The sequence below is a fragment of the Tubulanus polymorphus genome, chromosome 9 (genome assembly GCF_964204645.1).
Source record: "Tubulanus polymorphus chromosome 9, tnTubPoly1.2, whole genome shotgun sequence".
Classification (NCBI taxonomy): Eukaryota; Metazoa; Nemertea; class Palaeonemertea; order Tubulaniformes; family Tubulanidae; genus Tubulanus; species Tubulanus polymorphus.
In genome coordinates, this window is record NC_134033.1 from 2,985,064 (window position 1) to 3,057,152 (window position 72,089).

The window sequence follows — 72,089 nt, forward strand, 5'->3', positions numbered from 1 at the left end:
TGTATTTTCATGCTGTTCATGTTGATGCCGCACGTCAGGTTTTACGAATATCAGGAACACATTTCAGCGGATCTCAACAACACAGGTAAACAAGAAAACTAATATGAAAGTTTAGACGCATTTAGAAATAACACATATATTGCGTTATATTTTCGACAATGAAAAACGTGATATAAAGTTAGCTAGTATTTAGGATCAATAAAGTAATTTTGGATTTAAAAAAAAAATCGATAATCGAATTGACCGGTAACCAGTCCAGTCGCGATATATTGATGACGTTATACAGCTTCTACTGGCGCACTAGAGGTCATCTCTTCCTCGTTGGCGTACCGTAGCTATTGCAGAACAGAATACAGTGGAATAAGTTTACTTTATTTGTCTACATTGCCGAAACGATAGTATTAAGAAGTTAATAGCGATAGTAAATATAGCTGCAAGGCAGCGATAACGGATTTTCTGCACAGCCTTGTTCGTATTATATATATACTAGTTTATTTTCAGGAGAAATTATAACAGATATAAATATGAATAAAGAGTCGACAAGATGTTATAATATCTAGTGAAGGATAGCCCAATAGAAAGCAAGAATGCTTGTTTGGAGCATTGTGCCACCTTAAAACACACACAAACACACTTCATTCATTCCCCTCGCATACAGATTCATACAAAAAATAACATTAGATCAAAGGCGGATGGATGTCAAATGTAACAATTACAAGCAGATTACAATCAACAAATAAACTAGTTTCATGATTGATAGTTGTCTATGGTCCACTTTTTAAATCAAGATTTCGTTGCATCGATCGAAGTTGAGAGTTTGATGTGTTGGTTTAGATTTTGCCATTTCAATATTGGAATTAGGCGCGTATTCTTGTTGTTGTACCGTGTTGACCACGATAGCGCGTACGCTGACGCATCCGCACCATATCATTGAAAATGAAGGGAATTTAGAATCCTGTTCAACGGTCAACACGGTTTTATAAAAGGAAGGACTACAAACAGTCAATCTGGCCTACTTTAAACCATGGGTGAATAGAACAGATGCTTTGACCCTGGAAAATCGACAGATAGGCCTATAGTATTTATGGATTATGAAATAGCATTTGATAAGGTACTACAGCAGCGATTACTAAACAAGCTATTAAGAAAATCATCATTGTCCAGTGTGGGTAGACATGTCACATTTTGAGGGAAAATTATTATACTTCTTTTCACGGGATTCTAGTTCGTATTCAAAAGTTGACTATATTCGAGTTTATTGGGTCGTTGCCAATATCATTCCGGTTATGATTCCTGTCGGCGACGTCTAACTTTTTACGCACAAAGATACGATGTAACTCGCCACAGTTACATTTTCGGTCATCGGTTCATCTATCCACTAATTCTGGACGATGAACAATTTGAATTTTTTTTTTCTTAAATGGCTCATAGAATTGAGTCGTCAAAACGTCTCTTAGTTTTTCTTCTTACTATGGGTGGGTTTATCAACTAACAGTTTGCAGAGTTAGGCTATAGATAATATTGCTTCGGTCCGATCCTTTCAGGAAATGACAGAAATTGTTTTTTCCAGATGCTATTTAGAATCAAACAGATAGTTTATCAGTAAAATCTGTTTAACTGTTTTTCTAAAGGCGCCGTTTGTCGCGCAGTAGACGAAAAAATTAGCGGAAGAGTCTAAAACGCTGAGCAGAATCCCTGCTTTACGCATGACCATTAGTTCATCCACAGATAGACCGTGGAGTAGTCCGAAATGCGTTTTGAAGAAATACAGCAGACGGTCCAGCGATGCGGGAATTTCACAGATAAAGAATATAGCTACAATTATGAGAACGACTTTTAATATTTTGAGTTCGGTAGATTTTCCACCGGGCGCCGCTGCGTCCGCGTGAAATTGTTTTTTTCGATTTAGTTTTCTAGATATCATAATTCCGAACAAAGTTAAGTTTATCACGATAAGAGTGGTAAAAGGTAAAAGAACAGTCATGAACATATAGGAATTAATAACGTCACGTCGTGCATTATCAAGCAAATAAACAAAAGGTGTCGGTATTGTACTCGCGCCGAAAGCGCCCATTGTATAAACACGTTCGTAACAGCGTTGCGTGCCCCTACCGGGTAAACTTAGCGGAAAATAATACGGCCAGAAACAAACAGCGGAAGATATTGCGTTCAAAACTGAAAGACAAATGATTTGTTTTTTGTTCCAGAATCGTTTAAAATACAGCGGACTCGCGACGACCAGAAGTCTCTCGAAATTGATTACGACTACGGCCCAATTTTTTGCCATTTGAAACGTATGAAAAAGCGGCAGAACCCAAATTATAATTTCGTGTCCAAAAAACCAGTCGTCGAAACGCCCGAGAACAAAGTCACTTTGTTGGAAATGTATTATGAGTATCCTAAGCGGATAAAGAAGAAACACTGAAAATACGAACAGTAAATCAAACCAGGCAAGAATGATTATAGTTTGATACGTGGAGCGACCGATCTTTCTGAATACTAGAATAGAAACAGAGTTTAGAATCATTCCTAAAACTGAAGCCGGCAAATATCCGTACAAGTAAATCTTATAGCTGAAAACGTGATCCCATCGTTCTGCTGGTAATAGGCTCGGGTGGCAGGGTTTAAGCGTAGTCGTAGTGATTGTGGTAGAATTCATACTGATGCTTCTATAACCTGTAATCAGTGACTCGTAGTGAGTCGGTTATCAAATATATACAAGCATATATATATATATATATATATATATATATATATATATATATATATATATATGCTTGTATATATTTGATAACCGATCTTTTTGCAAATCGAAGTTAGCGTTAATTATGATATCTAAACAGCTCGTAAGAGCCTATGGTTAAACCGTGTCAATTATGACCGTACCTAATTAACTATCCGAAACTCGAGAATCCTATCTTCACATCTCTCAAATCGCAACCACAATTCGCATACGTTCATTTACATATATTCAAATTTTATATCGATTTTTTTCTCTGCAGATTACTGCATGGCGAATAAGTCATACATACCGATGCCGCGACCGGTTCGAGTATGCATGCGTGCGTCCGCTTACGCCGTCAGCTTGATAGTTGTATTGAAGATACTGGCCTACGTCGCCCTCATCATCGCCGCGCTTAAACGCAGGCTCGTACTGAAATTCATCTTACGAAATACGTTCGGTCAACTTCTCCACGATTCGATTCTGGTGACGATCATGCTAGCAAACGCCGTCTACACCAAGAATCAAGTGCCCTACGAGTTCAGCTGGATGTACCTGTTTTTCACGCCGGTTTTTCTCAGCAACGTCTGCGCGTTTTTTCAAATATTTCCCTCGTTCGGTTTCTACTTCATGAGCTTGCAAAAGATGTTGCAAGCTCTGGCGAGGTTTTCCTTCATATTCGCGGTGGTTTTCATGATCTACTGCACGTGTCTATCGTCGTTGCTGGTGAACGCGAACGTCTGCGGATGGTCCAGCTGGAAAGTGATCTACGGCACGTTTCTGAGCATGATTAACATGGCGGACTACGCGCAAATATCGTCGGATCGCCACAAGTTGGTGTTGTTCCAGGTTTACCATATGGAAATGGTTTTCATCGTGGCCATCGTGATGTTGAACTTTCTGATAGCGATTATGACCGGCGTGCACTCGAAACACGACGAGCTGAAGGAGACGATTTCGACGGTGACGCGCATGCGCCTGAATACGATGGCGCTCGTGCACGTGGTACAGTGGCGGCGTATGCTGCGTATGAAACCGTTGAACCTCGGTCTCGGCGATATACGAGTTGTCGTCAACGCGGCGGACGAAATGTGAACGACTCGTCGAGGAACCGGTGACAAACACTAGATGGCGCGACTAACAGTCGGTTTTGCGACATTCCGAATATAAAAAAATTTGAAATGTTTTATATATATAGATCTGGGGTAGAGATAATTAATTAATTAATCTAGATAATTAAAAATCCATAGCAGCAAAAACAGTACAAATCTCATTTCTTATTTATTATAGCGAACGTTTTCGGGAGTTACATCATCCCCTCTTCATGCATAGCGCAAATGATTAAATTTACATATCATACTGGTATTTATATAGAATAAGACGAAGCTAATTACTAACGATTTCAAATTACTGAGTGACAAGAATATCATAATATCGTCAAACATCGTCTGCGTTTCCGGTGTCGCTGTGAGCACGTGATCTAAAACGAATCGGGTCAATGTCGTACGCGCGACAATAGAGTTTACTCTTATCTGGAGACAAACAAATAAACAACGGTTCAACGATGAAGAATGTTTGTCAGATACTCGGAGTCCCTGTTCATATACCTTAACCGGTGGATCCAAAAGCTGTCCCAATAGTCCAAATTGTACCGCCCCAAGTCGCGTCATCGCGTCAAAAGTCGCTTTACTAATTATATATAGGAATCGACCTTCAAGTCGAACCCACGAATCGAACCGATACTGGACATATTGACAATATAAGCGGCAACTTAACGATCGATCAAATTCTTAGCCACGACCTTCAAAATACAAGAAACAGAAATTACGAACGTTGATGTAAATACGTGAGAAGTGTTGTTTGTTGACTGTTTAAATATGCGAGAAGTGTTGAATCACGTGACTGTTCAAATATGTGAGAAGTAAGTTTTTGATCACGTGTTTTGATCATAAAATAGGGATTGTCCACGTTATATATTTGTTTGGCTGGTAAATTTCGTTTGATGTTTCGAATGAGTGTCGTTAACAGACCCACCACACCTGCCGGGAGCGAAACAGGGGGTTTGATTTTAAAATCGAAAATCGAAGTACAGATATAGTTGTGTGATCGGCGATCGAGTTCAAAGATTTTGTTTTGTTCAAATCGAAGTACAGTATTGGTAATTGGTTACCTGAGTTACGTTAATCACTGATTTTACGTTCACGTTTCATCGTGCTAGGAATGATAAAATTAGAGGATATTTAATCTAATTACCTCATACAAACATTGAAACATTATTGATGAAATATAGATTAAGTAATGTACAAGAATTTCTAAATTAAGCTAAAAGAAAAAAAAAATTTTCAAATGTAATCTTTGGATCGAAATTAATACGATTGGATCAGTTAGCGATATACATGTATGTACGTACTTTTCTGAGACGGGCTCTCTTAAGAAAATGCACGTACTAAGAGGAATCAAAAATCATGTTATACAATTACAGAATCCTAATGTCATCGTCGCTATTGAATTCTAGCATTAAACGTCCGAGATTTCCGTTCTGGTGGGTACATGAGAGCTCATATTTGAATAATTTTTCTGTTGATGATACAATGCCATTGAGGTTATCTCTGGTCTAAGAACGGATCCAGATGTTTCACCACCTAAGGGCGGATAGGTTAACTGGATAGTCACCTACATCATGGCCAAATATGGAGGATCTGGGGGCACTCCCAAGAAAATTCTGAATGTCAAGGCCCTGAGATGCGATCTTTGAGTACATTCGGGTCATTTTCAATTAATGGTAGGTCAACAATTTGAAAAATAACCTCATACAATTCGTCGATTGATGGGAATAGGCTTCAAAATGAACGTATGGTTGGTCAATAAAGTAAGTACACCTCTAGATTCGGGATTAATGCCATAAGGGGGGTGTGCTCACGACCGACGAGAAAGCCGGGTATTCAGCTAGTATGTATATAAAAGTGGAAAAGCACCATGGGACCGGTCTTACAGCATATTCGAATCACAAAAATAATTCATCAGTAAAATCTGTTTAGCTTTTTTTCTAAAGGCGCCGTTTGTCGCGCAGTAAAGGAAGAAATTTACGGAAGAATCTAAAACACTGAGCAGAATTCCTACTTTACGCATGATCATTAGTTGAGCCGTAAATAGGCCGTTAGGTATCCAAACTCCTTTCTGAAGTAACCTAGCAGACGGTCCAGTGATGCGGGAATTTCACAGATAAAAAATATAGCTACAATTATGAGAACCAATTTTAATATTTTGAGTTCGGTGGATTTTTCACCGGGCGCCGCCGCGTCCGCGTGAAATTGTTTCTTTCGATTTAGTTTTCTAAATATCATAATTCCGAACAAAGTTATATTGATCACAATTAGAAAAATAAAAGGTGCAAGAATAGTCATGAACAAATAGGAATTAGAAACAAAGCTGGATGCTCGATTACTTTTATAAATAAAAGGTGTTCGAATTATTTTCGCTCCAAAAGGTCCCATTGTAAATAAACCTTCAAAACAGCGTCGCGTAGCCCTTCCGGGTAAACGTTTTGGAAAATAATACGGCCAGAAACAAACGGCGGAAGAAATTGCGTTCAAAACCGAGAAAAAGATGATTTGTTTTTTGTTCCAGAATCGTTTGAAATACAGCGGACTCGCGACGACCAGAAGTCTTTCAAAATTGATTATAACTACGGCCCAATTTCTGGACATGTGGAACGTGTGAAACAGCGGTAGAACCCAAATTATAATTTCGTGTCCAAAAAACCAATCATCGTAATGGCCAAAGAACACAGCATCTATTTGACCAGAGATAATTATTATCCGAAGTGGATACAGAAGAAACACTGAAAATACGAACAGTAAATCAAACCAGGCGAGAACTATGATAGTTTGATAAATAGCGCGACCGATCTTTCTGAATACTAGAATGGAAACGAAGTTTAGAAACATTCCGAAAACTGAAGCCGGCAAATATCCGTACAAGTACAGATTATAGCTGAAAACGTGTGTCCATTGTTCTGGTGGGAATCGGCTGGCGAGGCAGCGCTCAATTTTAGTCGTGGAGATTGTGGTAGAATTCATGTTGAAACTCAGAGAGACCCGTAATCAGTTGCTCTGCAGTAACACAACCTCTCTCTCTCTCTCTCTCTCTTTCTTGCTCTCTCTCTATATCTGACACCCTGATGATGGATCTGTGCAATAAAATAACACCCATCGTTCTCCGCGTCTCTCATCCCAACCCCTATCATCAAACATATATAAATATATATATATATATATATATATATATATATGAATAAATTTTGTCAATTCTGGGTTGTATATATATATGTATATATATATATATATATATATATATATATATATATATATATATATATATATATATATATATATATATATATATATATATATATATATATATATATATATATATATATATATATATATATATATATATATATATATATATATATATATATATAATAAACCGTTATGAATAAATTTTGTCAATTCTGGGTTGTATATATATATGTATATATATATATATATATATATATATATATATATATATATATATATATATATATATATATATATATATATATATATATATACATATATATATACAACCCAGAATTGACAAAATTTATTCATAACGGTTTAGATAGTATAGAGCGCTGCTGTTGTATGTTAGTAAATAGTACATTTGTATAACCTTGTAAATAACCTTGTTAAAAGTCTTTATTTTTCTCCTTTTCGATTGTAAGCAAAATTATTGTTCCCTACATATATACCATTACTATCAAAATGGTAGGAAAATAAATCAATTTATCTATCTTTACATTTAGGCAAAATCATTTTTGCCTACCGTCAGTTTACGTTCAGTCAACCTTAACCAGACAATGGATCAGATTAACTGCTCGGTGTTTGGTAAAGTTAAACTTCAAGCAAAAAAGAATAAATTATCCGATTTCAGTTGAATGAAATGTAGAAGGAATTAAAGCGCGGAAGACCAAGTAACTACTAGCGACACCCGCTGGATCCTCACTTGCCACAAGTGGAATTTTCTTGCCGCAGTAGTTGATGTCCTACTGCACACTAGCGACACCTGGTGGATCCTCACTTTCCACAAGTGGAATTTTCTTGCCGCAGTAGTTGATGTCCTACTGCACACTAGCGACACCCGCTGGATCCTCACTTGCCACAAGTGGAATTTTCTTGCCGCAGTAGTTGATGTCCTACTGCACACTAGCGACACCTGGTGGATCCTCACTTTCCACAAGTGGAATCCTCTATTGTCGCAGTAGTTGATGTCCTACTGCACACTAGCGACACCTGGTGGATCCTCACTTTCCACAAGTGGAATCCTCTATTGTCGCAGTAGTTGATGTCCTACTGCACACTAGCGACACCTGGTGGATCCTCACTTTCCACAAGTGGAATCCTCTATTGTCACAGTAGTTGATGTCCTACTGCACACTAGCGACACGTGGTGGATCCTCACTTTCCACAAGTGGAATCCTCTATTGTCGCAGTAGTTGATGTCCTACTGCACACTAGCGACACGTGGTGGATCCTCACTTTCCACAAGTGGAATCCTCTATTGTCGCAGTAGTTGATGTCCTACTGCACACTAGCGACACGTGGTGGATCCTCACTTGCCACAGGTGGAATTTTCTTGCCGCAGTAGTTGATGTCCTACTGCACACTAGCGACACGTGGTGGATCTTCACTTTCCACAAGTGGAATCCTCTATTGTCGCAGTAGTTGATGTCCTACTGCACACTAGCGACACGTGGTGGATCCTCACTTGCCACAGGTGGAATTTTCTTGCCGCAGTAGTTGATGTCAACTGTTGATAGATCGACGTTGTTCGTGTTTGGCGTCGCTATATCTAAAACAAATTCGGATCTATGGTTTCGTTGTATTCGTCGAAATGTAAATAATGTATTGTCAAGATAAGCGCAGCAGCAGATAACACAGTCAGATGAGATCGTGATATGTCAGCATGGTTATGATTTCATAGATCTCTTTTTGACATACGCATGATTATCCTACTATTTATTCTATTGATTGATTTGAATTCTTCGTCTACATAGTTGTCGGGTGTCCCGAGTGAAGGGGCGTAGCCTCCATGTACCACTCTCCCACACATTTTTGGGCAAGATCATTATTTTGTTCCTTTAGTTCAAATACATAAACTAGCTGGACGGGTTTCCGAGTGCATTTAAAAGTGATATCGAAATAATAAAGTGACCTTGGCCTTGGGCAAAATGTCTCTTAAATTACAGTTATTTCCGAAATCTCGATGTATTAAATTAGGCGGCCAACATAATTAACCCCAGTCAGTCGCTTGCCTGTTCAGGTTAGTTGGAAGATTGGTTGAATGAACCGGAATCGACATTTTACAATTATGCACTTCGATATGTACTTCGATTTAAACAAAAAGAATTTGTAAATTCGACCGCCGATGCTATTTCTATTGTATCTGTGCTTCAATTTCCAATTTTAAAATCAACCCCCCTCCCCCTCCCTCCCCCGTTTGTTTCGTTCCCGACACGTGTCGATGGTCTGTAAGGGACACCGAATAAAAACAGAAAAGAATCAAAATCTATCAATTAAATAAATAACATGTTCAATCCCTATTTTTAGGTAGAAAAATACATTTCACATTTTCGTGGCTGCTACTTTTAGAATCCTGACTTGGTAACCAGTATTGGGAACGTGACATCTGGTTTGTTTTTTTTAAACAGAATAAATAGTTCAATAAATTTCTATATACTATCATTACGAACATGTTCGGCATATTCTGGATTTTAGCAGTTTTCCGCTGCACTGGAGGTAAAATTTAATGAATAATCTCTTCTTTTTACCAATTCATTTTTGATGAAATCAATATTACCAATTTGACATTGGATTCGGTTGATTTGTTTTCAAGGAGTTAAATCCAAAATACCACAATTTAAGAATAAATATCTATCAGCCATCATCAAGTGGATTGACGATGGCTTTTTAGGGAACAGTTTGGCTTTTAGGGAACAGTTGAAGTGTTGTGACATAATCAACTTTTCAATCCTTGATTATCTCTAATTTTTTTCAATTGCGGAATCTTGCTCAATTTTTTTACTGATTTACGCGTCTGTGGTAACTATTGATGGCAAATTCAAAAATTCGTTCCAACATAACTTTAAAAACTTATCTTTAGTCTGTGAGCTATCTAAACTATGTTCAACTTCTTTGTGGGACTGGGCCCTGTTTGAATCATGAAATGAGCGTTCATTTTATTTTGGAGTAATCTATAAGACGAATTAGACGATTGCTCCAAAGACGATTTCTTCAAAATTTCATCAATAGCATTCATCTATGTTTACAGCGTTCAAGATTCCTTACGAGGATCCGCTTTATAAAGATGGTAGGTTCATTTTGTACGATTCATATACGGAAATGAAAAAGATTCCTTTCAATTAATTGAACAGACTTTAATCAATTGCATTTGTAAAAAGGTAGCAAAAAAATTAAACCAAAAATACTCGTTCCCACACAGGGAATCGAACCCGGGCCGCCTGGGTGAAAGCCAGGAATCCTAACCACTAGACCATATGGGAATCATGCATTGCCGTAGAGCGCACGTGGTTTTTATCGCATATTTGATATTTCAAGTATAATCTCATATTTTAACTATTATTATATTCTCCAAGATTGAATCAGTTACACTTACAGACGAATAGTACTTTGAAAGTTAACTAGATTCATTTGCAGTACTTCACCTGAATATCTAAATCACCATATGCACTAAAGTGGAACCTCGTTATAACGAACTCGGATACAACGATTCATCGGATATAACAAATATGAAATTGTGTGCCGAGTAAGAAAATTCACTTCATACTGGATATAACGAAGAATCGAGTATAAGGAACAGATTTTCTGGTCCCGTGAAGTTCGCTGTAACGAGATTCCACTGAAGTAGCGAAAGTCTTACTCTGAATAATACATAGTGAACCTTCAAAGTCGATCTTTACATTTTGCCGGCTTGACATCGGCGTCGGGTATCGAAGTTAAAGCTTACAAAGCGGTTCAGTTTGGATCGTTGCCGACATTGTAAACACGTACCAGTCACCAGTACAGCAACTAGACCAATAATAGAGTCTTGCCAAACACTAATTATTTACTCACTCGCCAATTTACTCAATTAACCTGTCCTCCTCTGTATATATACCCCTGTTTTTAGTCTAAATCTCACACCTGACGATAATCTCTAGGGTGAGATCGAAACGTCGTGTCTTATATATATTTTAGATTTAATGAATAAATTCTTGTTTTTAAAATCTTTTAATCTGTAGATAGTGGGTTTTTATCTTATTATCCGTTCATCACGTTTAAGTGCGGTTATCGTTCTAATGGAGTCTTTTTCGCGACAGGTTAACAAGACTTCATCACAGCTGCCTCTCTGCTAGATTGGACTAATCTAAATTGAGTCAAATTAAACGTTTTTAAATGATGATCAGAAGTTTCGGAATTATCAATTCACCTCATTTATTATTGGTTGGAATTTCGTCGCGTTCACACTACGAAGCAGTTAGACCATTCTAAACGGGTCCGGGTCAGGAACGGGACAAATTTAGAACGGATCGAATCAGAGTGCGCGAGTGAGATTCTCGCCGGGGTTATTGCAACAGTTTCCTAACTAAAGATTCCTAACATTTCTCTGTTTCTATTCTACAACTGTCATCCCCGTCTTACTTGGTTGCTGTTGTTTCTTCAAAACAATCTGTACCAAACAAGACCTATTACTCACCACAATCAGATATCAATGCGCTTCACTTAGATTCAACTCAGTTATTGTATTGACTGTAGAGTGTGAATTATCAAAACAGATGTTGACGAAGTGTTTTACAGAGACGCAGAATATTTTGAGGTAAAGATAGAAAATGTCATAGAATATTATCACAAACTGAACGCAGTTCGGGAGCGACAGGTAAATATTTTTAGAGAAATAATTGCACATAATTATAAACACGATATATTGAAACACGTTTAGATTTAGAAACCGCGGTAATTACAGCGAAACCGAGAACAGATGAAAGTTTCACAAATACGAGTCTGGCGCCAGTTTGATGGGAGAACTTTTACAAAATAATTGGACTCTGGACCAATTCGTCAACTTCTGACATTTGCGAATTCGTCATTACTTTACAGCGACTCTTTTGAGAAATGTCGTGCGAACTTAGAAATAGTTAGAAAAGTGTTTGTTTTGAAGCGTGAATTGTGTTCAATATGCAGCGAATGAAAGCGTTGTTCGTAGTTTTACTGATCGCTTGCGGAGACTGTATATTTACGCGGGCTGATCGCGCAAACTCTGTCGAGGAAGCCGCGTCTGTTACGGTCAGTTCATCTTGTAACAACACTCAATTCTCCGTCGATTCTACGTCTGGTTACATCGTTTCACCGAACTATCCGTCGTTAGTGCGCGGTGTTGAATGTCGTTGGTTCGTCAACAGCTCTTTACCGGGAAGTTTTCTCGTTCAAGTTTACTACGATATCGAGCCGTCGATATTCTGTAACGAAAACTACCTTCTCGTCGGTGAGTCCGAAAACAAACTCTGCGCTACCGGAAAAAAACGACTAGATATCCGCAGTAACGATTTGAATTCGTTGTTGTTTAGGAGTAACGTCGATGGAGCGCGAGGTAGTCGGGTTTATATCATATATCGTTTTGAAGAACAGAGTCGCTTGAAAATCTTACACACATGCTACAAACGTGCAGTAAAAGAATTACCAACTCAAACAGGTTATGAATTCAGGATTTCTACCCGGCGATGTAAATTGTTGTTAGAATGGATCGGGATGCCAGACGGGTTTGCAATGAATTTTACGTTTATACAGATAGATTTTAGATTAAGACCAGGTGAGGATCCGATGAAAACTCGTCCTCAAATTCACGACGGATGGAACAGCGCCAGTGAACCTATAGCTCTTATACGAGAACAAACCGGACATCCGCCTTCATCGTTTTATACTAAAACTAATAAAGCACGTATTGAATTCATTTCAAGTACAGAGTGGTTTAAGTCACAGTTACTCGTGCAAGTTTACAAAATATCAGATTGGAACATCTCTAACCCGTTAATTCAAGTCTACAATAAATCAGGACTGCTCGCTACAATTGATGGAATACCACATATAGTAACTCAGTCTAAACACTTATACTGCTGGTCTATCACAGTCGATGTTCTGCAGTACGTCGTCTTCAACTGGTCACGTGATCTCGTCTCGTCACCAGGTGTCGTTGGTGTATATACACGGGAAGGGTTACGTATTGTGAGAACTGATATTTTACTCAGTTTTAACCATCTTAAATCTCTGAGTGTAAAATCAGACGGATTTCTCGTGATTCTGTGCGTTTTAACGACATCGGATTTTTTAAGATCGAATTTGGAAATAGAGTTTGAAGTGAAATCAATCACAATATCAGACGTCTACATCAACAAGGCAACGTTATTGGTAAGTTTATTAGAGTGATTTGTAAATTAGGTTTGTGTAATAGAATCACTGTAAAAGTCTATGATTTTGATGGCGATTTTTACCAGTGAAACTTTACCGAGAAACTTGGAATAACAACGTTATGTGTGACCCAAATTTCAATATATTTGGACGCACTTGTTTACGCAGAATATATGATGATTTGTGGAAGAATTTAAGTTAAGTTTCGATTGCAACATTTTGAACTATTATCAAAATATCGAGGTCGTACAGGGTTTGAAATTGTTGTATTGTAAACGTTCAATGTTGTAATCAATTCTCTTATATTTCAGCATTTATTCACAAACCCAACATCAGTTCATCAAATGTTCCCGAGATCAAAGATTACATTGTATCGTGTAACTACATTACAACTAAACTGGAAAGTGAACATCTATGAAGAACAGTTGAAACTAACAGTGCTATCAGAAAACTGTGATCGAGCTGGTTTTTATATATTTGATGGTAGTAATTTTACAGCTAGACGCTATGGTCCGTATTGTCCCGGTTCATACTACGGTCGATCTGTCGTCAGCCTGATTACATCAGGTGGATCGGTTACTGTAGTAGCATACGCTTATTACTATAACAATCAGTTAACAGTTGGTGATCCCAACAGGTCATATCTTAGATTTGCTCCTACTGATTGTGACGGTTATGTTCTACAGGAAGAAGAACATCGGATCAAAATGACGTCACACTGTCTCGTGATTACACCTGAAAATCGACGCCTTCGCTTGAAAATTATTCAAATATTATCAGAACACGAATATCAAATTGACCGATGTTTTCTCAAGATGTCAAGGCGATGTGATCAGTTTCTGAGTTTGAGTAATCAGTTTCTTAATAACAGTCTCGTATTAAACACTGTAGATTTCACAGGTGGGTTTTGGTTCTGGCAGTATCCACTAATAGTTGAACTACGTCGTAAATGTCTACGAGTGAAAAAAGCGGATAGTTTTGGATTTGCCGGTTCCCGTCTTCCAGTTACTACTAAAGATCAATGTGGACTCGTGCAGTCACCGAACTACCCGGCTTGGGCAGGAGGTACATCAAAATCTATTTCCTATAAATTTGAAAACCCGATAGAACAAAATATATTTCAATATTACAGATTTATTGTCAAATCTATTGGACTAGTTTCATGTGAAACAAACAATGCCCGTCGAAATGATCCGATCATATTGATGCAGATTATTATTTTCAACCTTTTCCTAAATGGAAAAATATCTAAAATTATTAGTAACCAACATGAAACTAAAATATGTGAAAATAACGCGGTTCGTGGACTTATATTTCATAGTTTAACAGATAATACTCTGCGTTTTGAAGTTAATAATCATATCCCGACATTTCAAATACAATACACTTTACACGAGTCGTTACCGATTAAACATTTCGATGATTTCTACTGTAAACAAGGATTTCTGGATTCCGGAATTTCTTGCATCAAATTCATCAGAGATGAACGTCTGAATTGGGAGAACGCTGAAATATACTGTAGACAGAAGTACGCGGGACATCTACTCAGTATCAACTCAGAACAGGAAATGATTTCCATCAAAAGATTATTCGCTACAGAACTTCGCCGAATGGCGTACACATTAAAAGCGCTCATAATGATGATTGGATTAAAATGGAAGGTAAGACTAATGTATTCTAATATGAATTAAAATCGAAAGATTTTTAAAGAAGTGATATATTTCATTTTCTTCACGAAACAGAATGATGGTTATTACACGTGGACTGACGGTAAACCATTGAGCTACACAGAGTGGTATAAACCTGTTATTAATGAAACTATACCAGAAGTTATTCGAGGATTGATATCTCCGCAAAGAAAACAACCGATAAATGACGTCAATATGCCGTGTACGGCGATGATACTGAATAATCCACGAGGATCGGCGAACTGGGTTCGATTCCCGTGTCAAATCGAGGAGACGCACACGACATTCATTTGTGAATCCGAGAGAATCGACATCAAAAACGAACACAATTCAACGATAAACGACGCGAACAATTCAACGAATACACACTTAAATAAGACCATAGATCATATAATTCCCGATATTACTTTGATAAATTCAATCTGTCCAAGAGGTTGGGTAACTATTTCCGGACGATCTTATCAAATACTAACCGATTGGAAAAACAATCGAGGTTTTAATATTCGGAGTGCTAGAGAAATGTGTCACAGCATCCGCACCGAAATAGCAAAAATCGCTAAAATTAACGTGAAAAACTTGGTCAGTGAATTTCAATATCGTCATCAATATGGCGCTATACTGACAATGGACCGCGACGGATTTAAAGTTATCAAACCACTGGTGACCAGAAATGAAATTACTCGTATTCAATCGGTTAAATGGTTATTGAAACCTTTCGATTATACAAACGATAAAGTGCATTCCGTGTTGTGTACCTATAATGTAACTGGTGATGAGTTAGCTTCTATAAGCGGTTGTAAATCGTGGCAGTTTGAATGTACCGATTGCAGATGTATCAGCGACCATCGCGTATGTGATACCAGACACGACTGTCAACACGGTGAAGATGAACTCGATTGTACGGATATCAATTTACACAGTCAGTTCCGCTGTAACGATGGACAGATTATATCGATTAGCAGTTTCTGTGACTTTATGAGAGATTGCGTCGATGGCTCGGATGAGAACTCTTGCTATCATCCACCGTGTTTATCTACGCAATATCGCTGTTCCAATCACCAATGCATCGATAGTTATAAACGATGTGACGGACTAGCCAACTGTAAAGACGGTTCCGATGAGATCGGATGCACTGGTGAACTTTGTCAGGGGTTCTCGTGCGCGGACGGTGAATGTATTAGTTCTCAGTTGTATCGGGATGGTGTCGTGGATTGTAGCGGAAGTCTCGAAGAAGACGAATTGGTCACTAATATGACAGTGAGACCCGAGGATTTTTGTGATAATGACAATCAATGTTCGACTCGTTTCACAGATCTGTGTAAGGAATCGGATGAGCAAAGATGTTCGTTCAATTCTCCTCGCTGTTATTCCCGACACGAAAGGTGTATTTTAGAAAGGATGCCGATTGGTTTCCCGGTATGTAGAAATCTTGAACATATACTCGCGTGTAATGACTTCGAATGCGCGGCTGGTACTGTAAAATGTCCGGCATCTTACTGTATACCGATCAGACACGTTTGTGACGGTCGATCCGATTGTCCTAATTCAGAAGATGAACGGAACTGCGAGACTTGGTCGTGTCCGGGAATGTTTAAATGTGGCCAGGAAAATCGATGTATTCCCCAATCCGAAGTTTGCGACGGTGTCGTAAATTGTAAACATAACTCGGATGACGAGTCATTCTGTAAGGTCACGTGTCCTGAGCGTTGTAATTGCCGGGGTCATTTCATCGATTGCGAAAATGCTCTTTTATCAGATATTACTGGTCGTTTTATAGAATCAACTCGGGTTTTGATTTTGTCGAATAACCGAGTCGTATTTAACGAGTCGACGTTCAACTCTTTCATTTATCTTCGTTTTCTCGATATTTCGGGCAATAATTTGTCTTACATCGTTCCAAACGCGTTTTCTAATCTAAACAATCTATACATATTAGACCTTACACACAACCGCATAAAATCATTAACTGCTAATACATTCGCAGGTTTGATCGGTTTAAAACAACTATTTCTTATCGGAAATCCGCTGCAACATTTAGAATACGGTAGTTTTCGAGGTCTGACGTCACTTACTGTTCTTGATCTTCACGGACTTTCTATATCGGTTCTCGGTGAAAATGTATTTAAAGGTTTATCCGCATTACAGTCGTTAAATATCAGCAGTAACAGAATCCATTACATTTCGACATTTGCTTTTTCTGGATTGGTTCGACTTGAAATTCTAGATCTTGTCAAAAATGCCGAAGTGATATTTGTTAAAAGAAACGTTCTTGGCGATCTTACATCATTGAAATACCTCGCTTCGGATGCTTACAAATTTTGCTGCATGGCACCGAATGTTGACCGATGTCTTCCCGAAGCTGATCAATTTTCCACCTGTTCTGACCTGATGGGTAACGCTGTACTGAGAGCCATCATCTGGATGATCGCAACTTTCAGTTTTCTCGCTAACAGTATCGTTATTGTATTTCGCGTTCAAGCTTTGCGGATGGAATCCTCCGGAACACGTAACACATCTTCAGATATCTTCATCATAAATATTGCCGGTTGTGATTTTCTGATGTCGGTCTATTTGTTTTTGATCGCGGGAGCTGACTACGTGTTCAAAGGCGTTTATTATCTGAATTCTGAAACCTGGACGGATAGCTCATTATGTCGTCTCGCCGGGGTTATAGTCACCGTTTCGTGCGAAGGTTCCTTAACTTTTCTCTTAATTCTAACGCGTCAGAGATATTCAAATATCGTCAACCCGTTTTCCAGAAGTCCTATTATAACTCCGAAATACGTTACCGGTATTTGTTGCATTTGTTGGCTCGTTATAAGCACAGTTTCTATTCTACCGCTGTCATCGTCGTCTTACTTCGGAGACAATTTTTACGGTACAACCGGAGTTTGTTTGCCTATGAATTTACTGACGATCGACGTCAATGGCTGGCACTATTCATTCGCTATTTTTGCCTTTTTTAATGCGGCCATATTGGCTACGATAATGACGACGTACGCTCAGATGTATAGACTCGTATCTGGAAGTAGGTCGGGTTCGGGTAGAGCCGATCCTACCGAACTGGTTTTAGCTCGAAGGAGTTTAGTAATCAATCTTTGTAATCTATTTTGCTGGCTACCGATAATAATCGTCCAGTTTTGCGCCGTATTTTCGGTCGAGATACCGAACCAGGTGGCCGCTTGGCTGGCCGTTCTATTTTTACCGATCAACTCGTCTCTGAATCCGCTTCTTTATACAATACTGACGATCGATATGAAATCAATTAGAACGAGATATAATCGTCAACAAAAAAGTAGAACACTTCAGTAGCAATAAAGGAGCTTTTAAACGAATCGTTTTGATGTTCATGGTCGCACACCAAACTCTAGTAATGAATCTAAAGAACAAAGGAAAGATATTAACGACAACCTTTGGGCCCGTGGTCCATTCAGTTTTTTTGTCACTACTTTATCTGAACAATTCATATGAAATAGTGTTATTTTCGTAGCTATTAGATTAATTGTAGATTGTTTGTTGAATGCAATAGTATTTACTTTAGGTGTGGATTTAAGGGGCTCGGTGAGCTCTTTACTGACCACTGCAATTGAAATAGACGATTACATAGATGACGACTTATTAATTTGTATTCACTGATGTAGTGTGAGCGTGTGTGTAAGAGTGATTGGTTTGATTTTTCTTTTAGGGCGGCACGGCTCCGATAGATCTTTGTGATCTCTTCGTGTAGCCCACATTTTCTTGTTACATTTTTGTCACTGTATATCATGCAATATCAATAATGTAATAATGTAACGACCTAATGAAAAATAAATACCATACTACTTTACTAAATGTGCCACCAAATGAAAGTATTTTTCAGCCACCACCGAACCGTATGGTGACCGATTCGGGTAAACGAAATTGCCAAGTAAAAGAAAGTGCAATATACCCCATGCAAAATATCATAGCATTGAATATAATGATCGATATATGCAATCAATTTTCAATAGAATACGAAGTCAAGTTTAATGCTTAAAAGACTATATATATTCACTATTTTATCTACTTGCTCTTCCCTGGCATGATTAAATCCTTGAAAATCAAATGTTTTATTTCAAGGTCATATTATCAAAGTATCAAAAACTGGTATGCACTTGGGTAATATGATCGCTACCGATGAGACAGACTCTCAACGGATATACCACGTGATATGTGATTTAAACGGAATAGTAGATTTATTTCTCTCACAATTTAATCATGTTAACCCCTTTATCAGATTTAATTTCGAAAGATGACTATATTCCAGTATATTGGGGCGTTGCTCGCTATACAGGTATATAGTTTATGATTATTTGTCCTAGTTTTCCGGTCACGATACAGTTGGATTGACAGGTACTTTCGATTGCTCACGCATAATCAGTTATCAGAAAAGAACACTTACACGCCATCTATCCACTTATTCTGGAAAATGAACAATTTGAAATTTGTTTTTTAATGACTCACAGAATTGTCGAAACGTCTCTTTTCTTACTATGGGTGGGTTTTTCAACGAACAGCTTGAAGAGTTAGCCTATAGATAATGCTTCGGTACGATCCTCAGGAAATGACAGAAATCGTTTTTCCATATCAACCACTTGCGGGTAGGTGCCGAATGGATGCTCCATCTTTTAGTTTTTTGTAGGACCCCAGTTTCATTAACTGAATATTTTGATTTAATCGCCCTCAATGTGGCAAAAAATTCAAACTCAACCGCGATTTAAAGTTAGAACTTTTTCATACATCTTTTGCCGTTTTCGTATAAGCAAGTAAATTCCTTTAGGTAAGCGATGTTGTTATTTAGCCATATGAACTGTTCAAACCCGTCTGTTTTACGGTACCGAGTATTCATTGTATTACGTACGCTTAATGCGGGTATCAGTTTGTATCCATGGAACCACATCGCTTCAAGCGATCACTATTGAAAGGCTGCTGATTGAATGTATCTAACGTCTGGTGCAGTTTTTCAAGTTGTTTATATACCGATAAAACGTAAGACTCTTCGTAACTCTTGGAAATTAACACTTCGAACACAATAATTAGAATCATTACATCCAATGATGCCAGTCAAATTTCTATGGTTTAGCTTAAATTCAAACGCAAATCGATGGTCACATTTGATCCGAGTTCAGATTGAGTCTACTGTATTTTAGTTTGCTATAACGAGGGTCCATCTGTTTAAAACTAAGATTAAATCTAACCTAACCTCAGTTTCCTAAAGAGATACAATTCAAAATCTCTACTCACCGCTTTATGTGAGCAGTTTTTCGATTATCTTTTCCTTGAAGAGATTTCAGCTCACATATGAGTCCTCTATCAGACCAGGTTGGTTTAGTCAGCACACACTCGATGCAATCAGGTCCTGATGAAGTGAGGAAGGTCTGGAATCTGGAAACTGTATTTGTCGGTTTAGTCAACACGCATTGACAGCAATCAGATCCTGAGAGAAGTAGAGCTTATCTGAAAAACAGTATTGATCTCAATGATAATGTTTAATTTGCCTCGATACATGCACATTGTAATCTGTTATAGCCAGTATTAAAAACCTACAAATCTACTCACCACCAATTTCTGTGTGAAGCATCATGGATTATCTCAAAAATGTCAGGAGTTCACAGCGTCGGTTTACTCAGCTTCGGGGTATTGGCCGCAATAAGGTCCTGAGTGAGGAATGGCTGATCTGAAAAACAACAATTTCATATTTCAGTTCTGACTGGAAGAATCAATGTTTTAGTTTAGGTTGGATGCCCGAGTGAGATCCCAGAGACAGAGAGTCAACTATACTAATTTATACACGAGATGTGAACTGTCGAAAGCTGATACGGATCCCTTTTTATAGATCGGAGTGATACAACCCTCACACCAATCGCTTGGGTACAAACCGGTTTCTAAAATGGCATTAAAATATATAGTCAGGGTAGCCGCAAACATATCAGAAAGTATATTATCTAATCCAGGCGATTTTCCGCGTTTCAGTTTTTTTATTACAAATTCCTCTATCGTAACAGGAAAATCTAAATCACGTGGCTCCTGCGACTCTAATTGGTCTTGATTATTAAGTTCGAGGTCGGGATCAATAGTGGCATTGTTCACGGATTCGCCCAGGCCGGCAAAATAAGTTTCGAATTCATTTAATGTCGGTTTATTACCCTTTCTTTCGTTTTTTTTCCTGGGTGGATTTTAGAATACGCCAGAACGATTTTGCGTCGTTTCGCGCAAGTGCAATTCCGAGTTTCGCAGTAGAATATATGAAGTAGATATAATATCAGATATTCTCTAACAGTCCTCGTTAAAATGATAGTTCTATGCAGTAAATTAAATCCTTTCAAAATTGAATTGAGAGAAAAATCAGTTTGCAACACAATTTATTAATCACATTTCCATTATTGAATTGTCACTCGAATTTTCACAGGAATCAAGCACGAATCTTAGAACTATTTGCAATTGATTATCACCTAAAATAAATTAAGATGATATCATCATAGGAAATATGCAAAAAATTCAATTAATCAAATCTTCATTGTCTGTAATATAAATAACATTTTCATTGTCTATAACTCGAATCGTCACTGAAATTAAACACGAATCTTATCATAAACAAATGAAATTAAGACGATATCATCAAAGTAAATATGCAATAAATTCAATTAATCAAATGTCCATTGTCTGAAACTCGAATTTCTTAGAACTATCGCAGCAGCAGCAGCAGCAGCAGGCACAGTTATTTTTATTTATTCAAATCATCAAGAGTAATAAATAGAGGCTGCTTTAACATATCTCTCAATTCTAAATATCGTATATATCTAAATATCGTCAACCCGTTTTCTAGAAGTTCGATTATAACACCGAAATACGTTATCGGTATTTGCTGCATTTGTTGGCTCGTTATGAGCACGGTTTCTATTCTACCACTGTCATCGTCGTCTTACTTGGTTGGTGTTGGTTCTCCGTGTCAGCACCGAACAAGTCCTCACCCGCCACAATCAGATATCGATGCCCTTCACTTAGCTTCAACTCAGTTATTATATTGACTGCAGAGTGTGAATTGTCGAAACAGATGTTGACGAAGTGTTTTACAGAGACGCAGAATATTTTGAGGTAAAGATAGAAAATATTATCGAATATTATCACAAACTGAACGCAGTTCGGGAGCGACTGTAAAATTTTATAGAGAAATAATTGCACTTGATTATAAACACGATATATTGAAACACGTCTAAATTTAGAAACCGCGGTAATTACAGCGAAACCGAGAACAGATGAAAGTTTCACAAATACGAGACTGGCGCCAGTTTGATGGGCGGATTTTTTTACAAAATAATTGGACTCGATCAATTCGTCAACTTCTGACATTTGCGAATTCGTCATTACTTTGCAGCGTCTCTTATGAGAAATGTCGTGCGAACTTGGAAATAGTTAGAAATGTGTTTGTTTTGAAGCGTGAATTGTGTTCAATATGCAGCGAATGAAAGCGTTGTTCGTAGTTTTACTGATCGCTTGCGGAGACTGTATATTTACGCGGGCTGATCGCGCGAACTCTGTCGAGGAAGCCGCGTCTGTTACAGTCAGTTCATCTTGTAACAACACTCAATACTCCGTCGATTCTACGTCTGGTTACATCGTTTCACCGAACTATCCGTCGTTAGTGCGCGGTGTTGAATGTCGTTGGTTCGTCAACAGCTCTTTACCGGGAAGTTTTCTCGTTCAAGTTTACCACGACATCGAGCCGTCGATATTCTGTAACGAAAACTACCTTCTCGTCGGTGAGTCCGATAACAAACTCTGCGCTACCGGAAAAAAACGACTAGATATGCGCAGTAACGATTTGATTTCGTTGTTGTTTAGGAGTAACTTCGATGGAGCGCGAGGTAGTCGGGTATATATCATATATCGTTTTGAAGAACAGAGTCGCTTGAAAATCGTACATACATGTTACAAACATGCAGTAAAAGAATTACCAACTCAAACCGGTTATGAATTCAGGATTGATACCCGGCGATGTAAATTGTTGTTACAATGGATCGGCATGCCAGACGGGTTTGCAATGAATTTAACGTTTATACAGATAGATTTCAGATTAAGACCAGGTAAGGATCCGATGAAAACTCGTCCTCAAATTTACGACGGATGGAACAGCACCAGTGAACCTATAGCTCTTATACGAGAACAAACCGGACATCCACCTTCATCGTTTTATACTAAAACTAATAAAGCACGCATTGAAATTGAAAGAAGTTTGAAGTCGCAGTTACTCGTGCAAGTTTACAAAATATCAGATTGGAACATCTCTAACCCGTTAATTCAAGTCTATAATAAATCAGGACTGCTCACTACAATTGATGGAATACCACATATAGTAACTCAGTCTAAACACTTATACTGCTGGTCTATCGCAGTCGATGTTCTGCAGTACGTCGTCTTCAACTGGACACGTGATCTCGTCTCGTCACCAGGTGTCGTTGGTGTATATAAACAGGAAGGGTTACGTATTGTGAGAACTGATATTTTACTCAGTTTTAACCATCTTAAATCTCTGAGTGTAAAATCAGACGGATTTCTCGTGATTCTGTGCGTTTTAACGACATCGGATTTTGTAAGATCGAATTTGAAAATAGAAGTTAAAGTGAAATCATTAACAATATCAGACGTCTACGTCAATAAGCGAAGGACACGGGTAAGTTTATTACAGTGATTTGTAAATTGGGTTCGTGTAATAGAATCATTGTAATAGGGTATTTGAAATTGTTGTATTGTTCAATGTGATAAAACTACGCAATAAATCGAAAAACGAATGAAATATAAGTCCCACAATCACAGGATCGATAAAGATTTTAAAACATCAAAACTATCAAAATTTATTAAAAACCTCGAATTTTCGGTTTTATGCTAAAAACCATTTTCAAGAGTGACTAAAAGTATGGCATTACACATCCTCCCTCTGCAGGGACTCGAACCTGATGGCATCGCTACACTCAGCCACGGCACGAACCCCTGCCACAGTAGACCGGGTGCGCAGATACATGCGCAGCTTTCCGAACGAAAACTGGCGGCACCAATCAGATTGCTCGTTGTATAAACGTTGAGGCAAATTTCAAGGAAGAACTATAAATGGGAAAACCCGGGCTAAAATAAAACGGGATTTCTGATTGGCTAAAAATCACATCATCTGAACTGCGCATGTATCTGCGAACACGGTCGATTATGGCAGGGTTTCGTGCTGTGGAAATCTCGATGCCATCAGGTTCGAATCCCTGCCGGGGGAGGATGGGCATTACACAGTACATATATTAAGCAAGAACGACACACACAATAGCACATAAAAACTAGGTGATATTGACCTGAGAGGAAATGTATAGGGACAAAAGTTTATTATGGGCGAGGATTGTAAACGTAAAAATTGATTGTAAACGTTCAATGCTGTTATCAATTTCCTGATATTTCAGAATGGTGGAGGCTTTGCATCAATAATAGCTGTTCACTTGTTCCCGAGATCAAAGAATACATTGTATCGTGTAACTACATTTCAACTAAACTGGAAAGTGAACATCTATGAAAAACAGTTGAAACTAACAGTGCTATCAGAAACCTGTGATCGTGCTGGTTTTTATATATTTGATGGTAGTAATTTCACAGCTAGACGCTATGGTCCGTATTGTCCTGGTTCATACTACGGTCGATCTGTCGTCAGCCTGATTACAACAGGTGGACCGGTTACTGTAGTAGCATACGCTTATTACTATAACAATCAGTTAACAGTTGGTGATCCTGTCTGGTCATATCTTATATTTGCTCCTACTGATTGTGATGGTTATGTTCTACGGGAAGAACAACGTCTGGTCAATATGACGTCACACTGTCTCGTGATTACACCTGAAAATCGACGCCTTCGCTTGAAAAATATTCACATATTATCAGAACACGAATATCAAATTGACCGATGTTTTATTAAGATTTCATGGTCATGTGATCAGTTTCTGGGTTTCAGTAATCAGTTTCTTAATAACAGTCTCGTATTAAACACTGCAGATTTCACAGTTAATGAGTTCGGGTTCTGGCAGGAACCACTAATAGTTAAACTACGTCGTAAATGTCTAGGAGTCAAAACAGGTGAAACTAATTTTGATTCCCTTATCCAAAGTGCGACTAAAGATAAATGTGGACTCGTGCAGTCACGGAACTACCCGGGTCGGGCAGCCAATAGATTGAAACTTATTTCCTATAAATAACACGTTCCCAAATGTTTTGATACTTTCTCAGTTTGTATCAAAAATATTGCCAATTTCCAGTCATTGAGTCCTGAAAAATGATAAATTTACAGCGCAAAATCGTACAAACGTGTCAATTATACTTCTAAACACTTTATTTGCGGACCAGTTTATGAATTGAGCGTGGGCCATAGAGCGCTATATCCGCCTGTGATCTCGACTTTCAATTTATTACGTAAGCTATTCGTGAACAAAATGCGGCCGGCGCACAATAGAAACTTCGCTCTATGTATTCTTTCATTACCGCCGACAAAGAGGACCGATATTTCGCAAATTGGATTCGGGAGGTTTAAACCTCCCAAGGTCAAATCACTAAAATTGTGACCTTCGTGGAGATTATCTAAAACGCCGATGGTAATCAAATTTAGCAGAACTTTTTACCCAAACGTTTAATGGTTTGAAAATCTTTCAATGGCATTCCTAAGTATTTGATGAAAGTTGAGAAATCATAAGATATTCATATAACCATGGACTCTAAAACCTAAATCGTTTAAGAGTCCCTGGTATAAAAAAAAAACTTTGCATAACGAAGAAGCAAAAATTCGAATCTGATTCATCTGTTTGGAATTGATTCTTATGAAATGGAAACAAATGCGTGAGCACTACTCATTGATTCGTTCATTATTGTACAATATGTTTCATTTGTTGACCGTAAGACGTTGACATTATGTCAATTTCATTCAATTTACTTTGCGGGTTTACAACGGCTATTTCACTGGTTCTGCGTGATGAGATAATTCTGATTAAAGTTATTGTATTAATTTCTATATGTATATACGTAATGATACTCTTTCTGAATAAAGGATGCACGTTATTCGAATCCCCACCATTGTTCTCTACAATGTACGTTAATCAAACTCACGATAAAACCAGAGCCAAAACCATGGACTCAAAAACGAAGAATCCGTGGTCAAACATACAATTCTAATTTCCCCGTTAGTTCACTGATGCCGTCAGTTTCTATCGAATGCAAGGATTCTAGCCAATCAGAGAGGCGCATGCAAACATCCATTGGCATGTAAGTTATAGTACAACTTAGACAATAATCAAGGTGCGAGCCAATGTCAGTAACTAGAATATGTTCTTTCATCAAATATAAATAACTCAGCAGTAGTCAGTTAGTTGAGTTTGTTTGACTTGTTTTGTATTTCATCAATAAATCTATTTCATTCTATTTTAAAGTACAAACTAAACGCTTGAATTGCTTATAACACGACCAGGTATGAATTAGAATAGATTGGCTTAATATTTCGAATGCAAATTTGGCGATTAAGCAATCGGAAATTCGAAGTGCTTGAGAAATTTTTCAATACGCCCATTACTTCGAATAGCGATAAGTTCATTGACACATGTGACCATTGTTTTGTTACTTTCGATAGCGATTCGAATAAGCTATGCGACAGCTAACGACAGCACAATCGCAATATCAACAGAAGTTCATTTTATCCTACATGATGAGGCTAAATTCAGTGAAATCGATCGTGTTCTGAAATATATATTTTCCTGGATACATTTTGTTTATTGTAGCTATTCTATGCGGTTTATACATTAACCTGCTATAACATATTGACCGTTTTCAAGAACCCAAAAATTACAATTTTCTGGGAATCTGTTTTTTCCAAAAACAACCCAAACCCGAAATTGTGTACAGTTAGTACGCAGCGTATATAATGTCGGATTAGAGAATATTGAAAAAACTTAGAAAAAGTTCAGTGAAGGAAAATAAGCTCAGCAGTGACAAATTGTCATTTCATCTCCTTCACGTGATTAATTGATGTCCAAATATGTTCTACCGTGAAAACTCTGCATTTAGCGTCAAACGAATTTTTGTATACGTATCTCAGGATGCATGCTCTTCAAAAAGGTAGCCTATTAGGAAAAAACTTATCCGGTAAAATCCTAATTTTTCCTAAACGATATTCCAACTATTATTTTGTTAATTATTCAACTATCATCACTAACTGGGTAAGTTAGTTGAACTTACATAAAGATATATCATTAGGGACACTTCAATTTCACACCATTCAATATCATAAGGGAACAAAATTCTTTGAAACTTGGTTAATGGTAGTTCTTAAGACTAGGTTTTGTTTCCGGAATTTACTAAATGTACCAATTCTAATAATTCACTCATTGAAGCTTCTATACATCAGAAGCGAAAGCTCGTGCGTCGAAATAAATAGTTAACCTTTAAAGTACTACTCGTCTCTTCATTTAAATTCAAATAATATAAGTCTTTATTGATTCTTTTTTTGTTGGAATATGCATAACTTTTTCTGGGCAAATTTCTATATTCTGTCAAGTCATGGACGTTTTAGAGTCCATGGTCAAGGTATTTTGGCTATAACGAATATAACTAACTCCCTGGGGCAACGATGTGGCTGATGAAATGATCTCTCCCATTGTAATCCCACCATTTAATTACTCATTGTATAACAACTCTCACAATTAAGCCTCGGACTCTTCAACGAATTATGAGTGCATGCTTTAGTATAGGCTCTGATATAGAGCATATTGTCTTGATTTAGAACATGTATGCAAAAACTCTAGGCTGCAAAGAAATACGTATTCAGCGGCTCTAATCGAGTTAAATCTTTCGTGATAGATTAACACAGAAAGGCGGCACCCAATCGCTGCTTATTGACATTAGGCACAAGTCACTGTTATGTTCATTAGTAAAACTAATATAGAATTACAAGTGAGGAGGGAAAATGTATAAATTGAATTTATAAATGAATTTATAAGAATTTAGCATGCATCGGAGTGCACTTAAATTGGATTATTACAAAATAACTCACTTCAAAATTTATGATATTGTTTCATTGATATTTATTACTTTAAAGCGATTCACTTTAAGAACTTTGGTCAACAATAAGTCTGACCTGCAAATCAAATCATCGGGAGACAAAATACTGTTTCAAAAAATCATATTGCTAATACATTCCTAATCTTAACCTTTCGCCATAAACCTACTGGATTTAGGGCCTGGGGTAAAATCTAGGTAAAATCCTCACTTGGCGATTTTTCAAGCACATTTGAAAGCACAATATTTATTCAAACATATTCATCCACAATACAACTGCAATATATTTAACTGTGCATTGATCTCTTTTGATGAAATAAATCTTTAAATAAATTCATAGAATAAATGAAATTAATGAACTTTTTATTCATACTATCTTTTCATATTCTTATTCATACTATATTTTAATTCGAACTAAATAACTCTTTTTAACTTGTGGTATAGTATGCTTATGATATGGATTCGATTTACGTATCAATATTTTCATGTTGACGGGGGCCTGATGATGGCTAATAGCATTAGCCGAAACATTGCTCGTAGAACATTTGATTTTTAGCTGAATTCATTGTGGGATTTGTCTCGTTATTCACCATACACGGATATTGTGTATTTTCTTCTCATTTTCATGTTGGTTTTGAACAACTTAAATTTTGCGATTCTAATCCCTTATTAACTTTAGATGACAGTAATACCTTCAATTTACATGTAAAATATGATCACTGCTGAAAGTGTAATAAGGAATATATATTTACTCCAGTGACAATATTTTGATTCAAAGATTTAATTCAATCATCTAGTCCGAGTCTGTATGGTAAAACCTCTGGCTAACCAAGAGCTAACCGAATACCGACAATAGAAGGTGGTCGCTTAAAAATTAGTTAATTTACGCAACAGGAATCTATCTTGATTTCAAGGGCACTTCAATTAATCGTTTCAATAGTGACCACTGTAAATTAGCCAGTAGTTTCAACGACCGAATTCAATCAACCGATTCGTATCCTAAGAATGAGAATTGTATCTAACCACAGTAGTTATTCCTCATCAAACGTTCGTTCATCATATTATACATCTATACATCATTACTATCATCTTCAGTTAATAGAAGTGCAATAAAATCTTGAATCTATGAGTTGAGTTTTTTTGAACATAATAAATTGTGTTGATTTTATGTTAGTTAAATCAAATATTGGGAATATTTTACCGGGGGATTTTTACTTTGGGGATAATAAGCTAAATTATTTTATATCATCGGTTTTCATTAAGAAAAAAAAACAACTATTAATCTTAACTACACTTATATTCCTTTTGGAACATTAAGATTCTTTCATTGAATTTAATATGTTATTTCGTACATAGTTCATCACAGTGCGTCATTCACGCTTAAATGTACAAAACTTCTTTACAGAGTTCAAAATATAAACCAACAATCTCATCTCAAGCATGTACTAGCGCTGACGCTATGGGATAAAACCAAGTCTCGATTCATTGCCTAAAATGTGGGTACATTCATTCAAATCAGGACTAAAATACGCTTATATGAATATCTTGTATGATATCATTTTACATTACGGGTGTCTCATAGGCCTGGTTTTACTTGTACATTGTCATCAATTGATTGAACATCCCAAGTAACTTTTTTATTTACTTATGGCTTAATCACTGGTACTCAATAGCTAGTCGGCTATAGAGAGACTAACCCGATAAAATTCTATTAACCGTTCGTCCAGAGTCGAACACTCGCGCGTTAATTCGCAACGATTTTAAAGAAAGAAAATGATTGCATGAAATCTACTTTTCGTATCAATCGGCGTCCAATCTCTTAAACCATCCTAAACACAGTAGTGTAGTAGTTTGTGTCTATTTGCTTTTGCTGATGTCATTTAACATAACAATGGAAATGTATTCGTTTATTTGGAAATTATATGAAGATATGGAGTAATCATGTGACAAATCAAATTGTTACTGCAAGGCAAAACATAGCGCACTTCAGATATATGATATGGCCTTAAAGACTTTTCATATATTAACAGTCCAGTTTAACGTCTATTGATATGAATGGTCCAGTTTTGATATGACTGTCGCAACAGTTGGAATAAAACCTATGAAATCTAGGGGCATTTATCTCATGAAATTTAGATTTGAGATAATTGTATTGTATTGTATGAGGATTAAACATTTCAATGGCTGGTGATTATTTGTGATGAAGTAATCAGTGAGATGGACTGTGATTGAGGCACTCGGGTCAGATAATATTTTTAGATAAAACAGTGCATTTGTTAAAGCAGAACACATGATTTTAAACTATATATAAGTAGCTAAACCGTTAATTTTCATTCCTAACTTTTCATCACTCCCGATTATCAAAAATAATTCAACAGTTTGATTAACGGATAGTTGCAGTTAACAACATTTCTATCTGATAGAGAAGGTATACAGGTATACAGAGGAACAAGAAAAGAACATCCAACTAGACACTGAAAAATCTTTATTCGGGTTTTTTACCTGGGGCCTTTACCTTGGGGTATATTTAACAAGGGGATTTTTACTGAAAGGGACCTTTACGGGGCGAGTTTTTACCCGATCACATCGATTATTGAATGACATGTTCGATAAAATCATGACAAAAACTGGTATCACTGGTACAATTTGCTAATTTTCGCTGTTCGGGTGGTTCTGTAGACTATTGGCTATACCGTTGGTAACTGACTAGCTATTTGTATCACTGATCGGACTGTGAAAATATAGCTTTGACAAAACCACAACGAGAAATGAATCAAATGCAATATTTTACTCGAAAACGAGCTTAACCACGGAATCAGTAACGTTTTTTTACAGTCCATGGCTGAAATGACGCTATTGAAAAAATCAATGAGAAATACTGCCTCCGATTTTTATGACGAAAATATAGGAATGAATTCTGAACAGAATCAAATCAGGTTGTTCTAATTGGTATTGTGTATACATTTCATTTATTAGATATTTCACGTAATTCGTGTAATTAGGAAAAACTCGATCCAATAATTGGTTTTTCTTTCGGTTTTACGTAATTTACAACTTACCAAATATGGACTACATGGTTTGACATTAAAACCAGCGAGCATTATGGTATCAAGTTCAACCAAAATTGATAACGATCGGCCTTTCGTAGAATCTCCCTGAAGGTCACAATTTTAGTAAATTGACCTTGGGAGGTTTAAACCTCCCGAATCCAATTAGCAAAATATCGGTCCTCTATGTCGGCGACAATAAAAGTACCCTGCGCGTAACTTTCTATTGTGCGCCTGCCGCGTTTTGGGCACGAGTAGCTTACGTAATCTTAATTGAAAGTTGAGATCACAGGCAGATATTGAGGTCTATGGCCCACACATAACATCATAAATTGGTCAGGAAATAAAGTGTTTTGAGGTATAGATGACACGTTTGTACGATTTTACACTGTAAATTTATCATTTTTCAGGACTTAAGGACCAAAAATCGGCAATATTTTTGATACAAACTGAGAAAGTATCAAAACATTTGAGAACGCGTTAAATTCAAAAACCCGATACAGAAAAGTATATTCCATTACTACAGATTTCTTGTCAAATTCATTGGATCAGTTTCATGCGAGACAAATAACGTATTCAAGTCGGATCCAATAATTCTTATACAATCTATAAGTTACAACCTCTTTCTTAATGAGGCACTTTTGAAAATTGTAAGAACCCAACATGAATTTAAGATATGTGAAAATAACGCGGTTCTTGGACTTGTATATTATAGTTTAACAGATAATGGTTTGCGTTTTGAGGTAAAGAATGAGGTCCCTACTTTCCAAATACAATACACTTTACACGAGTCGTTACCGATTAAACATTTCGATGATTTCTACTGTAAACAAGGATTTCTGGATTCCGGAATTTCCTGCATCAAATTCATCAGAGATGAACGTCTGAATTGGGAGAACGCAGAAATATACTGTAGACAGAAGTACGCGGGACATCTACTCAGTATCAACTCAGAACAGGAAATGATTTCAATCAAAAGATTATTCGCTACAGAACTTCTCCGAATGGCTTATACATTAAAAGCGCTCATAATGATGATTGGATTAAAATGGAAGGTAAGACTAATGCATTCTAATATAAATTAAAATCTAACGATTTTTAAAGAAGTGACATATTTCATTTTCTTCGCGAAACAGAATGATGGTTATTACACGTGGACTGACGGTAAACCATTGAGCTACACAGAGTGGTATAAACCTGTTATTAATGAAACGATACCAGAAGTTATTCGAGGATTGATATCTCCGCTAAGAAAACAACCGACAAATGACGTTAATATGCCGTGTACGGCGATGATACTGAATAATCCACGAGGATCGGCGAACTGGGTTCGATTCCCGTGTCAAATCGAGGAGACGCACACGACATTCATTTGTGAATCTGAGAGAATCGACATCGAAAACAAACACAATTCAACGATAAACGATGCGAACAATTCAACAAATACAGACTTAAATACAACTATAGATCAAACGATTCCCGATATTACTTTGATAAATTCAACCTGTCCAAGAGGTTGGGTAACTATTTCGGGACAATGTTTTCAAATACTAACCGACTGGAAAAACAATCGAGGTTTGAATATTCGGAGTGCTAGAGAAATGTGTCACAGTTTCCGCGCCGAAATAGTAAAAATCACCTCAAATACAGAAAGTGACGTGAAAAACTTGGTCAGCGAATTTCAATATCGACATCAATATGGCGCTATACTGACGATGGACCGCGACGGGTTTAAAGTTATCAAACCACTGGTGACCAGAAATGAAATTACTTATATTCAATCAGTAAAATGGTCAGTGACTGCCTTCAATGATACAAAAGATAAAGTGCATTCCGTGATGTGTACCTATAATGTAATTGCTGAAGAGTTAGCTTCTATAAGCGGTTGTAAATCGTGGCAGTTTGAATGTAACGATCAAAGATGTATCAGCGACCATCGCGTATGTGATACCAGACACGACTGTCAACACGGTGAAGATGAACTCAATTGTACGGATATCAATTTACACAGTCAGTTCCGCTGTAACGATGGACAGGTTATATCGATCAGCGGTTTCTGTGATTTTATGAGAGATTGCGTCGATGGCTCGGATGAGAACTCTTGCTATCATCCACCGTGTTTATCTACGCAATATCGCTGTTCCAATCAGCAATGCATCGATAGTTATAAACGATGTGACGGAATAGCCGACTGTAAAGACGGTTCCGATGAGATCGGATGCACTGCCGAAAATTGCCAGGGGTTCTCGTGCGCGGACGGTGAATGTATTAGTTTTCAGTTGTATCGGGATGGTGTCGTGGATTGTAGCGGAAGTCTCGAAGAAGACGAATTGGTCACTAATATGACAGTGAATCCCGAGGTTTACTGTAATAATGACAATCACTGCACGACTCGTTTCACAGATCTGTGTAAGGAATCGGATGAACAAAGATGTTCGTTCAATTCTCCTCGCTGTTATTCCCGACACGAAAGGTGTATTTTAGAAAGGATGCCGATTGGTTTCCCGGTATGTAGAAATCTTGAACATATACTCGCGTGTAATGACTTCGAATGCGCGGCTGGTACTGTAAAATGTCCGGCATCTTACTGTATACCGATCAGACACGTTTGTGACGGTCGATCCGATTGTCCTAATTCAGAAGATGAACGAAACTGCGAGACTTGGTCGTGTCCGGGAATGTTTAAATGTGGCCAGGAAAATCGATGTATTCCGCGATCAGAAGTTTGCGACGGTGTCGTAAATTGTAAACATAACTCGGATGACGAGTCATACTGTAAGGTCACGTGTCCTGAACGTTGTAATTGCCGGGGTCATTTCATCGATTGTGAAAATGCTCTTTTATCAGATATTACCGGCCGTTTTATAGAATCAACTCGGGTTTTGATTTTGTCGAATAACCGAGTCGTATTTAACGAGTCGACGTTCAACTCTTTCATTTATCTTCGTTTTCTCGATATTTCGGACAATAATTTGTCTTACATCGTTCCAAACGCGTTTTCTAGTCTAAACAATCTATACACATTAGACCTAACTCACAACCGATTAACATCATTATCTGCTAATACATTCGCAGGTTTGATCGGTTTAAAAGAACTATTTCTTATCGGAAATCCGCTGCAACATTTAGAAGACGGTTGTTTCCGAGGTCTGACGTCACTTACTGTTCTCGATCTTCACGGACTTTCTATATCGGTTCTCGGTGAAAATGTATTTAAAGGTTTATCCGCATTACAGTCGTTGAATATCAGCAATAACAGAATACATTATATTTCTAGCTATGCTTTTTCTGGATTGGTTGGACTAGAAATTTTAGACCTCGTCAACAATTTTGAAGTAATATCCGTACAAAAAAACGTTCTTGGCGATCTTACATCATTGAAATACCTCGCTTCGGATGCTTACAAATTTTGCTGCATGGCATCGAATGTTGATCGATGTCTTCCCGAAGCTGATCAATTTTCGACCTGCTCTGACCTGATGGGTAACGCTGTACTGAGAGCCATCATCTGGATGATCGCAACTTTCAGTTTTCTCGCTAACAGTATCGTTATTGCATTTCGAGTTCAAGCTTTGCGGATGGAATCCACCGGAACACGTAACACATCTTCAGATATCTTCATCATAAATATTGCCGGTTGTGATTTTCTGATGTCGGTCTATTTGTTTTTGATCGCAGGAGCTGACCACGTGTTCAAAGGCGTTTATTATCTGAATTCTGAAACCTGGACGGATAGCTCATTATGTCGTCTCGCCGGGGTTATTGTCGCCGTTTCCTGCGAAGGTTCCTTGACTTTTCTCTTAATTCTAAGGCGTCAGAGATATTCAAATATCGTCAACCCGTTTTCTAGAAGTCCGATTATAACTCCGAAATACGTTATCGGTTTTTGCTGCATTTGTTGGCTCGTTATAAGTACAGTTTCTATTCTACCGCTGTCATCGTCGTCTTACTTCGGAGACAATTTTTACGGTACAACCGGAGTTTGTTTGCCTATGAATTTACTGACGATCGACGTCAATGGCTGGCACTATTCATTCGCTATTTTTGCCTTGTTTAATGCGGCCATATTGGCTACGATAATGACGACGTACGCCCAGATGTATAGACTCGTATCTGGAAGTAGGTCGGGCTCGGGTAGAGCCGATCCTACCGAACTGGTTTTAGCTCGAAGGAGTTTAGTAATCAATCTTTGTAATCTATTTTGCTGGCTACCGATAATAATCGTTCAGTTTTGCGCCGTATTTTCGGTCGAGATACCGAACCAGGTGGCCGCTTGGCTGGCCGTTCTATTTTTACCGATCAACTCGTCTCTGAATCCGCTTCTTTATACAATACTAACAATCGATATGAAATCTATTCGTGAACGCAATAAACGACGACTAGGATTGACGACATCCAGTAAATAAAGAATAGTTTGACAGGAGTCACTTTATAATGTTTGCCTATCTATAAATCGGGTTTGAACCTCGAAATCCTAAAACTTGGTTTCGAGTTCGTTTGGAGTCACGTGACCGCATCAGATGAACGAATACTATGAGATAAGTTTACAGCAGAGCAAAATTACCCCGATTATCATAACTACCGTTAATTTTGGTTTTTAGTTATATCTAACTCACAACTTGCTGGAATTGGTAGAAATTTTACCGGAGTCGTGTTTTCCGAATTACTAACTCGTAAAAACTTTTAAAATTATTTCTAACTGAGAAGGATTAATATTACACTTAATATATAATACTTTAACATCTCTATCCCCAAGATTCTTGCGTAAATATAAGCAGGTTTGATTTGAGCGAGAGGGAATCATCCGTTTGAAACTAGGATTTAGGGTTTCATGGATATAAAATTCCCCTAATTTGAAGGCGTTATATTTCTAAATAGTAATCTACGATTCAACCCTCAAACGTTTGAATAATCTATGAATATTCGTCATTTAGTTCCGAAAGAAGAATTTAGTATAACAATGATTTGAGTCACTCGATAAAAATAAAACGGAGTAAAAATTCATGTCTCCCGTGAGGACGCTGATAGTTAGATTTATCAATATAACTGTTTCTACCACGAGAGACGAAGCACCATATACCAGAAATGTAACATCATAATGCATAAACACAGTTGATTGGGGAATATTGAAATATGTTCTTTTTCACTGACCGTTTATGAATTATAGTTCTTTGATATATTTACGTAAAACCTAATATTTATATTTTAAACAACTAGTGAAACCTATGGTACATAGACATTTTACTGAGAGAGCTTTTAAATTTGCTGCTCCTGAACTTTGGAATGTTCATCCTATTCATATTAGATCTAGTTCTACAGTCGAAACTTTTAAATCAAACCTCAAAACATTCTTTTTAAAACGAACCTATTTGTCTTAATGTTTATGTTAACGAATCGTCAATTTTAGTTATCTCAATGTTTTGCATTTTACCGTGAATTGTATTTTCAATTTTGTTTTTTCTAATCTAATGTAAATTGGAAAGATTACTATGTAGATAATTCGCCATATCAAGAAAATGAATTATTATCAAAAGATGGCAATTTCGTAGTAGAACAACAAATTATATCAAATACTTAAAAGTAGAATCTACTTTATTGTTGTTAATTTCATGATTTGGAAATTTCGACATTCGTTTTTCTCCTCACAGTGACATTCGCAAAGATATTATTTCATCGTTTCGAAATGTCTTTTCTAGCTCTTTTTCAATCTATATGATTTTCGACGCTGAGATTGCTTCAAATGATTCCTTACGATTGTAAAGACGAATCTCATCAGAAACAACAAGCGGTTTAAAAACCGATTAATTGACGATTATTGAAATATGTTCCTTTTCTACGCAATTCCCAGATCACCATGACAGTTGCTCGTTGCCAAATGTCATTTCCCAATTGCTGATTACTGATCGCTGGTTTACGGTTATTTATGTGTTGAATTGTTTGTTCGCCAGCTGGCGCCACCTTATTCTCATTAAAACATATCTATAAAACACACTAACATATCCCCAATATCGGTGACCGAATATATCAGGTCATCATCATTTTCGATCATTTATGCAGGCGTTCCAAAACGGAAGGAGTCAGGGGAGAAAATTGAATTTATTTTATCTTTTGAATATTGAACACAAACGAAACCTCAATGGAACGCAGAAAAGATAATCGAAAATGATTGGAAATTGTGATGAATTTGATACAAATGATGAGAAAAATTTTTTTATTGATAGTTTGTGCAAAAAACGAAATAGAAAATTTAGATGACCATAACTTTTACGAATTACTGGATTTAAAATCAAATGGGCATTTCGGAATTTTTTTTTGCTTGAAAAATTGTACCGAAAAGAGGAGGGAGGAATAAAAGAAATTCGGTTTGAGGAACTTTGCTGAATTCTTGGCGCGGATTCGTTCTTCAAGTAATCAAAAGCAATGCCTAACGGACTACAATGTACATATTCAATTGAGTCAAATCTAAAGTTTGAAAGTGAAGATCGGGAGTTTCGGAATTATCAATTTACCTCATTCATTATTGGTTTTACCTATAGCCGCATTCGCACTAAGAACCAGTTAAACCGTTTTAAACGGGTCCGTGTCCGGAACAGGGCAAATTTAGAACGGTCCGAATCAGAGTGCGCGAGTCTCGCCGGGATTATTCTCCGTTTCTTAATTTAAGCCCCCTTAACTGTTCACTTAATTCTAACGCGTCAGAGATATTCAAATATCGTCAACCCGTTTTCTAGAAGTCCGATTATGACTCCAAAATACGTTATCGGGATTTGCTGCATTTGTTGGCTCGTTATAAGCACAGTTTCTATTCTACCGCTGTCATCCCCGTCTTACTTGGTTGGTGTTGGTTCTCCGAAAAGTCAGTACCGAACCAGTCCTCACCCGCCACAATCAGATATCCACGCGCTTCGCTTAGCTTCAACTCAGTTATTATATTGACTGTAGAGTGTGAATTGTCGAAACAGATATTGACGAAGTGTTTTACAGAGACGCAGAATAATTTGCAGTATAGATAGAAAATGTCATCGAATATTATCACAAACTGAACGCAGTTCGGGAGCGACAGTAAATATTTTTAGAGAAATAATTGCACTTGATTATAAACACGATATATTGAAACATGTCTAAATTTAGAAACCGCGGTAATTACAGCGAAACCGAGAACAGATGAAAGTTTCACAAATACGAGACTGGCGCCAGTTTGATGGGCGGATTTTTTACAAAATAATTGGACTCGATCAATTCGTCAACTTCTGCATTTGCGAATTCATCATTACTTCGTCAACTTCTGCCATTTGCGAATTCGTCATTACTTCGCAGCTACTCGTTTGAGAAATGTCGCGCAAACTTAGAAATAGTTAGAAATGTGTTTGTTTTGAAGCGTGAATTGTGTCCAATATGCAGCGAATGAGAGCGTTGTTCGTAGTTTTACTGATCGCTTGCGGAGACTGTATATTTACGCGGGCTGATCGCGCAAACTCTGTCGAGGAAGCCGCGTCTGTTACAGTCAGTTCATCTTGTAACAACACTCAATACTCCGTCGATTCTACGTCTGGTTACATCGTTTCACCGAACTATCCGTCGTTAGTGCGCGGCGTTGAATGTCGTTGGTTCGTCAACAGCTCTTTACCGGGAAGTTTTCTCGTTCAAGTTTACTACGACATCGAGCCGTCGATATTCTGTAACGAAAACTACCTTCTCGTCGGTGAGTCCGGCAACAAACTCTGCGCTACCGGAAGAAAACGACTTGATATCCGCAGTAACGGTTTGATCTCGTTGTTGTTTAGGAGTAACGTCGATGGAGCGCGAGGTAGTCGGGTTTATATCATATATCGTTTTGAAGAACAGAGTCGCTTGAAAATCGTACATACATGTCGCAAAAGGGCAGTAAAAGAATTACCAACTCAAACAGGTTATAAATTCATGATTTCTACCCGGCGATGTAAATTGTTGTTAGAATGGATCGGGATGCCAGACGGGTTTGCAATGAATTTTACGTTTATAGAGATAGATTTCAGATTAAGACCAGGTGACGATCCGATGAAAACTCGTCCTCAAATTTACGACGGATGGAACAGCACCAGTGAACCTATAGCTCTTATACGAGAACAAACCGGACATCCGCCTTCATCGTTTTATACTAAAACTAATAAAGCGTGTGTAGAATTTGAAAATAAAGAGTGGTTTAAGTCACAGTTACTCGTGCAAGTTTACAAAATATCAGATTGGAACATCTCTAACCCGTTAATTCAAGTCTATAATAAATCAGGACTGCTCACTACAATTGATGGAATACCACATATAGTAACTCAGTCTAAACACTTATACTGCTGGTCTATCACAGTCGATGTTCTGCAGTACGTCGTCTTCAACTGGACACGTGATCTCGTCTCGTCACCAGGTGTCGTTGGTGTATATAAACGGGAAGGGTTACGTATTGTGAGAACTGATATTTTACTCAGTTTTAACCATCTTAAATCTCTGAGTGTAAAATCAGACGGATTTCTCGTGATCCTGTGCGTTATAACGACATCGGATTTTTTAAGATCGAATTTGAAAATAGAATTTGAAGTGAAATCGATGACAATATCAGACGTCTACGTCAACAAGCCAAGGATATCGGTAAGTTTATTACAGTGATTTAGATTAGGTTCGTGTAATAGAATCAATGTAATTATCTATATTTTTATGGCTATTTTGACCAGTGAAACTTTACCGAGAAACTTGGAATAACAACGTTATGTGTGACCCAAATTTCAATATATTCGGACGCACTCGTTGTTTACGCAGAGTAATTATGATGATTAATGGAGGAATTTAAGTTAAGTTTCGATAGCTACATTTTGAACTATTATCAATATATCGAGGTCGTACAGGGTTTGAAATTGTTGTATTGTAAACGTTTACTGCTGTAATCAATTCTCTTATATTTCAGCATTCAGTCACAAACTCAATATCAGTTCATAAAATGTTCCCGAGGTCAAAGAATACATTGTATCGTGTAACTACATTACAACTAAACTGGAAAGTGAACATCTATGAAGAACAACAGTTAAAACTAACAGTGCTATCAGAAAACTGTGACCGAGCTGGTTTTTATATATTTGATGGCAGTAATTTCACAGCTAGACGCTATGGTCCGTATTGTCCCGGTTCATACTCCGGCCGATCTGTCGTCAGCCTGATTACATCAGGTGGACCGATTACTGTAGTAGCATACGCTTATTACTATAACAATCAGTTAACAGTAGATCGTCCTGACTGGACATACCTAAGATTTGGTCTAACTGATTGTGACGGTTATATTCTACAGCAAGAAGAAAGTCAGATCAATATGACGTCACACTGTCTCGTGATTACACCTGAAAATCGACGCCTTGGCTTGAAAAATATTCACATATTATCAGAACACGAATATCAAATTGATAAATGTTTTCTCAGGATTTCATCACAATGTGATCAGTCTCTGAGTTTAAGTTATCAGTTTCTTAATAACAGTCTCGTATCAAACACTGTAGATTTCACAGGTAATGGGTTTGGATTTTGGCAGCGACCACTAATTGTTAAACTACGTCGTAAATGTCTAGGAGTAAAAAAAGCGGATAGTTATGGATTTGCCGGTTCCGCTCTCCCAGTTACTACTAAAGATAAATGTGGACTCGTGCAGTCACCGAACTACCCGGGTCGGGCAGGACGTAAATCAGACTCGATTTCCTATAAATTTGAAAACCCGATACAACAAAATATATTTCAATATTACAGATTTATCGTCAAATCTATTGGATCAGTTTCATGCGAAACAGACAGATCCGGTCGATATGATCCTATTATTTTGATACAGCTACTAGTGCTGTACCTAAATGAAAAACTTGTCAAATTTATTGATACCCAACATGAAACTAAAATATGTGAAAATAATGCGGTTCGTGGACTCAAATTCCACAGTTTGAACGATAATTCTCTGCGTTTTGAAGTTAAGAATAGAATCCCCACCTTTCAGATACAATACACTTTACACGAGTCGTTACCGATTAAACATTTCGATGATTTCTACTGTAAACAAGGATTTCTGGATTCGGGAATTTCCTGCATAAAATTCATCAGAGATGAACGTCTGAATTGGGAGAACTCTGAAATATACTGTAGACAGAAGTACGCGGGACATCTAACCAGTATCAACTCAGAACAGGAAATGATTTCCATCAAAAGATTATTCGCTACAGAACTTCTCCGAATGGCGTACTCATTAAAAGCGCTCATAATAATGGTTGGATTAAAATGGAAGGTAAGACTAATGTATACAAATATGAATTAGAATAGGATGATTTTTAAAGGTTATGATATATTTCGTTTTCTTCACGAAACAGGATGATGGTTATTACACGTGGACTGACGGTAAACCATTGAGCTACACAGAGTGGTATAAACCTGTCATTAATGAAACGATACCAGAAGTTATTCGAGGATTGATATCTCCGCTAAGAAAACAGCCGATAAATGACGTCAATATGCCGTGTGCGGCGATGATACTGAATAATCCACGAGGATCAGCGAACTGGGTTCGATTCCCGTGTCAAATCGAGGAGACGCATACGACATTCATTTGTGAATCTGAGAGAATCGACTTCAAAAACAAACACAATTCAACGATAAACGATGCGAACAATTCAACAAATACAGACTTAAATAAAACCATAGATCAAATGATTCCCGATAATACTCTGATTAATTCAACCTGTCCAAGACATTGGGTAACTATTTCCGGACAATGTTATCAAATACTAACCGACTGGAAAAACAATCGTGGTTTGAATATTCGGAGTGCTAGAGAAATGTGTCACAGCATCCGCGCCGAAATAGTAAGAAACAACTTAAATATAGAAAGTGATATGAACAATTTGATCAACAAATTTCAATATCGCCATCAATATGGCGCTATACTGACAATGGACCGCGACGCATTTAAAGTTATCAAACCACTGGTGACCAGAAATGAAATTACTTATATTCAATCAGTTAAATGGTTATTGAAACCTTTCGATACAAAAGATAAAGTGCATTCCGTGTTGTGTAACTATAATGTAACTGGTGAAGAGTTAGCTTCTATAAGCGGTTGTAAATCGTGGCAGTTTGAATGTAACGATCAAAGATGTATCAGCGACCATCGCGTATGTGATACCAGACACGACTGTCAACACGGTGAAGATGAACTCGATTGTACGGATATCAATTTACACAGTCAGTTCCGCTGTAACGATGGACAGGTTATATCGATTAGCGGTTTCTGTGACTTTATTAGAGATTGCGTCGATGGCTCGGATGAGAACTCGTGCTATCATCCACCGTGTTTATCTACGCAATATCGCTGTTCCAATCACCAATGTATCGATAGTTATAAACGATGTGACGGACTAGCCAACTGTGAAGACGGTTCCGATGAGATCGGATGCACTGCCGAAATTTGTCAGGGGTTCTCGTGCGCGGACGGTAAATGTATTAGTTCTCAGTTGTACCGGGATGGTGTCGTGGATTGTAGCGGAAGTCTCGAAGAAGACGAATTGGTCACTAATATTACAGTGAATCCCGAGGTTTACTGTAATAATGACAATCACTGTACGACTCGTTTCACAGATCTGTGCAAGGAATCGGATGAACAAAGATGTTCGTTCTATTCTCCTCGCTGTTATTCCCGATACGAAAGGTGTATTTTAGAAAGGACGCCGATTGGTTTTCCGGTATGTAGAAATCTTGAACATATACTCGCGTGTAATGACTTCGAATGCGCGGCTGGTACTGTAAAATGTCCGGCATCTTACTGTATACCGATCAGACACGTTTGTGACGGTCGATCCGATTGTCCGAATTCTGAAGATGAACGAAACTGCGAGACTTGGTCGTGTCCGGGAATGTTTAAATGTGGCCAGGAAAACCGATGTATTCCGCAATCTGAAGTTTGCGACGGAGTCGTAAATTGTAAACATAACTCGGATGACGAGTCATTCTGTAAGGTCACGTGTCCTGAGCGTTGTAATTGCCGGGGTCATTTCATCGATTGTGAAAATGCTCTTTTATCAGATATTACTGGTCGGTTTATAGAATCAACTCGGGTTTTGATTTTGTCGAATAACCGAGTCGTATTTAACGAGTCGACGTTCAACTCTTTCATTTATCTTCGTTTTCTCGATATTTCGGGCAATAATTTGTCTTACATCGTTCCAAACGCGTTTTCTAATCTAAATAATCTATACGCATTAGACCTTACTCACAACCGCATAACATCATTATCTGCTAATACATTCGCAGGTTTGATCGGTTTAAAACAACTATTTCTTATCGGAAATCCGCTGCAACATTTAGAAGACGGAAGTTTCCGAGGTCTGGCGTCACTGATTGTTCTCGATCTTCACCGACTTTCTATATCGGTTCTCGGTGAAAATGTATTTAAAGGTTTATCCGCATTACAGTCGATAAATATCAGCAGTAACAGAATTCGTTATATTTCTAGCTATGCTTTTTCTGGACTGACTAAACTAGAAATTCTAGACCTCGTCAACAATTCCGAAGTGATATTCGTAAAAAGAAACGTTCTGGGCGATCTTACATCATTAAAATACCTCGCTTCGGATGCTTACAAATTTTGCTGCATGGCACCGAATGTTGACCGATGTCTTCCCGAAGCTGATCAATTTTCGACCTGCTCTGACCTGATGGGTAACGCTGTACTGAGGGCCATCATCTGGATGATCGCATCTTTCAGTTTTCTCGCTAACAGTATCGTTATCTTATTTCGCGTTCAAGCTTTGCGGATGGAATCCTCCGGAACACGTAACACATCTTCAGACATCCTCATCATAAATATTGCCGGTTGTGATTTTCTGATGTCGGTCTATTTGTTTTTGATCGCGGGAGCTGACCACGCGTTCAAAGGCGTTTATTATCTGAATTCTGAAACCTGGACGGATAGTTTATTATGCCGTCTCTCCGGGGTTATTGTCGCCGTTTCGTGCGAAGGTTCCTTGACTTTTCTCTTAATTCTAACGCGTCAGAGATATTCAAATATCGTCAACCCGTTTTCTAGAAGTCCGATTATAACTCCGAAATACGTTATCGGTATTTGTTGCATTTGTTGGCTCGTTATGAGCACAGTTTCTATTCTACCGCTGTCATCGTCGTCTTACTTCGGACACAATTTTTACGGTACAACCGGAGTTTGTTTGCCTATGAATTTACTGACGATCGACGTCAATGGCTGGCACTATTCATTCGCTATTTTTGCCTTGTTTAATGCGGCCATATTGGCTACGATAATGACGACGTACGCTCAGATGTATAGACTCGTATCTGGAAGTAGGTCGGGCTCGGGTAGAGCCGATCCTACCGAACTGGTTTTAGCACGAAGGAGTCTAGTAATCAATCTTTGTAATCTATTTTGCTGGCTACCGATAATAATCGTTCAGTTTTGCGCCGTATTTTCGGTCGAGATACCGAACCAGGTGGCCGCTTGGCTGGCCGTTCTATTTTTACCGATCAACTCGTCTCTGAATCCGCTTCTTTATACAATACTTACTATCGATATGAAATCTATTCGTGAACGCAATAAACGACGACTAGGATTGACGACATCCAGTAAATAAACAACAGTTTGACACGAGTCCCTGTATAATGTTTGCCTATCTATAAATCGGGGTTGAAACTCGAAATCCTAAAACTTAGTTGAGTTCGTTTGAAATCGCATGACCGAATTAGTTTAATTATTTTATTGTGTCATTCACAATAAAGAAGTTTCCAGTTTCTAGTTTTCATTTCGTGGCGGTCCCTCGAGGTCCCAATTGGTGCGATAAATTTGCGCTCATTGCGAAACATAAGTTTTTATACAATATCATACAGCTCTGTAGTGTATTGAAATTAAATCATGGTGATTAAATATTTCGACTCCACAAAATGTCTACTCGCCATGAATCATGTGACGTGTGGAGCTCCTTAGTTTATTCCGGAAGAGTTTGAGTCTTCCGGTCGCGATTTGGGTTGGTTTAATCGAAACGGTAGCAAACATGTCCCGAGAAATTGGCGAAAGGGCATCATTTAAAAAAACAAATATTTGAAGTTCTCTTGGATGATTCAATTAGTGACGATGGTAGTTTGTATATCAACCCTCGTCACGCGTGAATGAACACGAAATACCCTAAGATTAAACCTAACCTCAGTTTCCTAGAGAGAAATAATTTATAATTTCTACTCACCGATTTATGTGAGCATTTTTCGATTATCTTTTCCTCGAAGAGATTTATCATTCAGCTCACATGAGTCATCTATCAGATCAGGTTGTTTTTGTCGGCACACACTTGATGCAAACAGGTCCTGATGAAGTGAGGAAGTTCTGGAATCTGGAAAGTGTATTTGTCGGTTTAGTCAACAATCAGATCCTGCTCAGGAAGATCTTCTCTGAAAAAGCAACTAAGGTGTTTAATTTGACTTGAATCAGCTTGAATCCGACCTAACTTAAGTTTGACATTTAGAATTGGAATTAAAATGTCTTCTCACCAATTCATGAGTGGAACTTCATGGATTATAACGATCAGTTATCGTTTCATTGGGAGATTTGACACCCAAGTTACAGCACTAAAATATGTCCCGTCTTGTTGGTTAAGTCCAGCACGCACTGACAGCAATCAGGTCCCGAGGAAGTAGAGCATATCTGAAAAACAGTATTGATCTCAATAATAATTTTAAATTTGACTCGATACATGCACATTGTAATCTGTTATATCCATTATCAAAAACCCACAAATCTACTCACCACCAATTTATGTGTGAAGCATCATGGATTTTTTAGAAAAGCCTGGAGTCTGGTATTGGCAGCAATCAGGTCCTGAGTGAGGAATGGCTAATCTGAAAAACAACAATTTCATATTTCAGTTCCGACTGGAAGAATCAATGTTTAAGTTTAGGTTGGATGCCCGAGTGAGATCCCAGAGATAGGGAGTCAAGTAGACTAATTTTACACGAGATGTGAATTGTCGAAAGCATCCCTCGGCAACTTCGCAAATTAGTCTCTAAATTAGTGGAAAAAAACTTATAGATCTCCCTTTTCACTTACGTAACCTCACATAAGGACTGGACATATATGCGCGTGTATAGTGAATTCAACGTATGTTACGAATGAATCATCAGAATTGGTTCAATTCAAATCGAACACGTATTACATGATTTCAAAGATCGAGGACAAGAACAGGCCACAATATGAACGGAGTTTGTCATAATGCGGTTCAATGGACACGAGCACCACTGGCTAGATAATACCAGACTGGCCCTGTTAGTATCTTAACTTCAGAAACCTAACTAATATATGAAGTAGATTTAATATCAGATATTCTCTAACAGTCCTCGTTAAAATGATATTTCTATACAGTAAATTAAATCCTTTCAAAATTGAATTAACTGAAAAATCACTTTGCAATACAATCTGTTAATTACATTTCCATTGTCTATAACTCGAATTGTCACTGGAATCAAGCACGAATCTTAGAACTATTTGCAATTGATTTCATCAAATAAAATGAATTAAGATGATATCATCATAGGAAATATGCAATCCATTCAATAAATCAAATACCCATTGTCTGTAACTTGCTAGAACTGTCTTAGCACCAGCAACAGCAGCAACAGCAGCAGCCAAGCAGGAAATACTGTTATTTGTATTTATGAATTCAAGTCAAGATGAATAAATATAGGCTACTTTAACTTTTCTCTTAATTCTAACGCGTTAGAGATATTCAAATATCGTCAACCCGTTTTCTAGAAGTCCGATTATAACGCCGAAATACGTTATCGGTATTTGCTGTATTTGTTGGTTCGTTATAAGCACGGTTTCTATTCTACCGCTGTCATCGTCGTCTTACTTGGATTGAGTTGTTTCCTCAAAAAGTCTGCACAGAACAAGACCTTACCCGCCACAATCAGATATCCATACGCTTCATCTAGCTACAACTCAGTTATTATATTGACTGTAGAGTGTGAATTGTCAAAACAGATATTGACGAAGTGTTTTACAGAGACGCAGAATATTCTGAAGTTAATATAGAAAATATCATCGAACATTATCAAAAACTGGTTCGGTTATCAAAACGCAGTTCGGGAGCGACAGTAAATATTTTTAGCGAAATAATCGCACACGATTATAGACACGATATATTGAAGCACGTCTAAATTTAGAAACCGCGGTAATTACAGCGAAACCGAGAACAGATGAAAGTTTTACAAATACGTGACTGGCGCCAGTTTGATGGGAGAGTTTTTATACAAAATAATTGGACTCAATTAATTCGTCAACTTTAAACATTTGCGAATTCGTCATTACTTTGCAGCCACTCTTATGAGAAATGTCGCGCAAACTTAGAAATAGTTAGAAATGTGTTTGTTTTGAAGCGTGAATTGTGTTCAATATGCAGCGAATGAAAGCGTTGTTCGTAGTTTTACTGATCGCTTGCGGAGACTGTATATTTACGCGGGCTGATCGCGCAAAATCTGTCGAGGAAGCCGCGTCTGTTACAGTCAGTTCATCTTGTAACAACACTCAATACTCCGTCGATTCTACGTCTGGTTACATCGTTTCACCGAACTATCCGTCGTTAGTGCGCTGTGTTGAATGTCGTTGGTTCGTCAACAACTCTTTACCGGGAAGTTTTCTCGTTCAAGTTTACTACGACATCGAGCCGTCGATATTCTGTAACGAAAACTACCTTCTAGTCGGTGAGTCCGGCAACAAACTCTGCGCTAACGGAAGAAAACAACTTGATATCCGCAGTAACGGTTTGATTTCGTTGTTGTTTAGGAGTAACGTCGATGGAGCGCGAGGTAGTCGGGTTAACATCATATATCGGTTTGAAGAACAGAGTCACTTGAAAATTGTATATACATGTCACAAGCATGCAGTAAAAGAATTACCAACTCAAACAGGTTATGAATTCATGATTTCTACCCTCCGATGTAAATTGTTGTTAGAATGGATCGGGATGCCAGACGGGTTTGCAATGAATTTAACGTTTATACAGATAGATTTCAGATTAAGACCAGGTGAGGATCCGATGAAAACTCGTCCTCAAATTTCCGACGGATGGAACAGCACCAGTGAACCTATAGCTCTTATACGAGAACAAACCGGACATCCGCCTTCATCGTTTTATACTAAAACTAACAAAGCACGTATTGAAATTGAAAGTAGTTTGAAGTCGAAGCTACTCTGGCAAGTTTACAAAATATCAGATTGGAACATCTCTAACCCGTTAATTCAAGTATATAATAAATCAGGACTGCTCACTACAATTGATGGAATACTATTGGGGTGATAAATTAGTAGTTTGCATAGAGGGAGGGAAGCCAGAGTTCAGGGCAGTGGCTGAAGTTAGTAAACAAACTACGTAGATGCTTACGTCGCACACAAGACACTGAATAGAAGATAGGTGAAAGTGACGTGAGTATCTGCGTAGGGTTGCTGGTTATAGCGACAGCCTTGAGCTCTGGTATGGCTAGGAAGTAAACAAGTAATAAACTCGTGACGTATAACATATGTAGAAGTATACGTCACGAGTAACATGAAATAAGATAAAAAGGGAGGGTCAGCACAGTAAGGGGAAGAGAGATGCGAGAGTGGCGGAGAAGCCTAAAAATACGAGCTGTAGGAAGGAATAAGAATTGGGCGGGAAAATAAAGAAAAGAACGTAGACCCACGAGAAGAGTTGTTATTATTCCGGAGTCAGAGGGATATCACTTATCGGATTAATCGGAACCAACAACGACAACACGAGGGGAGAACGCAACGTGGCCCCCACAACAATTGGTTGAGAAATTCAACCCCGCAACATTGTTGGAGAACCGAAAGCAACTCCACAACATTGGTGGAGAACAGTGGTGTATCCTGCACCTCTCGCTGCCAAGCGATCCTGTATATTTGGTGAGTGAGCAGGGGTGAAGTAAAAGTGTAAGATGAACGTTGCATTCCGTAACCGTTATAATTACATGAAATACGGACCGCTACCGCGGGTTAAGTTGAAATATTGCGGATAACTCGATCTGTGTATAAAAATCATTCCCGTCTGGATTTAATAGCTGTTTGTTTGTCTTATTCGAGAAATATGTAATCTTCATATCGTCAGATTCAGTTGAAATGAATTATAGAGCTTCCACTGCGGAAAGTAGTTGTTTCTTTCCATATTTAAATTAATTGAATTATCCGATTTGGTGTGGCGTTTTCGTAAGATCGTGTTTTGGACACTACGTTTTACATGGCAGCAAATTGAATTTATGACTCCGAATTTAGATTCGTGTGAATTAACGGACTTAATGGCGTTCGGAAACGAAGTAATTCTGCGATCATAGCGCGATAAATGAAAAACAGTGGAGTATTAGAGGCATTATACAAACGCATTTCATCATCGGACAGTTCATAGATCTGCTACGGGAAATCGACCTTGGAGACGTTCAACGGACTACGATTGCGGCTTATAGTAATTGTAAATAATATGATATGTATTTCTGCATGTTTTGATTGCTTTTGTAGAATGATACTCAGCGTTTTTAAGTTGCTTGAGTGCTGGGTTATTGTATCTACGTAGATATAAATATGCACTACGTAAATCTTTTATAGTTTACTAAATTTGCTGGATGGTATTTCGCGAAAGAATGATTTATTAGTCTAGGTAAGCCACTCGGTTATCAGTGTAACGATAGTTGAAAGCGCTCACTGCCTGTATATACCTAACAAATAACTGTGGTGTTTATGTGGTTTTAAGAAATATAATGAGTATCGCGAGTTAGTATAGAATATGTTTACTGTGCAAAGGTTAGATTGGGCGCTCAGTGGTGAATCTTACCGGAGGGGGTTTGAATAGAGTAGTTTATATGAGATGAATTAAGGTGGACCAGGGACCTGGATGAAGGGTAAGGGATGCTCTAGGGATGGTCCGGAATAATACGGGGGATTAGAGCCCGAAGGATGAATTCTGAAGATCCTTTGAAACAGTATAATGTTTAGTGGCTGGCCTCGGGGAGAGATTGGATATATATGTTGGGCATTATTAGGGTCGAATATCAAGAAATACCAAATGGGTGATTCGTCGGCCGGTTCCCTATTTATCCATAGATTTTATTTACTCCGGTAAGGCGTGACATGGGGGATGATACGGAAATGAGAAATGTCACGATACAGCTATTTGTTAGGTATGCTGAAATGGCCATTCAGGGGATTGGTTTTTTAGAAGTAAAGGGTTGCTCATTGCGTAATACAATAAGTATGATAAGTATTATTCGGTAGATTGGGTATCTTAACTGAATGGTCGTAGATTGCAGGGATGTGTGAGCGCTATTTTTTTTTCTTCCGAACTTTCAGTCCGTCTTGACCGGTTTATATACAGGATGATGCGTCGGCCGTTTTACATGTGGGGTTATATCCCCTGATTTGCGGGAAGGAATTAGAACAATTCGAATATCAGATGTGGGTGGTTTGGAAGACCATAGGCCCAGGAGTTAAAGTTAATTTTTGAGAATCGGCTGTTTGAATGGCACTGAATGAGTAGTGTCCAGAGGAATTTTCCCTAACTTTTGGGTGATGCATCTTAATGAGTTTTGTAGTCACTTTATGACATCCTTCCATTAATATATGGCGGCCTGCCTGTCTATTTCAACGGTTCCAAGCCGCAAATAGCAGTTCATGTTATCCCTGCCTAGACTACGGATAAATGTGCTTTCTGAGGAAATGGGTGGGGACTAGCAGCTGATATCTCAATAATGCGAATGTACGCATGCGGTATATTCATTTTTGGTATGTTTTGGCTTACCTTTATGTTACGTACACATAGAAAAATTATTATGAAATTGTTTGTGAATTCATTGTTGAGCATGTATGTTGCCAACGTGTGCTGGGCACATAATAATCAACTAAATGATGTATCTGGCATCTGTATTAATTTACGTCGTTGATTGGGGTCGGGACAGGTTTGACAAATCATCTGATATCGGTTAAGGTAACGGCTGATAGTTTGGACAGTGGGAAATTGACGTGTTTGCAATGGTAATTTTAAAGACAAATTAGGCTGCACACACTGATTATTTTTTTTGGTAAAGATAACGAGAACGAGAAGAGTCAGAAAGTTGAAGTGGTTGGTCATATATTGTTAAATTATTAGACTACATAAATGTGGATATAGAGAAATGGGTGATTGTCTATGAAAGCTATTTGAGAAGTTGTGTTTGATATGTTTTTTTTTGCATGACTACAATTGTATAGGCTTGTTCTCATTAAATGTAAGATCAATATACAGATGTACATGCCTCATAATTGTTATATATTACTGATGAAAAGAGTCTCATATTTGATATTTGTAGATGATTACTTTCCCTTAGATAAAGTTCGTGTGTTAAGTTTATAAGTATTTAGAAATATTTTTTGCTTACCGTAAAATTCTATGGGGTCCATGTAGGTCTCGTTGATGAATCAGATGAACTGATGATGAGTGGGGTGTGTTGCTTAGTTTAGGTAGAAGTTATGCGGGATGGGATAATAGGGGAAAGGGTCAGAAATTGTGATTTATGGCTACTTTACAGGTGTTGTAAATTGATGTACGGAATGGTGGTTGTGTATCATTAGTCTTGATGTTCTGAAGGTTTTGTGTAATTTTCATTACCCTGCGGCTGGCTTTAAGTTGTAAGAGATGTTGCTTATAAATGATGTTCTGAAGCCTGTGCACTTTTGAAAAGATTTTTTTTTTTTGGGAAACTACAATAGGGTCTTGTGAATTTTTGGCGATTGGGGACCAATCGTCTGGGGAGGAGGATAGTATTGGGGTGATAAATTAGTAGTTTGCATAGAGGGAGGGAAGCCAGAGTTCAGGGCAGTGGCTGAAGTTAGTAAACAACCTACGTAGATGCTTACGTCGCACACAAGACACTGAATAGAAGATAGGTGAAAGTGACGTGAGTATCTGCGTAGGGTTGCTGGTTATAGCGGCAGCCTTGAGCTCTGGTATGGCTAGGAAGTAAACAAGTAATAAACTCGTGACGTATAACATATGTAGAAGTATACGTCACGAGTAACATGAAATAAGATAAAAAGGGAGGGTCAGCACAGTAAGGGGAAGAGAGATGCGAGAGTGGCGGAGAAGCCTAAAAATACGAGCTGTAGGAAGGAATAAGAATTGTGCGGGAAAATAAAGAAAGAACGTAGACCCACGAGATGAGTTGTTATTATTCTGGAGTCAGAGGGATATCACTTATCGGATTAATCGGAACCAACAACGACAACACGAGGGGAGAACGCAACGTGGCCCCCACAACAATTGGTTGAGAAATTCAACCCCGCAACATTGTTGGAGAACCGAAAGCAACTCCACAACAGTTCCAAGACAAACTTAATTCTATAGCCAATCTAATAATTTAAGACCAGTGTTAAGGTTTAACCCTTTTCTTTATTGAGGAAATGGCTTGATTTTTGGATATAACTTAGGAAATATACCATTTTGTGTGATTTGTTTCTTTATTTGACATTTAGATATACTTTTGCCAAAAAAATATTGTATTTTCTTCATGAAGTTTAAAAATTTTTATGAGGTGTGATTTGTCATTATTTTTGGGGTAATCATATATATGGAATATGTTATTCTGCATTATCTGATAGCTGTGAAAGTTACCTTTCATTTGGTGTAAAGATTATCTGTCTATCTTCATAATTTAAAAAGTTATGATGATTTTAGTAGTATCCTAGCTCGTTGTTTAATTGCATCGGCCATATACCTTGGGCACAAAAGACCTTTTGAGGGAAAAACGGTTGGGCACCAAAGGGTTATGACCACTTTTGGTCTGAAGTCCTGACTACGGAACCGGTCTCTTGGGCCCATAAAATTAACCAGAAATCCCTCGTTGGTTTTATCAGGGAAATGTAATGAGACGTCCCTGGTTTTATAGATCGATGATGTTTATTTCGTTTTTGTTGAAGGTGGTTTCGATATCGCGATGCAGCTTCCGTCGGGCTGGATCCCGAATTCGTGGAAAATGGTGCCGTGTCCTGTTCGCGGTAACATACAGTACCGATTCACCGAGAAAAACAAATTCTGGACGCAATTAACATTTCACAATTACAGGTATGGAAATAGTTCTTCCGAGGGATGCACGTAGAAGCATTTTTTCTTTTTAGTTTCTTTGATGATGGAGTTTTAGGAGTAACCCCGAAGCAGTTAGAAAATAGACTTTTCTTCATATAACTGTGTGTTTTATTTTTTTACGTAGAAGCATATTCAAAGAAAGAAGATTTTTACAACAAAAATTTTGGGGCGTTCCGGGATCAGTTGCGCATCGTACCTTCAGTACAAGTGTTCCTAAATCTTGAGACTAGCCTTAAGTTATTGTATTGGTTATAGAACTAAGATGACCCTTATGATGGCGAATTTTAATGGTAATCGGGATATTGTGGGAGTGGATGTGTGTACTACGTCATTGATATTGGGGCTGGACTGGTTGGCGTTCAATATTGTCGATATATTCAAATTAGAAATAACTTTCTTGATCCTTGATAATATATCATTCATAGTATATCATTCGTTGTCGACAATATCGAACAATATGTGGGTTATTCTTCAAGTCGTCAATAAACTTTCAAGTCAGTTTTCTTTTTATCTTTAGAAATGCCATTTACGAAGTGAATTACCGATGGCCGGGAGAAGAGGCGTGGCGAACGACCGAACGCGCTAAATACGGCGCGTTCTTCATCATGAAGGACGTACCCGCAGACGGCGTCATCGAGGTCAAGGTCAAGTCCATCTTCAACTACGACGTCGTCGGCCGTACTACCGGCTGGAGTGAGTGTAGGCGGATCTTACAGGAATCCGTTAGAAATCTACCACCCGATTTAACACAATTTCGATGGAAATACCATTCTTAATTACTACGCCGCCAAATACGACCGACCTACGCCCAGCTATCTAAAGCCGGGCGCGTAGGTCGGCCTTGCGACGGCTTGCGACTCACTGCGACGCGACTTACTGCGACCGCCAGCGACGATCGCGTCGCAACGACCAACCGACCTACGCTACCTTGCGACTGCCAGCGACGGGTTGCGACTGGCAGCAACGCCAGTCGCAATGAGTCGCACATGTTCTACTTTCTGCGACGCGACGCGACCATCGCAACCGATCTACGCGCTCTTGCGACTGGAGAGCAAATAGTCGCACACAGTCGCTGACAATCGCGTCGCAACCGACTTGTGCAGCCACTTGTGACGCAACGCGACGATCGCGTCGCGTCGCAAGGTCGACCTTCGGCCAGCTTTCAAAGATGCGCCTTGCTCTGTTCAGTTCACGTACCGGTATGTTAATTTTCAATTGATTTTTTTTGTAGATTTGGATTACCAAGATTTCGGTGTTCAGCAGCCAGCAGTTTGCATTCAAACGACTCCCGATACTGACTGATATCAATAAATACTAATTCACGAAAGACAAGACGTGTATTTCTCATTAGTTCGTCATCGGAGAGGAGAGAGAACATTCCGGGGCCAGTTACTGAGGGGGATGTCCACTAAACACCAGACATTGTGCTCGGATGCTGGATTGATGCTAATTTGAACCCCTATGAAAATTCCTCGGGACGCCTGACCATCCATTGGTTAACTGTAATCAACTTTTGAGCAAAAGGCACCCCGGTGTTTTTGGCCTATTACACCAACCAGAACAGAACTTTCATCGAGAACCGCCACAGGGCATGTACCGCTGGGAACGCGAGCATACTGAGTTCGAACATTGATAATCCATGTATCGAAATACTGATCTCAACTCTGGGAGTCGAACTTAACTAAGAACGTTCGTAAATACTGTGGTTATCTTTTTTTTTGTTTACGTATATGGCGACTCTCTAGCGCGACATTACGTGCGCAACATCTCTTTATTTCTAACAGAGCAGAACCAGTGACTCGGTAGTTGATAAACAGAGATTCATCGTACACACCCCGTCGAAGATTCGTCAATCCCGCTGGCAGGACTGAAGCGCAAAAGTCCCGCTATTCCTGATGATGGCTGTCAGTAAAAACCGAAATGTTGTGGGTTCATTTTCGCGATAAAACGGTATTTTTTCGTTTTATCCCGCGATAACAATTCGTGGGCTGGTGGGATGAGCTAGGTCTCAGAATGAGCTAGGTCTGGGAATGAACTAGGCCTGGCGGGAATGAGCTAGGTCTGGGAATGAGCTAGGCCTGGCGTGAATGAGCTAGGTCTGGCGGGAATGAGCTAGGTCTGAGAATGAGCTAGGTCTGATAATGAGCTAGGTCTGGGAATGAGCTAGGTCTGGCGGGAATGCGCTAGGTCTGGGAGTGAGCTAGGTCTGGGAATGAGCTAGGTCTGTCGGGAATGAGCTAGGTCTGATAATGAGCTAGGTGTGGTGGGAATGAGCTAGGTCTAGGAATAAGCTAGGTCTGAGAATGAGCTAGGCCTGGGAATGATTTTTGATCGAGGCATTAGTTAACAGTCTATCGCTAATAGTTCTAAGAATTTTCTTCGAATTCAGCGACAATTCATACACAATGGAAATTTGATTTTTTGAAATGTAGTGCGAAATGTTCTAAGATATTTCTTGTGCATTCTAATGAGGACTGGTCCACTTCTTATATTTGACCGATTTATCCTCCAGCTAATGAATTATTGATACCCACTGGTCCACTTCTTATTCATTGTATTTGAAATGAACATGTTTCAGTTTGTTAGAATAGTACAGAGGGTGTGGTACGTATTATCATAGAACCACGCGTTTGTAGTTCAGTGGTATTTTGTAGCCAGTGGTGGTCGTGTCCATTGAACCGCATTACGACAAACTCAGTTCATATCGTGTCCTGTTATTGTCCTCGGTCTTTGAAATCGTGTAATACGTGTTCGATTTGAATTGAACCAATTCTGAGGATTAATTCTTAACACACGTTGAATTCACTATATACACGCGTATATATGTCCAGTCCTTACGTGAGGTTAGGTGAGTTGAATCTTAAACGGGATTTTGTAAATCTATAAGCTATAAGGGCTCGGGCTTCTTTACTTGAATATTGATTCATCGGTCAGAATTGAAACTGTAAAATATGAAATTGTTTTCTTTTTCAGATCAGCCAATCCTCATTGAGGACCTCATTGCTTCCAATACCGCGGGGCTGACTAAACCAACGCTGGTTTCAAAATAATCTATGATTCTCCACACAGAATTGAATTGGTGGTGAGTAGATTTGTAGGTTATAATACTGGATATAACGGATTGTATCGAGTCAAATTAAAAATCATAACGGTGATCATTACGTTTTTTCAGAGAAGCTCTACTTCCTCTGATTGCTGTCAATGCGTGCTGGACTTAATCAACTAATACACAGTGGACTTCAGGCCTTCTTCTCTTACTCGGGACCTGTTTGCTGTCAATACCTGCTGCGGACTAAATCAACGAATACATATTTGGAATACAGACATTCCTCGATTACTCCAGACCCGATTGCTGTCAATATGTGCTGGACTTAACCAACCTGGACCAACAGAGCTCAGTGCTGTAGCCTGCTTGGATGTCATATCTTCTAAGTAACAAACAGAAGACTGATCGAAGTAATCCATGAATTGGTGAGTAGAATTTCTAACAGTTTTTCGTATAGGAAACTTAGGTTAGGTCGAGTTTAAGCCTATCTATCAAACAGATTGGTCCTCGTTACAGCAATTTCAGATACATTAGACTCCTAACATTCCTCTTAACTCGAGTCAATTTCTGACCAGTGATTAATGTTTGAGGTGTTAGAAAAACCTGATTGATATTCTTGATATTCTGTTGTTGTTATGGTTCTAAATTATTTGTATTAAAGTTTGAAATGATAATTCCACTTGCCGGTTTTGACAAATTTGAGTTAAGAGGAGTCCTATGTAAAACCATTTATCAGATAAAGGAAACTTGAAATTTATTCCATAAAACTGGACAATGAAATATTACTTGTAAATTCAACTTGTAACCGGTTCAATCGTCCGAGACATTCATACAGCACCTGAGAGTAGTCGAGCTATAGGCTTGGGAAGGCTTGTGAAGGTGGTCGCAATTTTGTCCTAAATCATTGATTCAAATTAGTTTCGATCGTCTGCTTGCCTGGAATTATGAATGTAATCTCTGATCGGTCAAGGACGATTAATCCGGTTATGACGACTGGTATGAAGTTCGGGTTTGACTATTTCACGGAATGGTTTCGTATTGTAATAATGCGTATAAATATGTAAGTTACCGGGTCCGGAGATTGTGGTTCTAAACAACGCAACAGATGTCGCATTCGCTAATTTACACTTGCCGTATAGTTTTCTCAGGAGACTCAGGAGGTTAGCTCGGTGGGCACAGGACGGCGCTCCGGCCCACCGGCCAATTCATGACAGAAATAGACTTTTTTACTAAAATGGTTTTTGCAATTTCCGACCAACAGATGATCCCCTCGATTACCAGACTAATCACTTTGGCACTACACACTCAACCTCGCTTAAGTCATTATCAGATAAGTCATCACACTACATCAGTATTTGTATTTACAATTCTCTGGACTAATTTGTCATACGTTCTTTCGGTAAGTCATCATCTTAACGATTCTCTCAACTAAAGAAGACTTAAGCGATGTTGACTGTACTTTCTCAGTGAGCCGAATGAATGAAGACATAGCTATTTTGTGATGGCCCTTTCTGGTCTCCAGCGACGAATCGGCTTCTGCAAGTAAATAAAGCTAGTGAGAGTATTCTTAGAAAAAATGATGGCAGATTTTGAATAAAATGACCGTGGAAAACCATTGCGGAAACCACTTGGCTTGGTCCAAAGTTGTTACAGCCTGTGAGCTCTGTGACTGCACCCTCACTTATTGATGTTAACTCGGCATTCTTTATTTCATTGTTATCTTTAAGTGAAAAATAAATCATATCATGTTATTGTGTTCTGTTTTAAGTTTGTAATTTTGGTTGAATCTGCGACAAGTGTAAATTACTTATTCTCTTATTGTTCTTGCTCAGTCACACGTATAAAATCAGTAAAATACATTGAAGTGAAGCTGAAATTGACCTGATGCAATTGATACAAAGTTCTTTCGAGTTGTTCCTTGAGTGAACACGAAATAGTCGGAGTCTCCCTCCACCGGCGCGAACACGTCTCCCTCCATCGCCTTCCACTATCTAGGCCGTTTCGTGATGCAGTTCCACATATTTGGGGACGGCGTTCTGCTTAGGGTTAGGTTTAGAGATTAAGACATTGTTAAAACGAATTTGAGTTAGAAATACACGTTGAAAAGGTATCACTGACGTGTCTAAAGCCTAACAACCACAACCACCTTTTCATAAAATATGCCCTGCATATTTTTAAAATGTTGATGCTATTTGTTTTGTAGGGTGTCGTAGTATAAGTGAATAACGTTGTGAGGAGGTGGAATACCTGAAGATATGCGAGGTGTAAATACTGAAATTCATTGCGTGTGTGTTCAATGAAAATAAAGTGTTTGAAATAAAGAATTCGATTTCTGCAATTTAGGTCGGGTTTATGAACTTTTCATAGAAATACCGAAATAACGGGTTTCGTCAACACACCAAACACTCGAAGTTCAAGAGAATTCGAAATGGTTATAGATAAATGCATTATTTCGAAAGTGTCTTTCTTGGTTTTGACTATTTCAAATCGCTAAACACTTCACTTACCTAGAGGAACGCGACATTTTCAAATGTATCATTATCGGAACCTTGAACCAGCAGCGGAGAGAAGTCCTTATACAGCACCAGCGGATGAGCAAAGCGTCGTTACAGCATCCAAACTCTACCGGGTGGTTCTTAGAAAACGCAACAGATGTCATTTTTCGGATATATTTATAACCGAAGATAATAAACTGATTATAAAACTTTTTATTCAACTAAGCCAGGTATTCACTCAAAGATCAGCTTCACTATTCCGATGTATTGTATTTGGTTTATTGGTTTTATACGTGTGACTGAGCAAGAATTATCAAAATAAAGGAGACTCGTAATTTACACTTGTTGCAGATTTAAATAAAATGACAAATTTGAAACCTTGAAACCTTGATTCCTACATGACTTTTATTCAAAATTGTACAAAGTTTATTCGAATGTAAAAACGGTTTCTGGGACAAAATCATTTCTGATGAGGCTCTGCTCGCTAAACTTGATGACATCTCCATTCATCAGCCAGATACCAGTTATTAAGGCAGATTATTTCAACTTTTAAATCAATCTCTACAGTAATTCAGTTAATAGGGAAATTAGTGGCACGAGCTTGAGGATTTGTGAGTGAAGTTGACGTCTGACAGGACGCAAAGCGCGATAACCATCTCGGTGAAAGTCAGTTTCTAACCTCCATCAGTCTGTGGGCCGGAGCGCCGTCCTGTGCCCACCGAGCTAACCTCCTGAGTCTCCTGAGAAAACTCTACGACAAGTGTAAATTAGCGAAGGCGACATCTGTTGCATTGTTTAGAACCACAATCTCCGGAACCGGTGATTTACACATTTGTAACATTATTACAATAAGAAGCCATTCCGTGAAATAGTCAAACCCACACTTCATTCAAATATATATATATATATATATATATATATATATATATATATATATATATATTGGCAACCTTTCACAAACCTTTACTCGACTCCTCGGTGCCCGTTATAGTCTAGCCCACCTTCCTATACTGCCGAATTGCCCGTATCAACTCTGGACCAGGTCAAATGTGTTTAGAATTGGTTTTGCACTTAAAGCCAATTTAAAAGTTTGAACGGACACTTCAGTTTCAGTAAATCCCTGCAAAAGTTTTGTGTTATTGAGCGTCAGGTGACAAATCCACAATTTTAGTTATTTCTCAATATTTTCATATTTGTCTCGCGTCTAAATACAGAATCTAGAACGGTTTTAGTGTCAGACGATTAAAGCGGGTTACAACATATACGATATGGATTGTATGACCCAATATGCAATGAAGCAAATGTTTTCGATTGTTTATATCTGATAAATCGTTAGATTACTCGTAACTCGAATCTCTTCAAGTCGAATAAGCATTGAAACTCCGAAAACAAATATTGGAATACTTACATTCGATGCTGGCAATCAGATTTCCGTTGTTTAATTGGAATTCAAACACAAATCACTGAGATCACAATCGATTCGAGTTAAGATTGAGTCCACTGTATTTCAGTTTGCTATAACGAGGGTCCGTCATTTCTTCGACTAAGCTTAAACCTAACCTAACCTTAATTTCCTAAACAGAAATAATTCAAAATTTCTACTCTACCGTTGGGTTCGAATCCCGAAACGAATGGTTCGCCGCGTTGATACGGGGATAAACATGCTGGACCCAGTGGCACAGTTGTGAGTTAAAGCTAAATCCGAGATAAATACAAATTAAACGAATTAATGAGTAATTCGGTGGATTTTACCGGATTTGCCAGACGCAATAGAAAAGAAATTCTGCAGTTTGCTGATGTAATTAAGCCACTTTTCGTCAACCTAATGTATCTCGACAAAATACAGCATCAGATGACGTATGAAATCAGTTGCATGAATCAAATTTGAAATCGATGGTTACATGTACATGGTATATGTACATGTAACATGGTTACACGTAGTTACATGTTAGAATGTTTTCCTATCACAATCGGGCGGACCGGATGGCTTAGTCGGTCGGCGACTAGCGTGTCACCGCTGTGGCCCGGGTTCGAGTCTCGGAGGAGGCGGGTCAGGATGTGGCAAATGATCTCCGGTAAGCGGGCGAGTCGAGAGTACTGTCCTCCCTGGAATGAGGTTGCTAATGCGTGAGTCCTACAAAAAAACTGGTGTGGGGTAAATTATGTTTAATTCAGTCGTTTCTGGCTGAATTATTTATTTATCCCACAATACCGGTCCAGGCTGCGGAGTAATTCCCCCAGGGACCTTCGACTTTTTTACAATATTAGTTTGTTATTTTAAGTTTAGTGGTGAGGGTTTGGGAAATTTTTTTATATTTATTCAATTCTTCGAACTGAAGAAATCCAAGCGACTATTCGGTGCAAGCAGCGCGCGCGGTGATCAATCACAGTTCTTTCTCAACTGATGATAAAACTTTGATAATTTTTTTTACTTCACCAGATTTCAGTTAAAGAAGATGTGTACGCGGCGATGTCTGGTGAACTTGTGTATAAATTCGGATTCAAAACGACTCTATCCAATAGAGAATCACTCTCTGGAGACCTGCCATACGCTCTACTACACAATAGTGCCGCGTCACTGCACAAACCCTTAAGCAAACTTCGATATCCTAAAGCAAAACTCGAAAATAGTAAAATTGAGCCGGTATTATAGTTCAAAACCAGACGTAAATAGAAGGGAAATCTACACTAAAGTTTGTTGGATAGTTTAGATAAAATTTCAGCATACAATTTTAGGCAAAAATCGTAGCATTCGATATTTCTATCTTAAACAATATGTGCCTCTATGAATAGTCGAATTAAACTCGATGACCTGTAGGCCCCATTGAAAATGTTTGGCACGAATTGAATAGTTCTTTCGGATTAGCGTCACGGACTCGGGTCTGTCACAGGAATGCGCGATCGAGCTTTCTGATTGATCCATTCCGGTCGCATCGATGATGCACCGTCGTTGATTGGTTGACGTAGGTATTAGAAGCGCGGTTCGAGCCGCCCGGTGCCAGTCCGAGAACCGATGTCCAGTGATGAAGGTCGACCTATAAGAGCTCTGCAACAAGGCGTGAAGAACGTGTGGCTTTAAGCAAACAACCTACTGATAAGCGGCTGATGATGTTAGGAGAGACTGGAACGTGAAGGAATTTGTGACGCCTAGCGATTGAGAACGCAAGATGAGACTGGCGGCTGTTGATGCTGATGATTGCGGTGGAGATCCCGATACTGCTGCTGCTGCTGTTGATGTCTGATTTCAACTACAAACAGATTACGGCTAATTTGCTGATGAAGACGAGTTGCTGTTGTCGCTGATTTCCGATGTTCTATTTCGCGCACATTCATACATTATGAATATTGTGTCTTTTTAGGGTTAAACCGAAACCAGTTCGCTACTACTGACAACTACATGTACACAACTCGTTTGTCGCAACGTCCTAACTAGTCTGCTGCTGCTGCTGCTGCATTGGGAACCGCATCAACCCACATTAAGATAAGGTAATTATATTAAACTACACCCATCCTTACATTTTGCATATTCAATCTTCTTCAATAGCTTGACGATTATCCGATTTTCGTTTCCGTTTTTCAGCCAGCTATATTTGAGTTACAGCAACATCTTCAAATCTCGAGACGCAGACTCTACTCCGACTAAGGCACCATCTCCAAACCTCGAGATGCAGACTCCAATCCATCTCCAAACCTCGAGACGCAGACTCTACTCCGACTAAAGCACCATCTCCAAACCTCGAGACGCAGACTCTACTCAGACTAAAGCACCATCTCCAAACCTCGAGACGCAGACTCTACTCCGACTAAAGCACCATCTCCAAACCTCGAGACGCAGACTCTACTCAGACTAAAGCACCATCTCCAAACCTCGAGACGCAGACTCTACTCAGACTAAAGCACCATCTACTCCGTCATTATTTCGTTTTGCCGCATGTTATAAAGTAACGTAAATAAATAAACGTCCATGCGTAAAATGCTCGTCTTACTAAAAATCTCTGTCTCGGGCTCCGGAAAGGACTCTTCCCCTCACAACTTCATACTCGACACTGCTCCGGAAAGGACTCTTCCGCTTACAACTTCTCACACAATCAAGGAAAGGACAAACGCAAAGTACAAATCAAAGAATTTATTCCAAATTCAAAGTAGGAATTTCTTACAGCTTGTTTGCAAAAGTAAAATTCAACATTTTATTGAAACATTTTTTTTTATCAACTAAAATGGGATTTGAACCACCAACCATTCGACTAGCAGTCCAGCACCCTACCCACTACGCTATAGGGACGTACTGGCAGCACACAGAGGAACTCATATTTATCCATTGCTTAAGCAAATTTTATCAAAAAAATAATGCCATCTACCGGGCGAGACAGGAACTAGTTCCCATTTCAACCCGGTAGATGGTAATAGAGAATGAGACAAGAGTGAGAGAGGGGAGGAGAGATGAGAGAGAGAGAGTGAGAGAGAGAGTGAGGAGAGAGTGAGAATGAGACAGAGTGAGGAGAGATGAGAGTGAAACAGAGTGAGGAGAGAGTGAGAATGAGAGAGGATAGAAAGAGATAGAGAGGATAGGATGGCATATCACCTGAACTTATGTTCCTCTTGTTTTCTATCTAGAATGCCGTTTACAGTTTCCTAAAAATATACATGAAACTTAATAGATTTAAGGCCATCAATCAAACATACAGAGTTAGAGTTAAGTCTAGTTACCGGTGTATCAGAGAAATGGCAATCTAAGGTACCCCCAAAATGAGGGTCAGGGGTCAAATATTTTTTGTCTCCGATTTCGATGAAATTCAGTATATACATGTATTCTGGGGTGCTGATTACAAATCTGAAAGAATTTTTCGGATCCGAGGCCCCAAAAATGAGAAATTCTAATTTTTGGGGGACCCCTAAATTGTCAAAAGGCCTTGGACCCCAGAATTTTCAAGATATTCAAAATCTGATTGCAGATTTGGAATCAGCGCCCCTGAAAATAGTAAGGACTAAAATTTTAAGCAAATCGAAGAGATTCGATTTTTTGGCCAAAAACGGCAAAAATCTAAGGTGTAAGTCCAGGAGTTTTTTTTCGGCGAAAAATTTTTTTTCTCTGATTCCTTGTAAACTTGGTAGGAAGATATATTCTGTGGTGTAGATTCCGGATATGCAATCAGATTTTGAATCGGAATTCATCTTCATTGGCAAATAAGGGTTTTAATGCCCAAAATATGCACCCCAAAAATGGGGTACAAAATCAAAATATTTTTTTGGCCCAATTTTAATAAAACTTGGTACAGAAATGTTTTTTGGGGTGCTGATCACGAATATGGAGTTAGTTTTTGGATCTGAGGCCTCTAAAATGAGATATTCAGGATTTTGTATTTTGACCCTTATTTTCGTCACAAATTTTGATGAAATTTGGTCCAAAAATACAATTTTATCTATTGAGCCAAGTATTCAATTAATTTTAAGGCAGAAATTGATACTCTCACTAAAACCCTGAATTATAATTCCTGCCACACAATTACAGGCTGCTATAAATAACTCCATTGACAATTCTTATGACACTCAGTAAACACTATGTTTACAGATAAACTGCTCTCTCATAATTGTTTTTGAAACATAAAAGAAATTCTACTCACACAAGTCTCTCCTCCCTTGTCTAGCAGTAATAATAGTCCACTGAGTTCCACAATTCCACATACAGAGTTCCACACCTTCAGGAGTCAACCACTGATTATTTTTTACGAGTATCAATCCACTTTTAGTCCAGTTAGTCCACATGTAGTTCGGTAAGTTCACATGTAGTCCAGTTAGTTCACTAGTAGTCCGGTTAGTGCACATGTAGTTCCCATGTAGTCCGGTAAGTTCACATATAGTCCGGTTAGTTCACTAGTAGTCCGGTAAGTTCACTAGTCCGGAAGAAGTTGACTGAAGAAGTAAAACTGATGAATTTCAGTCGAAGTCCACATCCAGTATTTGTGATGAAGTTTACCAACGACAGTCCAGAGAGGAAAACCTGAAATATGAAATTGAAACAGTCTCTAGAGAAACACATTAACAAACTCAAACTCAAACTCTCAGACATACTAGTAAAGGCTTATGCAAAAGTTTTCACAACTTTACTGGATTAACAGATTGTTTTTACGTAACTGATATACTCGGCCACTGTGGGAGTAAGATGGTGAAACTGGTTGAGTCAGCTGGTGATGGTAACCTGCTGAACATGTGGAAAAGAGGAGGAATTAACAGGAATTGTAACAACAGCTCATCAAGATTTGTGAAACTATCACCTGCACCATGTCGTGCATGCGGCACCGCCTGGCTAGTGAAAGTGGTTATTGACACCGAGTGCCGAGGTCCCTGTGTCTGTGAGGTCCCCCTGTGTGTCCCTGAGGACATGAAATCTTGTGAATTCTTATTCTTACGTATGTCTTACTTTAAACGGCCAAGTGAAAGTGACCACAGCAAGGACAAGGTTACCGTTAAACACTTGACTCCAGGTCCCTGTGGTGGACGTGTCTGTAAAGTCCGAGTGTCTGTGAGGGCACGAAATCTCATGAATTCTTATCTTTTAAACCAATATCAAAGCTCGTACGTTGGGAATCATTGTGGCTTTAAAGTCTTTATCAATTGAGAGACTTTGTTTCATTGTAAATAAAGAATTAGAGATTGAATTGAGCGTGCTCCACAGTGCGCGATTTCCATGTCGACCGTCTAGTGCTGCCCCTACATATAACGATAGCGGGGAAAACGTGAACTAACTTAATACTCGCTTGCCAGAGTCTTCGGACGGCCGTAGTGGACGAACTAATTACCGATTTGCGGGCCGGATTCCGAGGGAATTCTCAAAATCTTTCAACTGCTCTGAAACGTTTGAACCAAACAATTATTCTATAAGAGAATTAACCTTTAAAGAGTAAATTTGAATCGGGATATTTTTAGTATCGTCTGGCAGAGAGCGACAGGTGTTTGAATGTTCCCTGATTATTTGCGCGCAATTAAAATATATCGAAGAAAAAATATGGAAATTTTGTCAATTCAGATGATAAATTATCATTCAAAAATATAAATGAATTACTTATTCTGAATATAAATACTAATTAATTGATAAGAAAGTGAATTTTAGCTATCAAAATTGAATATCGTTACCTAAAAAATAAGAAAATTTCATTAAAAAATTTTAGCGTATTCATAGTATCATATTTAATAGAATTAGGTGCCACACTGGTCCGTATTGTACGTAATTGGGAAATTCATATTCCGGCGGCGCTATTTTAGTTCACAGAAATTCCGCTGTCGTTATTCATAGGGGCAGCACTGTACGGTTGATATCTAACCCAGCCTCGCAATCTTACTGTGGCATGCAAGTAATACAGATATTTTTTAGCCGAATTTCGTTCATTATTCACCACGATTCCGTTTTCTATGAATAATTCAATTAATTTTTAAGCTTTTGGAAAGGGGATCTTCTTTTTAAAACGATTTTCAAGCCATTTTTGATAGAACTCTTCTGTCAACGGAATCTAATTGCATAAAGCGGTAAAGAGGTAGACTCACATGCCACAGACAGAATCTAAAGCAAATTAAATTTTATTCTCCAAAAAGTGCATTCATCCAACGCTATCATCAAAGTTGCAGCACGTGAACCATTAAACCTCCTATTAAGGTCGACCCTTCTTGGTCAGGGTTAAAATCAAACTCTCCCAACCACAAATTGGTGCAAACAACTGGAAAAACTTCAGTTGAACATCGTTAATACGACAAATCTGTGTAAAGACGAAACCAGTTTGATTCAACAATTGCATCCCACAAGATTCATATCAACGAGATTCCACTTAAACTAGAACAGAAAATCAGTAACAACCACCACAAAATTAGTGAATAATCAATTTATTGTGAAATTTTTTTTTATTTCAGTGAAAAATGTGCATCAGAGTTAAATATCAAATAAAAGTCTTGCATAAAGCGAACATGTGATCAACTCCGCAAAGAACTGACTGAACTGACCCAGGAATCGAAACCTGAAATCATATTTACAATATCAGACATCAGATTTATGATGCATCAGTATCACACATGTTGTTTCTGGTGCGCTATGTTATTACAGTACAGTAGAGTCTGCTCCTAACTTGAATCAATGTGATACCAGTGATATCCCATTGACTGATGATTCAAGTTCTGTGGTCGAGAATTAAAACCTAGCAATCTAACTCGGAAATGTCTAAAAACTCCTGGACTTTTGTCGAATTCAGACGGAAATGAAATCATTTTCTGACTTTCTAATGGAATTTTCTGATCCTCAACTCAGATTTTTGCTTAGCAAGTATAAATTTTGCAAGTCTCCGCTTCAGTAAGACAAGGTTTACTGTTTTTGAGTTAAAAGCCGACATTTCTTTGTAGAAATAAACCAAAAATTTTGAGTGACTGGTGCTTTAGGAGTGTTTTAAATCTAGAGAAATTGAGACTTACCTTAAACGGAAAGAATTGATCGTCCATGTTTCCGAAACCTAAGGAGCCATGTTTATTTCTACCCCACATGTACAGATCATTGTTATCTACAATATAATAACATTGTAAACAATGTAACATCATTCTAGATGCTAGGCTAGGGAATGATAGAGAGAGGGAGCAGGGCCAGGGAGTTTCACACAGTAACTAGGCTTAAGAATAGAAATCCGATTCCCTTTGTACTAGCATGTCTCCAGCCTCGATTGCCTACGTACCTATTGATAACTATTAAAATGAGACATCAATTTCTAGCATTTCTTCCAAGTCACAACTCTACTTGGTTCATCTTGGTTTATCTGGGTTCGTCCTGGTTCATCCTGGTTTATTGGGGTTCGTCCTGGTTCATCTTGGTCCATCTGCTCCACTGCATCAATGTCTGTATAATGCTCAAATCAATTCTCTACTGATTGTAGGTAAAGGGGGAATCGTCACCACCATAACAACCGTCAATAGTTCCGCCATATTGATGACAAACATCCTAAAAATATACATGAAACTTAATAAATTTGAGTTATGTTAGAGTTAAGTCTAGTTACTGGTGTATCATAGAAATGGCAATCTAAGGTACCCCCCAAAACGAGGGTTAGGGGTCAAATATTTTTTGTCTCCAATTTCGGAGAAATTTAGTATAGACATGCATTCTGGGGTGCTGATCACAAATCTGAAAGAATTCTTAGGATCCGAGGCCTCAAAAATGAGAAATTCGAATTCTTAGGGGTAAATTTTAAAAAGGCCCTGGACCCCAGGGTTTTTGAGATATTTGAAATCTGATTGCAGATTTGGAATCAGCACCCCCGAAAATATTTAGGACTTAAATTTCAAGCAAATCGAACAGATTCGATTTTTTGGCTAAAAACGGCAAAAATCTAAGGTGTAAGTCCAGGAGTTTTTTTTCGGCGAAAAAAATTTTTTCTCTGATTCCTTCTAAACTTGGTAGGAAGATGTATTCCGAGGTGTAGATTCCGGATCTACCGCTGTGATCCCCGTCTTACTTGGTTGCTATTGTTTCTTCAAAAAAATCTGTTCCAAACAAGACCTTACTCATCACAATCAGATATCCATGCGCTTCACTTAGCTTCAACTCAGTTATTATATTGACTGTAGAGTGTGAATTATCGAAACAGATATTGACGAAGTGTTTTACAGAGACGCAGAATGTTTTGAGGTAAAGATAGAAAATGTTATCGAATATTATCACAAACTGAACGCAGTTCGGGAGCGACAGTAAATATTTTTAGAGAAATAATTGCACATGATTATAGAACACGATATATTGAAACACGTCTAAATTTAGAAACCGCGGTAATTACTGCGAAACCGAGCGCAGGTGAAAGTAACAGAAATACGAGACTGGCGCCAGTTTGATGGGAGATCTTTTTACAAAATAATTGGACTCAATCCATTCGTCAACTTCTGACATTTGCGAATTCGTCATTTATTACTGTGCAGCGACACTTTTGAGAAATATCGCGCAAACTTGGAAAGAGTTAGAAATGTATTAGTTTTGAAGCGTGAATTGTGTTCAATATGCAGCGAATGAAAGCGTTGTTCGTAGTTTTACTGATCGCTTGCGGAGACTGTATATTTACGCGGGCTGATCGCGCAAACTCTGTCGAGGAAGCCGCGTCTGTTACAGTCAGTTCATCTTGTAACAACACTCAATACTCCGTCGATTCTACGTCTGGTTACATCGTTTCACCGAACTATCCGTCGTTAGTTCGCGGTGTTGAATGTCGTTGGTTCGTCAACAGCTCTTTACCGGGAAGTTTTCTCGTTCAAGTTTACTACGACATCGAGCCGTCGATATTCTGTAACGAAAATTACCTTCTCGTCGGTGAGTCCGACAACAAACTCTGCGCTACCGGAAAAAAACAACAAGATATCCGCAGTAACGATTTGATTTCGTTGTTTTTTAAGAGTAACGTCGATGGAGCGCGAGGTAGTCGGGTTTATATTATATATCGTTTTGAAGAACAGAGTCGTTTGAAAATTGTACATAAATGCTCAAAACGTGCAGTAAACGAATTACCAACTCAAACAGGTTATAAATTCACAATTTCTACTCGGCGATGTAAATTGTTGTTTGAATGGATCGAGATGCCAGACAGGTTTGCAATGAATTTAACGTTTATAGAGATAGATTTCAGATTAAGACCAGGTGAGGATCCGATGAAAACTCGTCCTCAAATTTACGACGGATGGAACAGCACCAGTGAACCTATAGCTCTTATACGAGAACAAACCGGACATCCGCCTTCATCGTTTTATACTAAAACTAATAAAGCACGTATTGAATTCATTTCAAATAAACTGTCGTTTAAGTCACAGTTACTCGTGCAAGTTTACCAAATATCAGATTGGAACATCTCTAACCCGTTAATTCAAGTCTACAATAAATCAGGACTGCTCACTACAATTGATGGAATACCACATATAGTAACTCAGTCTAAACACTTATACTGCTGGTCTATCACAGTCGATGTTCTGCAGTACGTCGTCTTCAACTGGACACGTGATCTCGTCTCGTCATCAGGTGTCGTTGGTGTATATAAACAGGAAGGATTACGTATTGTGAGAACTGATATTTTACTCAGTTTTAACCATCTTAATTCCCTGAGTGTAAAATCAGACGGATTTCTCGTGATTCTGTGCGTTTTAACGACATCGGATTTCTCAAGATCGAATTTGAAAATAGAATTTAAAGCGAAATCAATGACAATATCAGACGTCTACGTCAACAAACCAAGGATATCGGTAAGTGTATTATAATGATTTGTAAGTTTGGATCGTGTAATAAAATCATTGTAATTACATATATTTTGATGGCGATTTTGACCAGTGAAACTTTACCGAGAAACTTGGAATAATAACGCAATGTGACCCAAAACACATGTTGTTTGCGCAGACACTAATTATGATGGGTGTTGAGAATTTGGGTTAAGTTTGGAACATCTTGAACTGTTATTGATATATTTATCTAATTCTAAGTCGTAAGGAGTTTAGAATTGTCGTATTGTAAACGTTCAATGTTGTAATCGATTCTCTTATATTTCAGAATGATGTGGGCGCGAATGGTTTAACAGCTAATCAATTGATCCCGAGATCAAAGAATACATTGTATCGTGTAACTACATTACAACTAAACTGGAAAGTGAACATCTACGAAGAACGGTTGAAACTAACAGTGCTATCAGAAAACTGTGATCGAGCTGGTTTTTATATATTTGATGGTAGTAATTTCACAGCTAGACGCTATGGTCCGTATTGTCCTGGTTCATACTACGGTCGATCTGTCGTCAGCCTGATTACATCAGGTGGACCGGTTACTGTAGTAGCATACGCTTATTACTATAACAATCAGTTAACAGATGGTGATCCTTTCAGATCATCTCTTCGATTTGCTCCTACTGATTGTGACGGTTACGTTCTACAGGATGAAGAACGTCAGATCAATATGACGTCACACTGTCTCGTGATTACACCTGAAAATCGACGCCTTCGCTCGAAAAATATTCACATATTATCAGAACACGAATATCAAATTGATAAATGTTTTCTCAAGATGTCTTGGCGATGTGATCAGTTTCTGAGTTTGAGTAATCAGTTTCTTAATAACAGTCTCGTATTAAACACTGTAGATTTCACAGTCGATGGGTTTGGATTCTGGCAGTATCCACTAATAGTTAAACTACGTCGTAAATGTCTAGGAGTGAAAAAAGCGGTTAGTTTTGGATTTGACAGCTCATTTCTTCCAGTTACTACTAAAGATAAATGTGGACTAGTGCAGTCACCGAACTACCCGGGTTCGGCAGGAAGTACATCAAAGTCGATTTCATATAGATTTGAAAACCCGATACAACAAAATATATTTCAATATTACAGATTTATTGTGAAATTTATTGGATCAGTATCATGTGAAACAGACAGATTCGGTCGAAAAGATCCGATCATTTTCATACAATCAATCAATTACGAACCCTTTCTTAATGGGAAATATTTCAAAACCATTGAAACTCAACATGAAACTTTAATATGTGAAAATAACGCGGTTCGTGGACTTATATTTTATAGTATATCAGATAATACTTTACGTTTTGAAGTAAACAATAGAATTCCGACATTTCAAATACAATACACTTTACACGAGTCGTTACCGATTAAACATTTCGATGATTTCTACTGTAAACAAGGATTTCAGGATTCCGGAATTTCTTGCATCAAATTCATCAGAGATGAACGTCTGAATTGGGAAAACGCTGAAATATACTGTAGACAGAGGTACGCGGGACATCTACTCAGTATCAACTCAGAACAGGAAATGATTTCAATCAAAAGATTATTCGCTACAAAACTTTTCCGAATGGCGTACACATTAAAAGCGCTCATAATGTTGATTGGATTAAAATGGAAGGTAAGACTAATGTATTCAAATATTAATTAAAATAGAAAGATTTATAAAGAAGTGATATATTTCATTTTCTTCACGAAACAGAATGATGGTTATTACACGTGGACTGACGGTAAACCATTGAGCTACACAGAGTGGTATAAACCTGTTATTAATGAAACGATACCAGAAGTTATTCGAGGATTGATATCTCCGCTAAGAAAACAACCGATAAATGACGTGAATATGCCGTGTACGGCGATGATACTGAATAATCCACGAGGATCGGCGAACTGGGTTCGATTCCCGTGTCAAATCGAGGAGACGCACACGACATTCATTTGTGAATCCGAGAGAATCGACATCAAAAACAAACACAATTCAACGATAAACGACGCGAACAATTCAACAAATACAGAACTAAATAAAACCATAGATCAAATGATTCCCGATATTACTTTGATTAATTCAACCTGTC

The 72,089-nt window shown here is 38.2% G+C and overlaps 1 protein-coding gene, 1 long non-coding RNA gene and 1 other non-coding gene across 3 annotated transcripts; 2 read left to right on the top strand and 1 right to left on the bottom strand.

Moving 5' to 3' along the window:
* The first annotated feature begins 9,518 nt into the window (after positions 1-9,518).
* Positions 9,519-54,524, top strand: LOC141911224 (uncharacterized). Its single transcript, XM_074802205.1, has 5 exons — positions 9,519-9,564; positions 10,097-10,135; positions 53,028-53,172; positions 53,711-53,886; positions 54,425-54,524. The coding sequence occupies exons 1-5, from the start codon at positions 9,519-9,521 to the stop codon at positions 54,493-54,495; spliced, it is 477 nt and encodes a 158-aa protein (XP_074658306.1). The 3' UTR covers positions 54,496-54,524.
* Trnae-uuc (transfer RNA glutamic acid (anticodon UUC)) lies at positions 10,257-10,328 on the bottom strand. The gene has a single exon. It is a non-coding gene; the product is annotated as a tRNA-Glu (tRNA).
* A 1,639-nt stretch (positions 54,525-56,163) lies between the features above and the next one.
* On the top strand, positions 56,164-59,052 carry LOC141911223 (uncharacterized). Its single transcript, XR_012619993.1, has 3 exons — positions 56,164-56,275; positions 56,366-56,664; positions 58,443-59,052. It is a non-coding gene; the product is annotated as an uncharacterized LOC141911223 (long non-coding RNA).
* The last annotated feature ends 13,037 nt before the right edge of the window (positions 59,053-72,089 follow it).

Coding starts and splice junctions, on each gene's coding strand:
- LOC141911224 (XM_074802205.1), top strand. CDS start 9,519: ATGTTCGGCATATTCTGGATTTTAGCAGTTTTCCGCTGCACTGGAG. Junction 10,136..53,027: donor GGATCCGCTTTATAAAGATG/GTAGGTTCATTT, acceptor TTTTTGTTGAAG/GTGGTTTCGATATCGCGATG. Junction 53,173..53,710: donor TTAACATTTCACAATTACAG/GTATGGAAATAG, acceptor TTTTATCTTTAG/AAATGCCATTTACGAAGTGA.